The 72,089-nt window shown below is 36.9% G+C and overlaps 1 protein-coding gene across 1 annotated transcript; it reads right to left on the bottom strand.

Annotated features, from left to right (window-relative positions):
* Positions 1 to 48,849: 48,849 nt before the first annotated feature.
* LOC140830990 (uncharacterized) lies at positions 48,850 to 50,399 on the bottom strand. Its single transcript, XM_073194622.1, has one exon. It carries the CDS (start codon positions 50,272 to 50,274, stop codon positions 48,988 to 48,990), a length of 1,287 nt encoding a protein of 428 aa, XP_073050723.1. The 5' UTR covers positions 50,275 to 50,399; the 3' UTR covers positions 48,850 to 48,987.
* Positions 50,400 to 72,089: the final 21,690 nt, after the last annotated feature.

The raw sequence follows: 72,089 nt of genomic DNA, 5'->3' as shown, positions 1-72,089 counted from the left end.
TAACTCAATTCAATATTTGTTCTGATCAATACTCAATTCAGTATATAATCTGATCCATATCTAAACAAGATACAATCTAATTCATATCAATGATATCACGATACAACGAGATCATTACTGAATCTGATTACTCTAAATCAACTGATATTTCGACGGCATAACAATACAATCTGAATAACCCCGTCAATCTGAACATCACAGATATCATACCAGACTTCATAATCAGTGTCATTTCAACTCATAATCTGAATAATACTACCAATCTGATATCGAGTCTCACTCAAATCTACTCTGAAAATCATAAAAATTGCATAAATAATCTATTTGTCAATCTGACTTCAATTATACAATGTCTACTGTAGCAGAAACACCATATCTGATTCATATTCAATTCTGACAATATCATAATTTCAAATCATGTCTAAACGTAATAAAACATACGTCCAGTTGTAGCTGTCGTCGTTAGGAACTCAGTACTGAAGTCAGATTTAAAAACAGACGGATGGATTTCTCGTAAGATTCAATTTATACCAGCGTTTCCCTTCATTTCCATTTTCTTTCTTCCTTCTGAAGAAAGAACCGTAGGTATATATATATATACACTTACCGTGCATGTTTACAAAACATGGCACATTTCATGTTTTCCAGGTGGCGCTCGGGCGGTCGAAAAGTGCCGCTCGAGCGCGGAACTTTCTGCCCGAATATTAGCTTATTATCTATTGGCGCTCGGGCGGTAAATCTTTACCGCTCAGGCGCGGAATTTTCTGTCGAGATACTCGGTTGAACATCTCCTGGCGCTCGGGCGGTAATATTCTACCGCTCGGGCGCCAAACATTCTGTCTAAGAAATAAAATTGGCGCTCGGGCAGTTCTTTTCTACCGTTCGGGCGCAAGATGTTCGGTCCAACATCTTGAGATGTTCGGTCCAACATCTCATATCGAGATGTTCAGTCCAATATCTTAAGATGTTCGGTCCAACATCTCATCTCGAGATGTTCAGTCCAACATCTGGAGATGTTCGGTCCAACATCTTGGCTAATAATGTAAAGATGCCCTGCTTCTTCATTTCAAGTTCGTATAACCTCAATCATGTCAATTAATCAGCGTATGATTACAGTAATTAAGTCTCGGGCATTACAGATGCAATGAACAAATATACATGAATTTGTTTATGGATGTTCGGAGACTTCAAATGCTCCTATGTCACCCTTTCTTCCCCTTGGGAATGATTCACTAACGGACTTTGATTTATACAACTCTTTGCACAAACCCACTCCGGAAGGGCAACACCCAACTTGAACTCCTAGCACTCAAGATTGTAGGCAGCACCTCACAAATAGCATATTATTTAATGTCTCGTATGAAAAGACTACAAACACAATGTTTTACGTCTTTGTGTAAAGACTCAGTCAACTAATATTTGAAGTTCAACTCTCTTGTATATTTGTGAGTGATTGTGTGTGAGGAATTTATCCTTTACAGTGTACATCTCAAATGTATCCTCACACAAAAGCTTATGCTCTCAACTAACTGATTTCTTCATGCTAACTGCCCATGCTTTGAATCCACTTTAAAAACTCTTGTTTGATCTTTTAGATGTTTTCTTTATAGGCCCCAACAATGATATATACGTTAGATACAAGAATATGACTGTTAGGAAAGTTTATGTACTGTTTATGAAATTGGAACAGCCAAATTCGCCTTGCTGAACATTTTCTCGACTGGTCAACTCTGGTCAACTCAACTGGTCATTCAGTTCAACTGGTCATCAGCTGGTTCAGTTGGTCAGCTGCTGGTTCGGTTAAGTTCAGCTGGTTCAGTTGATCAGCAGCTGGTTTGGTTCAGTTGGTCTGGTGTAGTGAAATCAGCCTAACTGATTTCAGTTTGTGCATAACCAATAGTCTCATTGTCATTTATCAGCACTTTAAGCTTCAATTTAGACTTTGACATCTCAAGATGATTTTTGTACCATCATCTTATCTTTCCAACGTAAACTGAATCGATTCATTTCAATAACCGAGCTTAGAGATATGACGAATATTCCGCAACTGCTCAAACCCAACTTATTGTTGTTTTCGTGCAATCAGTTTGATAATTCAGCGATCATTTAGACCTTGATAACATCCGAATTTGCCCAATTGACGTGAAATACTACTTGATCCAAATTGAGGTTTCTGATTATTTCAACTTGGCGGATTGTCATTTGGATAATCCAGTTGAGAGATATCATCAAAATACCAAACTTGCCAGAAATTCATTTTGTACAGAATTCAGTTTGCTTCTTGTTTTATAAACTTCACACTTAAGTAAATATGTTAGAAACACAACAACAAGTTTTGTTAACATCAAAATCAAGATTGAAAACATGAAATATTCCAACACAAAGCGTCGGTATATAGAACATACTCTCCTTGCCCCGATGGTATAGATAACACTGGCGTTGAAATCAAAGCTTGCTTCAACTTGTAAAAACTGTCTTGGCACTCAGATCCCATACAAACTTTGCATTCGTATTTTTCAAGGAGGTCATGGGTACCGCAATAGATTAGAATCCTGAATAAACTTTCGATAATAGCCAGCTAGTCCCAAGAATATACGAATCTCGATTACGCTCTTCGGTACTGGTCATTCTTTCAAGGTCTCAACTTTACTTCGATCAACCTCCACTCCATCACTTGAAACGATGTGGCCTAATAATGCTACTCTATCAAGCCAAAACTCACACTTGCTGAACTTTGAATATAATTTCCTATCTTGCTGTACTTGTAGTGTTGTCCTCAAAATTCGATCATGCTCCTCTTTATTCTTTGAATAGATCTAAATATCTCAATGAAGACTATAACGAATTGATCCAGATCTGGCTGAAATACGGGATTTATGAGATCCATGAAGATCGCTGGCGCATTGGTCAACTCAAATGGCATGACCATAAACTCGTAGTGCCCATATATAGTTATAAACGATGTCTTATGAACATCAAACTCTTTCACTTTTAACTGATGGTATCCAGAACAAAGATCAATTTTTGAGAATATCGATGCTCCTTACAACTGATCAAATAAATATTCAATTCTTGGTAGAGGATACTTATTCTTGATAGTGAACCTATTCAGCTATCGATAATCAATACATAGTCGCATACTACCATCCTTCTTCTTCACAAACAATACTGGTGCATCCCACAGAGAATAAATAGGGCGAATAAAACCCTTGTCTAGCAATTCATGAATTTGGTCTTTTAATTCTTTCATTTTAGCGGGTGCTAGACGATAAGGTGCTTTAGAAATAGGTACAGTGTTCGGCATCAATTCAATAGAAAATTCCACCTCACGGTCAGGTGGAATGCCTAAAAAGTCCTCGGGAAAGATACTAGGAAATTCTATGACAATATCAACATCCTCTAACTTCTGACTGATAAGTGCATGTGTTGCAGTGACACATGCTAGAAAAGCTTGTCATCCTCGTCTCATAAGTTTCCTCCCACACAGACAAGAGATAATGTGCGGCATTTGCTTGTTCCTCGTCGCCTCGAAGAAAAAATATTTCCCACTAGACGGTCGAATAATCACTGATCTCTGACGAAAGTCTATTGAAACACCATTTGCTGATAACCAACCCATACCAAGTATGATGTCAAATTCAGGCATATGGAGTACAATAAGATCTACCCCCACACCTTTATATAAACGAAGCTCCAGATTCTTCACAATACTAGACTTTATCATTTGGTCACCGAAAGGAATAGAAACTTTGAAGGACAATCCCATATCCTCAGGAATAATATTCAGTAGCTTAACGAAAGTTTCAGATATGAAAGAGTGTGTAGCTCCCAAATTCAGCAGTGCATAAGTAGTTACACCTAGAATTATTATCCTCACTACGGCGAAAACGTTTTTAGATTTATTCGTGTTGATGCTTAAGGAATTTCTATCATAATTTTCCTAAAATTTCATGAAGATAATTGATTTGACCCTATTGTTTCTAGGAAAATTAACAATTTCCCCCTTATAATTTCCGGTTAATTGCATTTTGACCCTTCATTCTTTGATGCATTTTATTCCCCAAAATTTTTGAAATTTGTTGTTTGACCCCTTCAATTCTCGGAATTTTGATTTTTGGTCCCTTAAATTATCAGAAACTGCATTTTGGTCCTTCAATTTTTTTCCGAAAATTTGCGTTTTGGCCCCACGAGTTTCAGAAATTTCAGTTCGATTTTTGGTCCCTTAAGTTTCGATTGTTGCAAATTAGCCCCTTAAATCTCAGTTATCTGCAATTTAATCCGTTCAGATTTTCGAAAATTCCTAACCATGCCCTAGGTTTTGAATTTCTTCAATTTTAAGCTCTAAAACTTTCGTTTGGAAATAATTGCCTTCTTTGCATATTTAAGGCTCAAAATTCAAGTCCAATTCTATAGTTTCCAATTTATCTCTTGATTCCATCTAAGGTAGAGCATGCACCCTAATTTTCTACTAGGTTATTCTCAATCCCAATCAATTATAATAACCAATTTAACATTTCGTGAAATAAAGGCAATATAGAAACATTAAATAACTAGGTTACCGGTGATAAGGGTTGTGTCTGACTCCTATTCTGCCTCCTCGGCATGCATCACATAAGCTCGTCCCACTGTAGGTGCTTTCTTCTTTGGGCAATCCACAGCTTTATGTCCTTCCTCCTTGCATATGAGGCACTTAAAAGTTCCCCTCATGCATTTTCCATAGTATAAGCAATTGCACTTCTTGCACAGTGGTCCCTCTGTAGGTTTTGGTGTTCCAGGTTGTGGCGGTTTTGGTGGTCCTGACTTCTTTACTTGACCTTGGGACTTTTTCTGCCCTCGAGTTCTAGGAGGTCCAATGTATGGCTTCTTATTCGGCTGAGAATTCTGCTGGTGTTGTTGTCTTTTGCGTTGCATCTCAAAATCAATATCCTTCCACGCTTGCTCGGCTTGAAATGCATAGGCAGTGGCAACAGCATAATCCAAAGGTCGCAGCAAATCTTATTCATGATAACAAGTAGTATATATTCAATCACACGTATCAATAAAAAACTTTTAATAAAAATAGCTGTTTATGAATATACATAAGTTTTAAACCTTTTTCCTTTGATCATAAACGTTTTCCATTCATCATATACGTATACATTTTCTTTTTTTTTATTGAATTTAGATAATCAATTGTGACTTCATTTCAGCTGTAGGTTGATAGATCCATCTACGTATAACCATATTACCAGGCCGCAGGGACATCAACGACACTCTCACTCGTCAACTGAGCATTGGTCTTACATATCATCATATCATTTCGATTGAAATACGATCGTCGGGCTCCCTCTAGGGCCTTCTACTGTAAATGAACTCCCTCTGGAGACTTTTCCTGCATCCGAGCTCTCTCGAGGGCCTTCTCCCTTAGACAGGTGTAAAATAACTGTTTTGTCCTTGAAACCCTGACTTTCTCAATTTCTCCTTAGACCTTAAAATGACGACCCAAATCCATCCATACTTAACATAACACCTTAAAATACACCTATAAATATTTCTTAGACTTAAACTTAAGCTCCTTGGCTAATTTCTCAATTCGTTTTAAAACTTAAACCTACGCCTCATTTTAACCCGAATCGACTCGAAACGTAACCAAACGCTACCAAACTTGAACAATAGCTTACTACCACCTAACCATACCCTATACAAACCCAAATCAAGCCATTTATAACCCTTGCACAAGCCTAGAACCTTGCTTGAATTTCTGCACCTATTATCTCGAAACCCTAACTTAACTTTGTATGCACCCCTTTGGCCCTAGCACTCAACCAACAAGACAAGCCCCTGAACCCTTCCTAGGACCATTACTGAACCCTAGAGACCCTGCTGGGCCGAGCTTAAAGGACTTAGAACCCACAGCCCCCAAACCTGATTCTCATGGCATGCGCGACCCCAACCTTCACGCTTACAGCCCTCCTCCTTGCACCAACACCCCTTTAACCCCTATAGGACCATCATACAACCCTCTTGAGACCCCTGGACGTGTCCCGTATGCAGCACAACCTTGTCGTTCTAAAATCCAAAATTCGAAAACCCTAGTTTATCGAAACCCAAATTTTTGTTCCATATTTTGCCCTACCTTCTCCAGCCTTTAGACATGCATAAGGACCCTTAAACATGTGGAAAAACATCCCTTCCCCTAGCCCTACCATGGCAGTCCTTTTGTGCAAGATAAGGAAGAGTTTTAAAAGATAAAAACTCTAGTTTTATCATGTTTATGCCATAAAAACGTAAATGTACAAAGTGTATCATTTTTTCATGCAATCATGTATCAAAACATATAATATGGTGTGAAAGATGAGCGAAGGAAGATTAAGGCGCGATTTTGCATATTTCACGCACGAAAACAATTTGCGATGCGAAGAACGTCGACGAATAGGGACGAGACTTGTTGTGTTTCCTTCAAAACTCACGTGAATATGCTTGAGAATAGTGTGTGTGATCGTGTAGCTGCTGCCCAAGGAGAGTCCTGGTGCTTGTTTTATGTGTGCGTGTGTTTGTTGTGTGTAGGTTAGGTCTTTTGAAGCTTATTTGATATATAAAATACATTACACAAGTTTAGGACCATTAACCTAGTATAATAGACCCATTTCATACAGTCAAAATTTTGAATAGAAACAGACACTTTTCTCTTTTGTTTGATTGTTTCATTCGCAAAGTTTTATCAGTTTCCTTTAGATGTCATTGGTAGTGGAACTCATCTTAATCTTTCTTAAGGTATTTTTGTCCAATGTATTATATATGATATCCTTGGCAACATTGCATATATTTTCTTTTTCTTGTCATCATTAGTCCACTACATTTTTGGTTTTTCAATCATCTGAGGAGCATTATCAGAGATGACAATGACAATGTTTGCTTTCATGATCTTTATTGGCCCTTCTGTGATGACGTACAACATATCATCATCTTGCGTAACTAAATGAGCATGCATCCTGATATTCCAATCATCAAAAAATGTTGGGGTTTTGCAGAATGAGACCATTTTGAGTATAACATTCGGAGAAAAGAATTAACTTGTTCTGATACTACTTGTTAGGATCATACATCAATTTAAATGGGTTGAATAAATTATCTTAGTAAATTCTAAAAATATTTTAGTTGGGTTAGTAACATTAAAATGTAATTCTTGTCAATTGATTAATCAATAAACCTGCAGTGTGTTATTGAACAGAAAGAGGCTCAATGAATGGGTCGAACACTGAAAAATATGGTTTGATTATAATTGACCAGGCTATCAAATGAATAACTAAAGATAGGTTGACTGAAATGTAAATTGGATGTTATGAGAACTCAACACTCCTATGTCACAATTTTTCTTCCTTGCGAAAGGATTGCACTAAAAGATTTTGACATTTACAAATTTTGCAGCTACCCACTTTCATAAGAATTACCATACAGCCTAACAAAAACTCTTAATAACTTATTCTAACAATACTGAACAGTATACTTAATGTCAAATTACAAATATTACATAAATGAATTAATAATCAAGAATAATATCTTCAATGATCAGAATGAACAACTAAGTGTGTGCTTTCTTAATCAGTTAGGCTTTTGAATACTTTGAAACATTTCAAAAATTCCCAAGAGTGTTGAAAGTGCAAGCAAGCCTCACAGGGCCAGAAAAAACTGATATATTCATCTATTTGTAGGTTTCGTTCCAACGGTCAGTAAAATCAAATCTGATATACATTCCAAATGAAGCATTTGTTGGTCACGTCACTATCTTTTATTGCAATAGTACATGGATTAGTGCTCGCAGATTTCTGATATTCTGTTGGTAATCAGAGACTGTTAGTACAAAATTTTTTATTTGATATTTAAGTGGAAATTTGATTTTTAATCACTGGGTATACTGATATTCTTCATAGAATGATTTAATTTGGGCTGACTGATCGATTGAAATAAAATAATAGTTAGGCTCTATCAGTTATCCTTAGATCAATCAGGCTTTTATAAGAGTAATCCTTTGCCATCAAATATTCTTTAGTTCAGCAGGCGGTTAAGCATTAATTGGACTCTATCCAACAATTTTTCTTAGGAAACATATATACTCATGAATCATCAGTTCCTTCTTTGAATTCAGTTAAGCTAGGCTTCATGTTTATTTATTGACTCAACAACTTTTTTCAATCACCAAAACTTAATTGTTACAGCACATTTGATATTATATGTACCGCAAAAATTATTTCTAAAAAATAATACTGTATATATCTTTTTTTTATCTTCAAAAATAATTTCCCAGGGCATTTTCCTAAAATGATTCTCCAAAAAAATAAAATTTAATCCAGATATTGCTATTAACTTTGAAATGTTATTTCTATGTTTACAATAAACAAAAAAATAAAGTTACACAAAAGTCTAATCTATAAAGAAGCAAAACCATGCAAAAAAGATAGGGGAACTTGGTGTTCAGTCCCTGTTTGACCACAAACTTCCATTCCACTCCCTCCTTCATCTTATTTTCCCAAAATACCCCTCTTACCTATATCTTAAATAATTGATTTTCCTTTTAAATTTAATGGCCCATCATGCTTCCGAAAATAAATTGAATCTTATACCTTTTTGACCGGAGTACCACCAGGTTATATCCACCGTATTTTACGAACTGCTCCTCACAGTCCAACCACGCGATCGCAACCGATGGTTACTGGCGTAGATTCCTTCAGCAGTACTTGGCACAACTCTAATTCGTTTCCTACCTTAGAGTGTACAGTATAAAATAAAATTTTGAAAATAATACATGAGAGGGGCTAGAGCAAAGATCTCTTTTATTCAAACACAAACATTTATTTATTACATAGTAACCTCCTGTAGAGGAGGAGAAACTTGTTTAGCTACTTATCGTAGCTGAACTTTTAACACTTATAAAACTTGAAAGAAAATATTACAACCTTGTATGAAAGAAATGGAGAAAATATTTGATGATCTTCACTTCCTTCTTCCTGCCTTATTTATAGAAGGCTCCTTCGGATTTGAACTTCGGATTTCAAATCTTCATAAGCCTTTACAGCTTGCATTGGGGACCATTTGGTGGTTGAGGGGTCCCTGTCTAGATTATTAATCTTGACATCAACTTCTCATCCTCCTTTATCTCTCTTAGATACCATTGACGATGAGTTTCCAGGATATCGGCAGTAATTTCATCTTTTTTATACTCTTTGAAATGATTTACTAACCATTTCAGTGCTTCTGCCTCTTTCCTCTTGTATGTTATTCTTCTTTTCAAAACTTTCAAATATACACGATACATTTTTAAGTTTTGATTCTGGTGTGTTAACTGGTTTCCTTTCTGTCCTTATTTATGGATGAATTTTCGGGACCAGTTAATTTACTTTTATTCATTGGATTCCTTTTAGATTGGTATCCAATGCTTGCTGAGTCATCCACCATTTGTTATTGGTGGTCTATTTGTCCTTTACCACTAATTAGTGGTTGTCTTGTTTCTACCACTCACATGGTAGTGGTCCTGCTTTTGTAATGGAGGGTCACATGTCCCTTTTAATTTTGTCGAGGAATCTTCGGCTTTCGGCTTCCTCGAGGAAATCGTGAATGTGGTCCATCCCCACTTGTACTGGTATCGGTAAAGTGTTTCCGATCAGATCTCGGCTTGAATCCTTTATCAAATTCCGGTTCCTTCTGGTTTTGGCATTCTGGACAGATGTATTCAGACCATCTTCCTACATGTGCCATATTACAGAATTTCCGACGAGTTTCTTTACTTGCCGGCAGCTTGCTATTCCACAAAAGATTTCTTTTCTTTTCAAATAGATCTTCTGCAAAACTTGTTGTTTTTCCTGTCATGGTATTTAACAGGAATGATCCGTTCACTGAATGATTGTAGAATTTGAACGGAAACTTGACTTTGTCCATCTCAGTGAGACAGACCCAAATACCCCAGGCTCTTCTGGTAGAAATGTCATCTTCAGTTATTGAAGACACCAGGGGTGTTTCTTCTGTCGGAGGGTCCTTGATAAATTTCTGGACATTCAAATCTGGCCTCCTTAGCTTGATGAAATGGAAGGCTTCGTGAGAACCTTTTCCTGCTGGTTCTGGTGCTGTACTAAAGAAGTATAGCTCCAGAACATCTCCTCTGGACAAATAATCATTGTTTGCCCAAGTCTCGTGAACAGCTTCCTGGATCCATTTTGGTAGACCTGAGATTTCTGGAAAGCTGGGTGATGTAGTATAAACTGAGGCAAGAGCCCCAAATTCATACCATGCTTTAACTTCCTTTGGATATGAATTTTGTTTCATCCATACCCTTGGATATTTTCCTGAAACGTCAACCCTGCTTGTAGCTGGGTTAATGCCAATTCGTGTTTTTAATTTCTCCCAATTCTGCTGATAAACCTGAAATGGAGAAATTATACTTTCATTAGTATCAACCTTAGTTTTGTCTTTGTCAATACGAGGCCTAAGGTTAATCTCTCCCTCTTCAATCCCCGAGGTGAAGGGTTGACTTGAAGACTCAAGATAAGGATCAGGAGTCTCAATTTTTGTTTTGGCCGACTCATCTGATGATGATCCCGACTTAACACTTGTGCAAGGGGTATTTGAATCCCCCGCTACAGGTATAGAGTCCTGTACTCGAAAACTCTCCATTTGAGAAACCAGTGGTCTCTCAATGCCCTGGAGGATAGGCCTTTGCGTTACCGACCATAACTGAGTATATGCCTGTAAACATCCTGTAATTCGATCAGAGACAATTCTCTTATCAGCTTGTTGTAGCCTTCCCGCAACTTCTGCGTTAACAGCTAACTTGTTGAACTCGGTTTGAAGCATTTCAAGGTGTTCCCTCAAATGCCTCTGCATCTTGATAATAGCATCAATGTCAATGCTGTCCATCTCTTGTTAAAAAATCTGCAAGAATATTTTCATGAGATTTTATTATCATAATATCAAAAATATAATTCTGACATAAAGCTTGCCATCGTAATAATCTAGCCTTCTCCGGTTTAGACTCAATTCTATTCCTTAAAAAGGCTTTAACTTGAGTATTATCAACTTTCAAAGTGAATTTCTTTGCAAGTAAAAATAACGGCCATTTTTCAAAAGCCCTTTTTACTGCATAGAATTCCTTTTCGTTGATATGCCATCTTATGGCTTCTGCATCTGAGAATAACCCACTACAATATCTGCATGGTTGTTCTCCATCTGGTGTGAGCTTGGTTAATACTGCAGCCCACCAATGATCACTGGCATCGGTATACAATACCAGATCATCCTCGTCTTGAGGAATAGCCATCTTTGGAAGATTTTTGCAAACCTTCTTTAAATGGATAAGTCCTTTTGTGTGTTCGTCTGTCCATATAAATCTAGCATCTTTTTTCAATAATGGACTGAACACTTTCCTGTGTTTTGCTAGGTTTTTGATAAACATCCCAGCAAAATTAACAACCCCTAAAAAACTTTGAAGTTGCTTCTTGTCTTTGAGATTGTCTGGAAAATTCTGCACCTTTTCTACTATGTGTTCTTGCAGAATTATTCCTGACTCATCGATTTCAATTCCGAGGAATTCAATCTTTCTTGTAGCAATGACTGCTTTCTTTTTAGATAAAACCAGTCCTTCTTTCTTGCAAACATTAGAGAAAATTTCCAAATGTTTAACAAGTTCATTCATATCTTTGGATGCTATTAAAACATCGTCGATGTAAACAAACATAAACTTGAAATAATCTTTGAAGAGATTATCCATCTTTCTTTGAAATATCTGGGGTGAGTTAGCCAATCCCATTGGTAACACTTCCCAAATATAATGTCCTTGAGGTGTGGAGAAAGCTGTGAATTTCTTGCTTTCTTCCTGCATCCGAATCTGATAGAATCCAGACTTGCAATCAAATTTAGAGAATATCTTGGTATTGCGAATGCAACTAATCAAGTGTTCTCTACTAGGTATAAAATACCCATCAAACTCCAGAATCTTATTAATTTCTTGATAATTAATAACCAATCTGGGTTTCCCTCGTTTAATCTCACCATGATTTCTTACCAGAAAACCTGGACTGCTATATGGTGATATACCTGCTTTGATTAATCCAAGGTCTAAATGTTCCTTGATTATAATCTGCATATCCCTCTGATCAATGATGTTCATTGGGATGGGTTTACAACGGACAAATTCATACTCTTTGCCTTCCTTGATCTTAAGGCAGGCCTTGAGTTGATTTCTGTCCCACCATGCCAAGGGATCTTCGTTATAATTTTCTTTGATCCTCTTCTTGACATCTTCCAGTGATACCTTAGATTCAAACTCTACTTCATTTTTATGTAGAGTTATCTTAAGGCATTCTATATCTTCTGGTTGGAGTTCCTTATCTGCTCTTAACTGGAGCATTGTTTCTCCAAACCGTCTTGAATCTTTCATTTTCGGGTTCAGAAGTTTTCCTGAATCACCATGCTTGTTGCGAAACTGGATTGGCAATTTTCTGTAAAATGCCTCCCTAAGTCTCTGGACTATGATTTTGTGAGCACATGGTGTTGTGAACACTAATCTTCTAGTCTCATTTTCTTGTGTATAGGACTTGAACATTTGTAGGAAATTATTTCCTAACAATATGTCAGCTCCTGTGTCATGAAAATAAATTGGTGGTGTCTTTACCTTGTACCAAGGTGTTTGTCCAGCACCACCAATCATAATTTCAGTCATCTTGATCCCTTTACCTAAGATTAAGATTCTTCTGGAAATATCTCTTCCAGCAATCTTGGGTAACTCTTCTTCCAAATCATTTGGAAAAACTCCTCGTTTTGCTGTACATATTCCAGCACCTGAATCAATATAAGCAGCAAAATATTCTGCCTTATATTGTTCATACAACATTCCTACTGGAATGTATATGGAGAATGGACTTGTGGTCATTGTATTTTTCACATTTTATCTTCTGCCATAAACTCCATTCCATACTCTAGACGTTTCCAAGGTTTATGTTCCTCGAGAAACTCTAGTCCAAGAATCAGTCGATCTGATTCTTTCCCTGGAATCCCTTGGATATGGACTTCCAATTCTCCGATATTAATCAGTCCTTGGTAAGTTCCCATCGCAGGTTGTTCTAAATAGTATATTGAATTACAAGGAAATTGATTCCTTTGCTTTGTAATATCAAATACTATTTCAACCTCCTTCCACCCTTCCGGGCATCTAAGTTTTCCTATTGTAGAAAAACTTTTCAGCTCCTGTTGGGTGTCTATGACAGGCCTTTTATCCCATCTGTAACTTGTAATTCTATCTCCTTGAAAAGATAGTCTTCTTGATTCCAATCTAAGACTTTGATTCCTTTGTAGAATCGGTTTGTCTTGGATCTGGATATCTGTTTCCTGTATTAAAGGAAATTCGACTCTTTCTGGATAAATTGCCTGAGCAACTTTTCCAAATATCTCAGGGATTTCAATAAACTCATTTCTAATAAACAGTTCAGAATGATGTGTATTAGATAGAGCATATGAAATTTGATAGGTAATAGAATATGGCCTATTACCTTCTTTCATCAGCCTTTTTTCCTTGAAGTTCTGATGCAATGTCAAGGCTCGGCTGAAATCTCGATCTGCCAGGTTGTAGGCTATCCTTGGATAGATTACTCCTACAATTTTTCCTGCACAGAGGTTTCCTGAGATTGTTCCCAGTACTGAGTCTTGTAGATTCCCCATTCTTTTATCGCAAATAGCAATATCGATAGGTGAATCTATCCCTTCTTTGAAAGTAGCCTTTATCATAATTTGGATCGCTCCGATATGAATCCAGGACATAGTCCTCGCTACTTCTATCTTGAGTTTTTGTAATTCCTCCTTAATTTCTTCGGAAGGAATTAACTGCATCTCCATCCTATTTCCTGTAAGTTACATTGGGATTGCCATTTCCCTTCTAGAAACTTTATAGATTAGATGATGCTTTCTGTTTCTTAGGCCAAGACTTCCTAAGAACTTTTCTACCTGTCTTGCGGAGAAACCTTGATATCTCTGTAGACTTGGATTTTCTCTCATGATTCTTTGAACCATGTTATGAGATATAGTTGTCTGGCTGAAAAACCCAGACAAATCTTCATGTGTTTCGTGTCGAAACACCTCGTCTTCAGTCAGATTCCGATTCTGTTCCATCAGATTCTTCCTGACTTAAGACTTCCTCTTCTTCATATATACTTTCATCTGAGGCAATGTCCTCAAATCGGTATACTTGAATAAGATCCTGGTAATAAACTGCATCTTCTATATCCGGAGTCGGGTCGAAGCGTTTAATACCTCTTTTTTCATTTTCTGGACAGTTGGTCGAGATATGACCTCTTGCTCCACATGTCCAGCAATTGCAATCCTTGAAATTTTCATTGGCCCTAGTATGAGCTCTTCTGAAAGTTTTCTTGGTAGGTGTTCTTCCTATGCTTCGAGATGAACTCGATGCCTGGGATGATATCCTACTTCTCGATGGTCCGCTTCTTTGTCCAGATTTATAAGATCTGGCTTTCTGTCTAGACCATACGGTTCTTGGTTTCCAAGAACTTCTCCCACTCCGTGCATAAGGATGAGTCCTAAAGCTTTTCCTTTTATGCTTATGTGGTTTTCTTCCAATAATTGTTGGAAGATCATTTTCTTTACAACACAAAGGAGTTCTTTTGTTGATACCCCTTAAGCGTTTGTAATTCTTTTGTAATGCTGCCATATGGCACCATTCTGCCAGTTTTCCTTTAAGGAAAGAGGCTCTTCTTGCCAACGTATCTGGATTACCAGGTACGTATTCCCTTATGAGCATTTCTCTCCAAGGGCTCGGCATTTTTGCGAAGAAAAGCTGCATAGCTATATCCTCTTCGACTCCTGAATTCCATCTGTATTTAGTGAATAACATAATGTATTCATCCACCAAACATATGTCATGTAATTCAAGACTATACAGAGCTTGAGTGTATTTCTTCTTCTTCTCTGTATCTTGACTGTTGAAATAGTCTACCCCTATAAAGTGGGCTTTAAATAGGGTAGCCATTTTTCCCGCGATCTCACTAAGAGATTCTCCAACTAGGACTGACTCTTTCATGTCTAATGAAGTCATGTCCCAAGCAATTTTTACTGATCCCATAAGACTCATTTCCAAAAGTTTAATGAATCCTTCTTTGTTGAGATCAAGTGTTCCTGCTGCAATTCTCATAGCAGATGTCCAATCGTCTATGAGATCTTCTCTGTTTTTGAAGTCCAATACATCAAGGTTAAGCATAACCCCGTAAGGATGTATAGGATCTAAAACAGTTTTCCCATAGGGTGTTTGGTGCAAAGGAATTTGAGTTCTCCTTGCCCTTGTTCCCGCTGGGTGTGATCCTCCACCAGTATGGAAATCAGTCTGAGATTCTCTCATTTTTACATTATGCGATCCCATACTTTCCCCTAGTGGTTCCTGAGAAGATGACCAGGTTATTGCAGGTGGTGTTTCACCTAATGCTGTATTCATCTTTAGATCTACTACTTTGAGATTTGCGAAAGATTCCGCAAGTTCTTGTAGATCCTCCAAACCAATCCTTTCTAAAGTTGTCATCAGATGAATTTCTTTTCTGAGACAGACTTGATTAGATTGATCATCTTTTCTTCTTCAGTCAAAGGTTTTGACACCACTCTGGCCTTCCCTTGTTGATGTAACAAAGGTTCAGTGCCAAAAGATGGTGGTAACCATCCTCCTGAAGTTCTTCTACTAGAACTTGGTTGTTGTTCTAGTTTCTGAATTCTTGTTTGAATATCCTTTATTAATCCCAGAATTTCTTCTTGGGTTTCAAGGATTTTCTCAACTCGTTGTGGTACAAAATACAGCATATTGCCATAATTTTGGACTGTCTTTTGAATTTCTCTAAGATCTAAAGAGAGCTTAGAGGAGTTTGGAACAATCTCCAGAAACTTATTATTTTGTATCATAAGTTTACCTGAGATTTTACCTGAGGGTGTAGTAGCTTCCCTTCGTAAATCTGCTGTCTATACAGATCCATTGTTCTCTGAAGAATTTCTTCTGAGTAGATTTTGAAGTATGTTTTTCCGGTTTTTTAAACCTTGTAAACGCATACCTTTTGTGCTTGGTTCAGTGAAGCATGTACTTCGCTGTAATTCTCGCTCTAATTGAATTATTTCTAGCGAAATAAGTTCAATTTCGAACTGGATGGTAGTTCCTGGCATGTTTAACAGATCAATGAAGATCTGGTTTTTTCGGCCTGTAAGGGTCTACCTTTTGTGTATGCAAGGTTTTGCAAACACTGCTGTCTTTTATCAGGAGATAAATTTCATTTGTTCTCCTGTTTCTGATATCTAACAATAGTTAGATAAACTTGTGTATATTCCAAAATATTGGAATAGTTCTTGTAAATTATTTTTCTCGAACTAAAGTTCGGATTCATAATTTTCGAAATTCTCCTTCTCTTACATTTAGTTGCTAGTAATAATAAAATTTTTGTGTTTGAAATAAATTAACCATGCTCTGATACCATTTGAGAAAGCGCGGGATCACTTAAGATTTAAATAAGGTTAAGGGTATTTTTGGGTTTTAAAATTGTTTTTATCTTTCTAGGGAGCTAAAGCAAAAATGGGTTTGGATTGGGGACTGACCCCCAATTCTCCCAAAAAGATAACAATGATGTACACTGCACGTCTACCCTACAGCCAAAAAGGAATCTATTTCATCTGGCATATATCTTCTTGTACAAACCAGTGTTCATCAATAAATTACAAATATATTAATTAAAAGGAAAAAATAGTCCCAAAAGCAAGGACGACTTTTAGAATTTTGTTTAGATCCATCATCTTTCTCCATATAAATAATATATCTGTACGATATTAAATATGATTAAAAATATATATGTCTTCAATTTTGTTCTTCATGACCAACGATTAATTTTTTCTGCAAAGTTTATACTATTTTCTAATACAATAATAATATAAATAATGCAATTAATCTGATACAAGCTCATGAAATATAATTCAACCACTTAAATCTAAGTTGTCTCTTTCTCCGGGATGGCATGGAAATCTCATTAGGCCACAAACAGGTGAACCCAATGAGATCTGATCCATCTCTCAAGTGCTAATGATCTCAGTCGAGACGGATTAAAAGCAGCAGGGCGGTGTGATGCGTGCGATTACAATATATTTATGGAGGCAAAACATAGATTAATTTCTGGAAAACTTTGCCTCCATGGATTCTCATGATCTTGTTCTCAAGAATCTTCGTGCTTCTTCCAGCTGACAAGCATGGTGATGCATCTCTTCACTATGTAGAACTTGGACTTCTGCTCTTTCGCCATTCGGGTGAACTCGGAGTACCTCTGTGACGACGAATTCCCCGGTTTCGTCGAAGGGATCTTGTGTGAAGAACTTCTTGACAGGCCAGAGGAGCTATGCTTCTGAGAAAGTGGAGTTTTCTGCGAAATGCTTCTTGATAGAGCTGACTTTCGTTTCGATTTGTGATCATCCATGTAATAATCCATGGAGTGATGGCAGATATATAGCAGTGGATATGTGTGGTTCTTGAGAGTGTGTTTTTGTGTGTGATGAGAAATTGATAAGTGTATTATATATATATATATATATATATATATATATATATATATATATATATATATATATATATATTTTCGATCCTGAGCTAAAAATTTGTGGGCTGAAATTTATGATATACTCAATGTTATTTTATTTTTTAAATTTATGGGCTGAAATGTAGACTAAAATGGGCTAAAATTTAAAAAAAAAAAAATCAATTCATATTTTTAAATAAGCCAAAAAATCAAGCCTGGATGGTTTGGGGTGGCTCCGTCCCTGGGTACTTTAGTGTTGAAAGATCAATAATTTTGTTATGAAACTAATTAATTGACATGAAAAGACAGAAAAGTGGTTTAGTTTTAAATGCTCGTGTCTTGGATTTGACTCGAATTTAGACCTAAAATTTGGAACTTGGTGCCTATATAGTTGTTTGGTAAGTGGCAATTTACAGTAGGTCAATGGACACAATTCAGTTTCGGAAATTGCTTTCTTTTTATCATGATCTCAAATCATTAAATCATACGAGTCTGATTCTAGTGCTCAGAGACGGAGCTAAAGCGGACTGATGGGTGCGACCGTCTCCCAAAATTTTTAATTTCGTTGATTAGAGTTCTAATATTTACTCACATTATGAGATAATTGATATCACTCTCTCATTTGGACCAATTAGTTCAGAGTGAGTCTCATGTCAGACCGTCTAACGGATCATAATCTGTGAGACTGGTCAAACATACTCATATTCACAATAAAAAGTAATAATTTTTCATGAGTGACCTAAGTAAGAGATCCGTCTCACAAATATGACCCATGATATCGTCTCACACAAGTTTTTGACATCAGTTTATTGATGCAATATTAATTTACTCCATCTTAGTTATTGGATTACTTATTTGCAATTGGATTCCGAGATATTAATCAGAGAAAATCCAATGTCTTATCATGACGGGAACCAAAATACATGGTTGGATCTGATTGGGCAATAGTTGTCAAGAGGGCGAAAAAGGGGCAGTGTGAGGGATTTTCAAACTTGAAGATAACTGTTGGTTTGCAGCATCACATGTGAATGATTAGCTAGCTTTTTATAAAAATTGCATATAAATTCCATGCTGGATCTTGTTTTTTTTAGGACCCATTAATTTTGTTGGTGTTTCATATGTAATTATCATAATTGAGACACCCTATTCCCCACATATATATATGTACTTGTTAATTGCTCTCTCTCTCATGTTGTCTGAATTATTAACTTCCTTTTGTTTCCAAACATTTGTGTTCATATTTCTTTTTGAATATGTCTTAATTCACACAATGTAAAATGACATTTAATGGTTAAAAAAAAAAATTTACTTTGTCATGCATTATCGTTTTCATCAATTGACGAACCTTCACTAAGAATATATAGGTGATGATAATGGCAAAGCTCAAATCATGAGCTCAAGTAACATATTTCGATAGTTATTTTATCAATGACAGTTTAGCTTGTCACTGATGAGAATTGAATGCATGATGTGCCTCTGATAAAAAAAATTATAAGATAAAGAAGATTTCATGCTTCATTGAAAGTGATAAATGGTGGTAAATATGCAACTCAAATATTTTAAATTGTGTGACAACTCAAAAATGAAGTTTGGACCACATGTAGCAAATTATTTCTTGCTAACAATATTTCGATATATAATAATTATATTTGAATTTTTGTGTGATTGTTGACTGGTCAAGATATTAGTTCTCAATGCACATGAATATATAGTCAAATGATTCCTTATAAAATCTGTACAAAAAAATTATTCAATTATTTTGCATTAATAACACTTGTGTGAATTAAAGTAAACATTTAGTTGCATCACGTGGTGATGGTACTGGTTTCCAATTGGCCAATTGTTTTAACTTTTACCAGATTAATACATGATTTCCAATTTTTGCATTAGAATATATTATCATAGATATTTTATTTTATAAATAGTAACTACAGAAAATTATCTTGAGTAATATAGTTAAATATGTGTTTGGATTTAGTCATTTGGAATTTGGATTTAAATCTATGAATTCAAATATATTTTAGTTTTTTTGAATAAACTTGATTGTTTGAATATCAAATCATATCTCATCGAATTTGTATTTATTATATTATAGAATAATACTAAAGATACAATTAAAATATCGTACAAGGATATTTACAACAATTAATTATAAGATTTTGCTATTAATATTTCTTGATATTTTGTATTGAATTTATCATAAAATTTTGATAAATGAAATTGTCAAGCGCTTTACCAAAATTTATAGCTGGTGATAATAATGCAACTCAAATCTTTTAAATCGCACGGCAGCTCAAGCACCATGGTTTGATTGCTCTACCAAGAAAGGACAATTATTGCACCCAACAATCTCCCTCCCAATAATTACACTCCTTGCAATCAATGGGAATCGAACCCGCGACCTTGGCTCTGATACCATTGTAGGACCGAGTGCTTACCGCTTTACCAAAAGTTATATCCAGTGGTAATGTTGCAACTCAAATCTTTTAAACCGCACAACAGCTCAAGCACCATGGTTCAATCGCTCTACCAAGCAGGGACAATTATTGTACCCAATAATCTCCCTCCCAATAATTGCACTCCTTGCAATCAATGGGAATCGAACCGTGACATTGACTCTGATACCAATTGTATGACTGAGTGCTTGCTGTAATGCCCAAAAATTATAGAATTGATAAGACAAGATTATAAAGTGTTGCAAGGATGGAAAAACGAGAAATTCTGGAAAATGCAAGACCGCACCCGCAGTGCCAGACAAGACCGCACCCGCGGTGCATGGACAGAAAGTTGGCAAATTTATTCGAAGCAAGACCGCACCCGCGGTAGGAACAAGACCGCACCCGCGGTGGTGTGACCGCACCCGCGGTCGAAGCTTTCGAGAAAAATGAAGATAATGCCGAAGCATGAGCGCACCCGCGGTGCATGACATGACCGCACCCGCGGTCATGCGTGGTTGCTGAAAAATAAGACACGTTTCCAGATTTGCATGCAATATATATATGGTCATCCTCCTTCAGAATCAGAACAAGACAGCCGAGAATTCCTCCAGAAATCCCTTCAACTTTCGGTTGCTTTGATTTGTGATTTCGTGTGAACCGTCTATCAGAATTTAAATCTGATTTCGGTTTTGAGCTCCTCTCACCAAGAGCTACACAAAGACGTAAGTTTTGTTACATTTTGAGATGTTTTGGAAATATGATGTTATCAGAACTGAATATGATTCAGATATGGTGTTTCTACTATCGTAGACATTGTATAATCGAAGTCAAATTGACAAATAGACTGGTTATACAATTGTTATGATTTTCAGAAGATATTGATTAAGATTAAACACTAGATTGGTATTGTTCTTGATGTAAGAATAGAGATATGATTATTCTTATGTGCTCTGAATAGATTATTCAGCATATTCGTGGAAACAGATCGAAGAAATTTTACCAAATGTCTGTGTATTAGATTTCAGTATTTTCTGAGTATGAAGTAGATATGATATCTGTGATGTTGAGATTTACGGAGTTACAAGACTGTGTTAGTATGCCGTTGAAACATCAGTTGATTTAGATTGATCAGATTCAGTAATGATTTAGATTTCATCGTGATATCGTTGATATGAATCAGATTGTGTATTGTTCAGATATTGATCAGATTATGTACTGAGTTGAGTATTGATCAGAACAGATTGTGAATTGAATTATTAATTGATACAGTGTATTCGATATTGTCATTTCAGATTGGATATGGACAGATTTGAGTACAGGTCATCGTCTTCGTCAGACCGGGACGACAAAGGTATAATTCATGTGATATTTGGAAAGATATAACTCAAATCAGAACTCATTTGATTTTCCCAATAAAATCACATACTTGATTATTGTTTATCTTTTGATATGATTATGATTTGTTTATAGACTTATATTCAAATCTTTTGAAATGAACATGCTTTGTTTATAGATTTTATTCATTGCATTTGAGATAGGAAAGTTTGACAGATAGTCAGACTTCTAGACGTTCGGTGTATCGTTACATAGGAGCAGACACCCTCCTATAGTAGATTATTCGATACAGATATGACCGAAGTCTAGGAATAAGACGTACGTCACCCCGATTGGGAGGGTAGGTGACAGACAGTGACGTCTTATTCACCCCGGGATCCCTAGAGTTATAGTTGAGTCGAGTCTAGACATGATTTGACTAGAACTGCATGCATTTATGGATGTGATTTCATAGACTATGAAACCCGTTTTTATTGCTTTCAGTCATGATAGCATGTTTTTATGATTTGATTTGAGTTGCATGTTTATCAGATTTGAGTTGCATGCTTATTTGATTTGATTTGATTTCATAGATTATGAAACCTATTGCTTTTAGTTTTATTCATGATAGAATAATTCATGATTTACTTTGTGTATATGCATGTTTACCATGTTTTATACTGGGATTTATTCTCACCGGAGTTATCCGGCTGTTGTTTTGTTTTGTATGTGTGCATGACAACATGTGGGGCTGGATCGGGGTCAAGAAGATGATAAGAGAAGACGAGTTAGCGTGGTGATTCCGGACTTACTGTAGACTTGGTTTTATTACTTGAATTTAGTACTGAACCTTAGACCTAGTTTGTACAATATTGTACTTTTATACTGAAATGTAGTTTTATACAGAGATGTATATTATTTAGATTCCATTATCTTCCGCAGATGCTTTTTGAAAAGAAAAATTTTTAGACCCTAATTATCAGAACTGATAATTAAATCCCAACGATGATTAAGAAAATGATTAGCGTCCGGGTCCCCACACTTGCCGCTTTACCAAAAGCTATAGCTGGTGGTAATTGTGGGGACCCGGACGCTAATCAAGTTCAAAATCATCATTGGGACTAATTAATCAATTATAAAACAGGGTCTAATTTTTTTTTTTTAAATGCGGAACGTAGTGAAATCAACTAATATACAACTCAGTATATTAATTACAATACAAGTCTTGTACTGCATGCATTCAACTAAACTAAGGTTTAACAACTAATGTCAAGTGTGCCAACCCCATTATACATCATAATCAAAGTCCGGAATCTCCACTCTAATCCCGATCTTTCCTCATCTCCTCAACCCTGAACCTGTCCCACCTGTTGTCATGTACACATACAGATAAGACAACAGCCGGATAATTCCGGTGAGAATATAATCCCAGTATAAATCAACGAAACATGCAATCATATAAACAAATATAAAGCATGTAATCACGTAAGAGATATATGTATCAACATCTGAGACATAATCAATATCAAACTGTCGACAATGTTCGTGACTCCACGATTTAGACTAGACTCAATCCTAGCCTAGGGATCCCGGTTTCCAGACATTGGCATTCCGTATCGACCAACAGTAATAGAAAAGACTCCAGTTCTATCCACGTCGATATGGCATCGATCACCAGTAATAGAAGAAGCTCTGTTTCTATCAACATCGGTATAGTATCAATCACCAGTAATAGAATAAACTCCGATTCTATCCACATCGATATAACATCGATCAACAGTAATAGAAGAAGTTATAATTCTATCCACATCGTTACAATACCGATCACTAGTAATAGAAGGAGCTATAATTCTATCCACATCGATAGCCAATTATCCTGTGACAGACTATGGCACTACCGCCAATACAATATCTCATGACATCGTGCAATGTGCCCGTGATGATCCCACCACTATCAGGCACTTCTGTCATAAGACTACTCGTCTAATACCTGCTATCTATAAATCAAGAGAACAAGTATATCAACCAAATCCATGCAATATCAATGCAATAAAGTAAAGTACGTGATTTAGGGAAACTCAAGTCTAAACCGACTCAAGTCGATCTCCCAATACCACATTGACTTATACCTTTCTTTCGTCGATTTCTGGCTCAGTCGCAGTCCTGAACTCACAGCCTATCTGGCAATGACAATATCGATAATCTCATGTCAATATACATTTCAAATCAATAACAATCTGATCAATCTGGATTTAATTCAAAATCAACGGCATAACGGTACAAACTCAGTATCCCCGTCAATACAATCCATAACCCATATTCAATACAATCCATAATCCAGTCACAATTCAAATCTGTCCGGTAAAAATCAATATACCCTAAAAATTCATAACAATTCCATAATCAGTCTGTTTCTAAATCTGACTTCGATTCTATGATGTCTAACATATCAAGAACATCATATATGAATCCTATTCAATTCTGACAATAGCATAATTTCAAAGCATGTCAAAACGTAGCAAAACTTACGTCCAGTTGTAGCCTACGCCGATAGGATTACAGTACTGAAGTCGGATTACAATTTGTACGGACGAATTTCTCAGAAAAGGCGTAAGGATTTTCGGTGAACTTTCTCGAGCTTCTTTCTCGGTTTCCTCCTTTCTGAATCTTAAAAGTAAATGAAGGATACGTATATATATATATATATATATATATATATATATATATATATATATATATCCTCGATTGCATGATAAAGGAACGTGGCACGTTTTCATGTATTTTGGTCGGCGCTCGGGCGGTAATAAACTACCGCTCGAGCGCGACATCCTCTGTCCAAATCCTTCCGGATTGAACATTGGCGCTCGGGCGGTCACAAACTACCGCCCGGGCGCCACTTCCTCTGCCCAACACATGAGCTTATTGAACATTGGCGCTCGGGCGGTCATTTTCTACCGCTCGGGCGCCAATAGTTCTATCCAAAGTTGCACCCTTCATATGTAATCTTATTTCGTGTCCCGATTAATCCTCTCATAATCATATCAAATTATAAAGCCATAATTACAGATTACCAGGATTAAATTTCCGGGCATTACATTTCTCCCCACCTAAGATACGATTTCGTCCTCGAAATCACAGATAATCAAATCATATCATAAAGAAGGAATGTAGTTAAAGTCGGATAAAAATTTACATCAGTGAAACAATGCTGGGAATTCTTGTCTCATATCAGGTTCAGTCTCCCAAGTCGCTTCTTCAATGCCATGACGAGTCCATTGAACTTTCACAAGAGGAATCGTCTTTGTTCTGAGCTGTTTTTCTTTACGATCGATAATCCGGATCGGTTTCTCGACATAACTCAATGTCTCATCCAGCTCGGTCTCGTCTGGCTGAATCACGTGAGAATCATCAGGGAGATATTTCCGCAGCATCGATACATGAAAGACATGATGTATTCCAGATAATGAAGGCGGCAAGGCGAGTCGATAGGCACGATCTCCTATCTTCTCGAGAATTTCATAAGGACCAACATATCTCGGAGACAGTTTCCCTTTCTTGCCAAATCTGACAACACCTCTGAAAAAGGAAATCTTCAGGAATACTCGGTCTCCCACCTCAAATACCAACGGTCTACGTCGAAGGTTGGCATATTTGGCTTGTCGGTCTTGAGCTGCCTTCATTTTCTTTTGAATAAATTTCACTTTCTCAGTCATATCTCTGATCATATCAGGTCCAGTCTCAGGAACTTCAGAGATATCATCCCAGTAAAGAGGAGATCTGCATTTCTTTCCGTACAACGCTTCGAATGGGGCCATCTCAATACTCGTCTGATAGGTGTTGTTGTACGAAAATTCACAAAGTGGCAATGCATCTTGCCAGCTAGTGCTGAAATCAAGCACTACAGCTCTCAGCATATCTTCCAATGTCTGAATTGTCCGTTCTGACTGTCCGTCGGTCTGTGGATGATATGCGGTACTTAGATGTAACTTTGTACCTAGAGTTTGCTGTAAACTCAGCCAGAAGTGTGAAGTAAATCGAGGATCACGATCTGAAACAATCGACTTCGGCACTCCATGCAATCTAATCACTTCCTTAACATAAAGATCGGCCATCTGATCGTATCTATACGTCATTTTGTATGGAATAAAACATGCAGATTTGGTCAGTCGATCAATCACGACCCAAATCGCATCACAGCCTCGGGAGAATCTCGGTAACTGCGTCACAAAATCCATGGAAATGTGATCTCATTTCCATTCAGGAATAGATAAACTCTGCAACAATCCTCCTGGTTTCTTTCTTTCAGCTTTCACCTGTTGGCAATTCAGACACTTGGCTACAAATTCAGTCACTTCAGATTTCATTTGTTTCCACCAATATTGTGCCTTTAAATCATTGTACATTTTCCTGCCACCAGGATGAATGCTAAAACGACTGTTGTGCGCTTCTGACAGTATTCGTTGTCTCAATTCTGAAACATTGGCACAACAAGACGATTATTCACATACAAAACACCATTTAGAACCTGGTATTCCGATCGATGTCCCGCTCTGACCATTGCAATCGAATTCTGTATGTTCTGATCACCTTTCTGTGTCTCTTTGATTCTCACTATCAATTATGGTTCAGCTCGAATCGCACATAATCTCAGAGGCTGACAATCTGTTTCAAAAGCTAATCCAGACAAACAGCAGTCTTGTATCAAATTAGAGACACCTATCGTCGATAAGGATAGTGCACATACATTTCGACTCAGCGCATCTGCTGCTGCGTTGGATTTCCCTGGATAGTATTTGATTTCACAATCAAAATCTTTCAATAAATCCAGCCATCTCCGCTGTCTCATATTCAATTCTGACTGTGAAAAGAGATATTTCAAACTTTTATGATCCGAATAAATCTCGAACTTCTCACCATACAGATAGTGTCGCCATATTTTCAATGCAAAAACTATGGCTGCCAATTCAAGATCGTGAATTGGATATCGAGATTCATGGGGTTTCAGTTGTCTTGAGGCATAAGCGATCACATGCCCTCGCTGCATCAAAACACATCCCAATCCTCGGTGAGATGCATCACAATAAACAACAAAATCACCAGTACCTGACGGGATAGTCAACACTGGTGCACTGGTTAATCTCTTTTTCAATTCGAGGAAACTGGTCTCACATTCCTCAGACCAAACAAATGGAGCATTTTTCTGAGTCAACTGCGTAATCGGTTTGGCAATGCTCGAGAAATCTTTAATAAATCGACGATAATATCCTGCCAAACCCATAAAGCTACGAATCTCTGGTACAGATGTCGGTCTTGGCCAAGAAATCACTGCCTCAACCTTGCTGGGATCAACAGATATTCCATCTCCTGATATAATATGTCCCAGAAATATCACATGTTTCAACCAGAACTCGCATTTCGACAATTTGGCATACAGTTTCTCCGTCCTCAAAGTTCGCAACACAATCCTCAGATGATTAGCATGTTCAATCATATTCTTTGAATAAATCAATATATCATCAATGAATATGATAACAAAATCATCCAAATATTTCTGGAAGACGCGGTTCATCAATCCCATAAATACCACTGGTGCATTCGTCAAACCAAATGGCATGACAATAAATTCATAGTGTTCATACCTGGTTCTGAATGTTGTCTTTGAGATATCAGAATCCCTGACTCTCAGTTGATGATATCTAGATCTCAAATCGATCTTGGAATACACCGAAGAACCCTGCAACTAATCAAATAAATCATCAATACGAGGCAATGGATATTTATTCTTTACCGTTGCCTTGTTCAGTTGCCGGTAGTCGATACAAAGTCTCATCGACCCGTACTTCTTTCTCACGAACAGTACTGGAGCACCCCAAGGAGATACACTCGGTCTGATATACCTCTTGGCCAGTAAATCCTCCAACTGTTCTTTCAATTCTTTTAATTCGATCGGTGCCATCCTGTAAGGAGCCCTCGAGATCGGAACTGTTCCTGGCATCAACTCGATGCTGAAGTCTATTTCTCGAATCGGAGGTAATCCAGGAATCTCATCCGGAAAGACATCAGCAAACTCACACACCACTAGCAAATCCGCCAATGATGGACTCGATTTCAGTAAATCAACTGAATAAACCAGGAATCCATCTGCTCCTTTCTGCAATAGTCGAGTCATATTCATAGCAGATATCAAAGGAATTCTGGCACGAGAACCCTTACCATAAAATTTCCACTCCTCAGCCATCTCAGGTCTGAATCGAACAATCTTATGGAAACAATCGACTATAGCCCTGTACTTGGTCAACGTATCGATACCGATAATACAATCAAAGTCAGTTATCCCAAGCACAATACAGTCCAACTCAATCGTATGCCCATCGTACTGCAGTATACTAGATTTAACAGATTTTAGTGACATCAAACATGTCCCTAACGGGGAAGAAACAGACACTACCACAGATAATGACTCAATAGGTAATGCATGACTCAATGCAAACCTCTCAGAAATAAATGTATGTGATGCACCAGTATCAATCAATACGTACGCAGGATAACCAGAAATAAAACATTTACCTGCTACGACATCATCAGGTGCATCCTGTGCTTGCTCCTCAGTCAAAGCAAAGAGTCGGGCCTGCTGTCGAGGAGGATGGCTCGCTGTCTGGCTCCTTCTTGGCCTCTGCTGTGACTGAGTAGGCGGTGCTGGCTGAAAGGAATGAACGGCAGAAGATCGTCTTCCTATCTGAGCCACTGATCCAGATGACTCAGCGGCCTGGGATCCCTGAGCACCTCGCTGTGGACACACTCGGGAAAAGTGTCCATGCTGCTTACAAATGCGGCAGTTGCCGAACATTCCTCGGCACTGCTCAGTGGAATGCTTCCCTCCACAAGTGCTACAGTAGGGTCCTGTGTAACTCTGGCCCTGACCAGTCTGTCTAGAGCCACTCGAACTAGATGAGCTACTTCCAGCTTTCTTGAATTTCTTCCCTTTAACTTTCAGGAAGTCTTTCTTCCCACTAACACTGCCGCTCTCAAATCGGGGAGCTGGTGGAGGCAGCTGTGATCTCGGTGCTGAAGGCACAAACGAAGCCTCTCTCTGTCTCATTAAACCGGCTTTGGCTCCCTTGGCTCGGTTCAAGGCATCGGTGAAATTGTTAGGCCTCCCGGTATTCACCAAGGTAAAGATTTCAGGATTTAGGCCATTTATGAACTGATCCGCAACGGCCTCATCATGTTCAGCCACATGAGGAGCAAATCGGAGCAGAGTAGAGAACTTAGCCACATATTCCTCAATGTTTAACTGGCCCTGTCTCAAGTTGGCGAACTCGGCTCCCTTGTCCTTCCTATATGAAACTGGAAAGAACCGTTGATAAAATTCAGTTCTAAACACATTCCAAGTAATGGCCGTAACTCGTTGTTCCAATGCCCGTCTAGTCGTGATCCACCAGTGTTTAGCAACGTCGTGCAACTGGTGTCCGATCAGTTTCACCCTCTTTTCCTCCGTATATTCTAAAGATTCGAACATTGATTCAATATCGTCCAACCAACTTTCACATTCCACGGAATTCTCCGTACCTTTCAAAGTCGGTGGATGTAATAACTGAAATCTTTTCAACAATTGCTCCATTGGAATAGGGGTCACATCCATAAGAGGATTTGAAGTACTACCCTGTTCAGGTATTCTCCTCGGAGGCATATCTGATAATCGAAGAGGTTAGTAATTCCAAATACCACTTACCAGTTTCAATCCTCCTTGGATCATCTTACAGCTGATCCATTCCAAATAATACACAATACCATATCAAAATCAGATATTCAGGCAATTATGTATTACAACAGAAATTCATGCTAGCAATCAGAAGCAGGAAAGAAAACACATTCTACCCCGCTCACTAGCTCCTATCTCAGTCTCAAGGATCTATGGCTCTGATACCACCTGTTGTGGGGACCCGGACGCTAATCAAGTTCAAAATCATCATTGGGACTAATTAATCAATTATAAAACAGGGTCTAATTTTTTTTTTTAAATACGGAACGTAGTGAAATCAACTAATATACAACTCAGTATATTAATTACAATACAAGTCCTGTACTGAATGCATTCAACTAAACTAAGGTTTAACAACTAATGTCAAGTGTGCCAACCCTATTATACATCATAATCAAAGTCCGGAATCTCCACTCTAATCACGATCTTTCCTCATCTCCTCAACCCTGAACCTGTCCCACCTGTTGTCATGTACACATACAGATAAGACAACAGCCGGATAATTCCGGTGAGAATATAATCCCAGTATAAATCAACGAAACATGCAATCATATAAACAAATATAAAGCATGTAATCAGGTAAGAGATATATGTATCAACATCTGAGACATAATCAATATCAAACTGTCGACAATGTTCGTGACTCCACGATTTAGACTAGACTCAATCCTAGCCTAGGGATCCCGGTTTCCAGACATTGGCATTCCGTATCGACCAACAGTAATAGAAAAGACTCCAGTTCTATCCACGTCGATATGGCATCGATCACCAGTAATAGAAGAAGCTCTGTTTCTATCCACATCAGTATAGTATCAATCACCAGTAATAGAATAAACTCCGATTCTATCCACATCGATATAACATCGATCAACAGTAATAGAAGAAGTTATAATTCTATCCACATCGTTACAATACCGATCACCAGTAATAGAAGGAGCTATAATTCTATCCACATCGATAGACAATTATCCAGTGACAGACTATGGCACTACCGCCAATACAATATCTCATGACATCGTGCAATGTGCCCGTGGTGATCCCACCACTATCAGGCACTTCTGTCATAAGACTACTCGTCTAATACCTGCTATCTATAAATCAAGAGAACAAGTATATCAACCAAATCCATGCAATATCAATGCAATAAAGTAAAGTATGTGATTTAGGGAAACTCAAGTCTAAACCGACTCAAGTCGATCTCCCAATACCACATTGACTTATACCTTTCTTTCGTCGGTTTCTGGCTTAGTCGCAGTCCTGAACTCACAGCCTATCTGGCAATGACAATATCGATAATCTCATGTCAATATACCTTTCAAATCAATAACAATCTGATCAATCTGGATTTAATTCAAAATCAACGGCATAACGGTACAAACTCAGTATCCCCGTCAATACAATCCATAACCCATATTCAATACAATCCATAATCCAGTCACAATTCAAATCTGTCCGGCATAAATCAATATACCCTAAAAATTCATAACAATTCCATAATCAGTCCGTTTCTAAATCTGACTTCGATTCTATGATGTCTAACATATCAAGAACATCATATATGAATCCTATTCAATTCTGACAATAGCATAATTTCAAAGCATGTCAAAACGTAGCAAAACTTACGTCCAGTTGTAGCCTACGTCGATAGGATTACAGTACTGAAGTCGGATTACAATTTGGACGGACGGATTTCTCTGAAAAGACGTAAGGATTTTCGGTGAACTTTCTCGAGCTTCTTTCTCGGTTTCCTCCTTTCTGAATCTTAAAAGAAAATGAAGGATACGTGTGTATAAAGGAACGTGGCACGTTTTCATGTATTTTGGTCGGCGCTCGGGCGGTAATAAACTGCCGCTCGAGCGCGGCATCCTCTGTCCAAATCCTTCCGGATTGCACATTGGCGCTCGGGCGGTCACAAACTACCGCCCGGGCGCCACTTCCTCTGCCCAACACATGAGCTTATTGAACATTGGCGCTCGGGCGGTCATTTTCTACCGCTCGGGCGCCAATAGTTCTGTCCAAAGTTGCACCCTTCATATGTAATCTTATTTCGTGTCCCGATTAATCATCTCATAATCATATCAAATTATAAATCCATAATTACAGATTACCAGGATTAAATTTCCGGGCATTACAGTAATGGTGAAACTCAAATATTTTAAATCACACAGCAGCTCAAACACCACGGTTCTATCGCTCTACCAAGCAGAGACAATTATTGCACCTAACAGAAATTTTTGTAATGAATTTATTGTGTTGTAAGAATTGATTTACAAATTTAATTGTACATATAACATTACTCTTTTATATATATATATATATATATATATATATATATATAACATGAATTTGAAATAAAAGCATTTGGAGGCCCATGAAAACATGTTTTCTTTACAGAGTAATGTGTATACATATATATATATATATATATATATATATAGAGGGCTGCTACCCTGCACCCTTGGGTGCAGGGTAACATGGGCGCCTGCACAGCTGGCGCTGTGCTGGCGCGCTGTGCTGGCGCCCATGTTGTTGCAACGAAACAACGTTTAGCGACGGCTTTTAAGCATTCGTCGCTAATAGCGACGGATTTTACAAATCTGTCGCTCTTAGCGACGGATTATAAAAATCCGTCGCTAAATGTCTAATTTTTTAAAGAAAAAACCGGACAGAGGGGGCAGAGGGGCGTTCACAAAATCGATTCTTCCGTCCAACCAACCGCCCAACAACACAGAAAAGTTTGAGAGAAACACAACACAGAAAAGTGAGGTTCAACTGAAGGCAAATCTGGAGATCTCGTGCAAGGTTTTTCCGTGCGCCTCAAATCCAAAGGTAAATCGATGTACGACAGTTCATCGCCGCTGTTTTCTTCCATTCAACAATATGAAATGAACAAAATTAATTTTGGTTAAATATTTAAATTCCTTTATCTATACTATTATATTAAGGATGAGCACATGATAGTAACTATCTAGGAAGACACCAAGTTTTTTTTCCAATTTTACCCTTACATGATATTAATATTACACTTTTGTTTTTTGTTATTTTTTTTTCAAATTTCAACAAACACTTTTATTTATTTTTTTTATTTCAACAATTTAAATATCAATTTAGTCACCCCATAAATTATCAAATTATACTTTAGTACATTGATAATGATAAAAAAAAAATTTACACACGCATCGCGTGTGCATAGTCACTAGTATACATTAAAATTGTGAGGTTTCAAGCAAAGTGTGATTTTGAGGCGCACAGAAAATTTTTTATTTGAGCCGCACTTACATTCACACATACATCGAACCAAATTTTTATTTATAACAACTTCGATTTACATTCACGCACATATTTTTATACCCGAGGTTTTCTAACACATTCACACACAAATTCTACCGGGAGTGAGAAATTTTCCGACAAAATCGAGTTACCTTCGGATTTGAGGCGCACAGAAAAACCTTGCACGAGATCTCCAGATTTGCCTTCAGTTGAACCTCACTTTTCTGTGTTGTGTTTCTCTCAAACTTTTCTGTGTTGTGGGGCGGTAGGTTGGACGGAAGAATCGATTTTGTGAACGCCCCTCTGTCGTTCTTTTTTTAAAAAAAAAATTGAAAAAACGTTTAGCGACGGTTTTTAAGAATCCGTCGCCAACAGTTGGCGACGGATTCTTAAAAACCGTCGCTAAACGTTTTTTCAATTGTTTTTTTAAAAAACAAAATGCACACGTGGGCGCCAGCTCAGCTGTCGCCCACGGAACGCTCACCAAGGGGTGAGCAGCGTAACATTTTCGATATATATATATATATATATATATATATATATATATATATATATATATATATAAATATATATATATATATATTTATATATATATATATATATATATATATATATTCCTCAAATAAAAGAAATTGGACGGTATAAAATGTCCAGTATAACATGAATTTGAAATAAAAGCATTTGGAGGCCCATCAAAACATGTTTTCTTTACAGAGTAATGTATGGATTCATAGTAATTAGTACGATCACCATATTGGCGCATTGAATTTCAAAATTCAACATTGTATTATTATTATTATTATTATTATTATTATTATTATTATTATTATTATTATTATTATTATTATTATTTCATGTTCATTTTATGTTAAAATTCCTTTGAGTATGATTTCAGACAAATTACTAAATTAATTATCATTATAATATGGTATTTGTTTGTTAAAGAATGGCTAACGTAAGATAAAAATATGAGTGCAATCCTCAATATTAGCAATTGACGATAAATTTTAATATTTAGATTAAAATGGATTTTAGAAATCAATATACATAAGAAAATGAACATTCTTTAAGAGCGATTAAATTGTAAATTTTATTGAAAGTTGTAAACATTTGGACACACCTACATACGCATGTGGACTTGCGTGCATATAAATACACACTTACATTATAGGAAAATTATTGGATTTGCTAAGATTTTTTTATTTTTTGACAGGAGATTTGTTAAGAATTTGATTGTGCCCAGCTCATAAATTTTGAATAAGGAATTGTAAATCGGTCGATATAAATCAAGGGTCTATTCTTCGGATTAAACTGTTGGAGTACTGTTATCTCACACCTAAGACGCAGTAAAAATTTTTACAAATTTTTGTTTTGACGTTCAAAATTTCTTGAGTTTGTTATTTAAACAATTCATAGGGTGTTTAAATTTGATTTATCTTTGTGTTTAAGAACGTTGAAAACAAAACCAGTCCGGGATTAGTGGAGTTGGTTCCGCTCAAACGACGAACGTCACACATGAATTTTTTACTCATAAAAATAACACAACACATAATATGACGAGATCGATGCAGAAATAACAGAATATACGTGTCTTTGATATTTAAAATACCGTAACGACGATACCGAAGCGGAGATGGCGCGAGGATTGATCCGGGACGAACGTGGCGCTAAAATCTTTGAAGAAAACACACGAAAGTTTGCTGGACGATGGAGAGGGAAGGGCAGGCTGCAAGGTTCTTAGAAACCTAGGTTTTCTCCTCTAAAAAATAATAAATCTGAATAATGAAGTGTGTGTGTGTTAATCGGTTTTTAGTGTGTGTAAAAATGTGTAAGTGTGTGTGAGTGTATTAAACGTGTGTATGTTTTAATTAGAAGAAATTATAGCTAAATTAACTAATTAAAATTCTAATTGAATGTTAACACACACTAATCTAATCAAACTCTTCAATTAAAATAATTACACAATAATTTTAAAAGTTTTAAACTCTTAAATCCACTAAATAAATGAATTAGGATTTAAAATGCTAAACTTAATAAATTATTTAAAGAAAATGCCCCAACCTCAACTTAAAATAAAATACCATATTTTAAATTTCCAAGAATCGTCCCCGGTCTTTTCCTCGATCCCGCCTCGAATAATCGACTGAAACATGAAACTTGGAGAACATTTTAACGTGCATCACGTAGACATTAAAATAATGCAATTAAATAAATCATGCACTACTGAGACTCGTTTTAAAATTAAATAAATGCTTTAATAATTAAATAAATGCATGGGTTATACGTGTACTGAATTTGGACACTACAAGTTATTTATTTACTTCGGTGGCGAGCACGAGTTACCTACGATATACAAATGAAAAATTTTCTCAAGATCCTTATGCAAGATAAGTATTTGAATGTATGTTAGTATGTGCAGCAGTGGCCTCAAACGAGATCCAACGAATTTCTCAACGCCAAGTAAGTATGTTTGACGTGCAAAAAAAAGTATTTCGAGTTTTTGAGGTACGCCAAATGTCTTGTGACCAATTTATGTATGGGGTTGGAAAGCGTTAAAGCATGAACGGGGACCAACCCACCCCGATAAATCATGAACGGGTTTAGATCAGGATTGGAAACCGTTAAAGCATGAACGAGGACCAATCCACCTGTTAAAGCATGAACGAGGATCTCATGTATGTGGCAGTGCATTGTTCCCTGTCAGGCCAGTACTGTGGTTTAGTCTGATCAGGCGATTTATGTTATGGGTCATTTGCTTTGAAACATGCCTCTACGCAAAAATTACGAAGTTTATGTATGTTCAAGTATGTACAAGTATGCAAGCATGTTAAGAAAAGTTTTCACGTTATGGCACGTCTATGTTATGTATGTATGTTCAAGTTTATGGCAAGTTCAAGTTTCAAGTATGTATACGCTATTTTGAAGTTGCACGTGGCTTTATTACGTATTATTCGTTACTTCCAGTTTATACGTGTTGAGTCTTTAGACTCATTAGACTTGATGGATGTAGGTGATGATGCATTTGATGAGACAAGGGGTGGGGACCAATGAGCAGGCTTGGACTGAGCAGGAGGCTAGACCCGAGGACCGCTCAGTTTAAGTTTTACGAAATGTTTAAAAATACTCTGATTTCTTGTTATCGGTTATGAGATTTTTAACAAATATTTTGGTAAACTTTACTTTGAGATCTTTTGTTTCATTGATTGTGGTATGAACAGTTTACTTTATCAAGATTTTGAAGGTTCCCTTCTTATTTAAGAAATTTTTTAATTTTTCCGCAAATTTCAAGTAGTAAAAAGTACGGTACGTTACAGTTGGTATCAGAGCAATGTTCTTGTAAAAGGTTATGCCTACTGCCAGTCATAAGAAGCTCACAATGTCACACCTCAAGTCTGTAAGTTTTAAAGTTTTGAATTATGTTATGTACTAAGCATTAAGTAATGATTTCAGCATGTGCATATTTTAAGTTCAAACTACGTGCATCTTATGATATTGGTATTATGTTCATGCATGTTGGGTTAACGTGTTGGGTAAATATTAGAACAGTATGCCTCCTAGACGTAGGATTGTGCGTGAAGCAGGCGATGAGAATAGGAAAGCTCAGGATGGGGAGAGGGTCACTCCTCCTCGTCCACCCCCATCAAGTTTACGATTGAATACCAAATTTCTCTTCTAATTCGTACTAGACAATATATAAGAAATTTTCACGTTGAAATTCTTTCACCGGAAGGCAACGGAACGAAGATGGTGTTGTGGCGGCTTGGGGTGGCTCATGGTGGTTCTTGTGGTGGTGATGGCCGGGACATGTCAAGAACCAGGGGCTTGGTCAATTTTCTTGTGTTGTGTGATATTATACAAACTCTTGATATCATTCACATATAAATCCAATCTCTAAATCATTTTAGAATCTAACATGATTTGATATTTAATGATTCCCATGGCCAAACTCCTATATTATATTTTTCAAAATTTGAAAATACTAGACACGATAATTATCTAACGTTATTTCAACTTTTGATAACATTTAATATAATATACTTAAATCATTATTATTTAATTAATTACATCAATTAATTAATAGATTTCTTTAGAATATTTTTGGATATGTTTCGACTATGTGAAAATCTATTAGTCAACATTTGACTAGATTTTCTTATTTATTAATTAACATTTTAGAATTTTGGATTCATTATAATCTTGATCATCAATGATATGATATCGTTAATGTGACGAGAGTACAAAACTTTTTATTGTAGTGAAAAACAAAAAATTCGAAGTTCAATGGAATTTGAGATAATTAATGAGTTATAATATTAAAATAATTATGTATGATAAATAATAATAAATTAAAAATTAAAAATTAGATTTAAAATGTGAATGTTATGGAAATAATGGAATATTCCCGTAACCTCATCCTCATCTATTCCAAATCCCAAACCCTATTCGGCTATTCCCGTAACCTCACCTATTCCCCCCGAATCCGCGCCTCCCGACCTCCGCCCGCCGTCGCCGAGGGTCTCCGGTCAGAAGCTCAGGTCAGGTCGACCATTATCGAAGCAGAAATCGGTAGATTTGAGCGTGTATAGGTAGCAAGACCCTTTTCCCGTCCACCTCTAAACCGCGTACGATTTCCGACGATTCTCCGTTCTTCCGCCGGAGCCGAGGGCTGAAAATCCTTGTACCTTCTGGGTCGACTTTGATTGAGGCGTGAATCGAGAGTTTGGAGATCGTATAGGTCGCGAACCCTAGCTCTGATTCTGGTTTGGTTTCATCTCCAAATACAGTGGGCAAAAAAATTAGAGACAAAAGTTCAAAAGTTTCAGCCTCTAAGACGTGTTCGAATATTGCTGCTACGACAATGAATTTAGTCTACTTAAGAAACTCATATTTGTTGGATTGTTAATGCAATGATATAAATATTTGTTAATGCAATGATATAAATTAATTCTAGCGTATGCACTCTCACTCCGTAGAAATTAATTCTAGCGTATGTAGAGACAAAAGTTCAAAAGTTTCAATTTGTTATTGCTGCAATGCTGCTACGACAATGAATCTAGCGTATGCACTCTCACTCCTAATTAATTCTACATATGATTATACGTATATAATCTTATTATTTAAAAATATTATGGTTTGAAATTAATTATACTTTAAAGTAAATATATATAAAAAAAAATTAAAATATTGTAATATAATAAATTGAATATCAAACATCAAAGGCAACCGACTAGATATCTAATGTCGCCGCATAGAAGAAACCTTAGCATTGTGAGGTCCAAAAATACAAGGCCACGTACGTGACACATTATATAGTATCATATTATATAATATGATATTGTCCAAAGTTATATAGGCCCACGTAATTCTTTATATTTATATATATACAATATTCATTTATTCAAAATTCTAAAGTGTATCTTACAGAAATTACAATGTTATAACACTAGTAGAAAAATCGGATTTTACTTCGGCAGGCTTTACTTCGGCAATAATAAATTACGAAGTAATACATTACCAATAAGTTCAGTAATAACACAAGCGAAGTAAAATAATATATTTTACTTCGGATGTTTAAAAACACGGGTTTCACTATATTTTTTTATTATATTTTACTTCGGCATATCAATGTTGACGAAGTAAAAAAATAAGAAAAATAAGTTCATGCTGAAGTAATAAGATGAACCGCGCAGATTAACAAAAGAAACTAAACTATACTGAACATTTAGCGACGGTTTGTCGCTAAAAACCGTCGTTGATTTAATCAGCGGCGGTTTTTTCAAATAATCCGTCGCTAATAGCGACGGTCTTTCAAATAATCCGTCTCTAACAGCGACGGTTTTTAACGCCGAGCCCGAGATTCATAACTTTCGACCGAGCCGAGCCCGATCTTCAAACAAAAGGCTCGTAACGAGCGCGAGCCGAGCCCGAGCCGAGCAAATAATTTAACGAGCCGAGCCCGAACCTGAGCCTGATACTGTTCGGCTCGGCTCGGCTCATTTACATTCCTAGTCTTTATCCAAGATTTTCGTCCCTAAGTTGTTTCGAAAAATAAAAAAAATTAATAATTTAATAAATCTAAAAGAAACTAACAATCGAAACTAAAATAACTTAAGAGAGAAAAGTTTTAAGTGTTGTCAAGTAGTAAAAACATGTAAGAGAGATAAATTAAGAGAGATAGATTTTAAGTATTATGAAGTAGTGAGAAAAAAATTATGAAGTAGTGAGAAAAAGTTTAAGTGTTATGAAGTAGTGAGAAAAAATTTAAGTGTTGTGTGAAGTGATAAAATTGTATAAAAAAAAAGTTTAAGTGTTGTGTGAATTGATAAAATTGTGTAAAAGAGAAAAAAATTTAAGTGTTGTGGATAAAAATGGACCGAAAATGGAGATATTTATAGAGAGTTTGCGCGGTATTTGGTTAAACCGAAATTAGGGACGGTTTTCCTAAAACCGTCGCTAAATGTAAAAAGCCGTCGCATGTTTTGATTATGCAACGGTTTGGATATAAACCGTCGCTCCAAGTAGCGACAATTAATACCAAATTGTCGCTAAGTTTAGTGGCGGGTGTTGTAAAAATGTCGATCATTTTAAACATGAGACGAATTTACTTAAAACTTTCGCTATCACTAGCGACGGTTTATCTAAAACCGTTGCAGTACGTAGCGAAGATTGTTCTAAAACCGTCGCGAATATGAAATTAGCGACGGTTTTCCAGAAACCGTCGCTAAAATTAACGACGGTTTTAGAAAATTTGTCGTTACATATGACAACGTTTTCCAAAACCGTTGTTGTTTGTCAAAAAAACACGTTAATCGACAACGGTTTTCAAAAACCGCGGTCGATTATCCAAAAAAACGCCAAAAGACAACAGTTCATAGAACCGTTGTTTTTGTCCTAAAAAAACGCTGAAAGAAAACGGTTTTTAGAAAACCGTTGTTTTTGACCCCCTAAAAGACAACATTTTTTACAAAACTGTTGTCAAAACGCACCTACAACAACAGTTTTCTCTAAAACAGTTGTTAAAACTATACGACAACGGTTTTTCAAAAAAACCGTTTTCGCAGGTACGTTGTCATTAGACGTTTTTCTTGTAGTGCTCTTCGAGTCGGTAAACGAGTAAAAGTGTAATGCTAGTACATAGATCCTTCATGTTGTTCCGGGTCTAAGGACTAATAGTGTACAACCATAATAATGGATTAATACATTCGATAAGTGATAACCACTTCAAAAATCTGAGAGATGGTCGTTCAATGCCTCGTCCAATTAGCACCCATCGGTATGAATAAACATCTCAATATCTTTACTAATGAATGATAGTGTTTATATCACATATGCTAGTTTTGAATTCAAGCAATCTTATCGTGTTTTCGGTGATTGAATCTACTAAGAATGCGTTTAGAATATACAGTACATTTCTTAATAAATTTAATTAACTACATTGCAAGTTAGACTTCATAGTACTATAATATATTTAAGGGCTTTATATATTTAGCTTGCATTGGTATATAGATAAATTAAATGTCATAATTAGATAAAAATATAAAATATTGTTACCAATTTTTTTTTTTTTTTTACATAAGAATCAATAAATCTAAAGTCATTAATTGGTTTACTGGACACTTACTCTAACTGTGTGTGTGTGTGTGTGTAGTGACCCGTTCCAGAATCACCTACTAGGCAAGAACTAAGCATGCAATTAACCTAATTAACAATAATCAGAGATAACAGCGGAAATAGTCAACAAAATAATGGTTATACAATCCAATCGAAATCGAAGTCTAGACTAACTCAAAATAAAATACCCAATACAACCATATCGAATCAAAACAATACCGATAAACTAAACCAACCAGCTACTCAACTTCCTCCTCCTGCTCCTCCTGAGCTGTCCAACCTGAGGCCTGCCCCGAGGGAATGGGGTGTCCAAGAATAAACAAAACCGAGGACGTGAGCGATAAGAACGCCCAGTACAAAAGTATGAGTATACAGACCTATATGAAATGCACATGCTATGATCATGATACCGGGGTAGTCAAGAAACAGGAATCACAAAAGGATCTCAACAATGCTCAGTCTAGAGGCGCCAAGTGGATAGTGCCGCGCGGTACACCTCTGGGTCACTGCATCCACTACAAGACAGACGTGGACCTAAAAATGTCCCGGACCACCGAAGCCCTCCCGACCCGTCGGCCACTGTGTACTCTCGGTGTCCATGCGTCCACAAGACAGGGCTGAGCGGCCCCAAGATATAGCTTATCTCGAAAGAGATACAGCTCAACAGTAAAGGCTATCTCGAAGGAGGTACGGCTCAACATGAAATGCAACGTGCAGTAATAAACGTGACATAATAGCATGCATCATATGACATATATCAATGCACCACATAATCATGCAACACATATAAGAATGTATACTCAACCAGGATATCTCGGATAGTACTTTCGTACCTCTATCACAGCAAGCCTATCCTTACGCAACACCGCTAATCAGGTCTAGCACAAGCCTACGCATCAAAAGCATACCCAATGAACAATACTACCATGCTCAACTAGCAAAACCAGTACTCCCTAGTACTACCAAAGGTTTAGGGTTTACCTTCGTCCGTCGACAGCCCTTTGATGTCGATTGCCTTGAAACTCAGGCGCCGCTACGCTACTACTCCTGGCAGCTCTTGGCTATCGCTCGACCAACAACTAACCCTAGAAACCTTCCAAACTCTCCAAAATGAGAGAAAACTCAAGAAATTGGCAAGTCAAAAATGAGAAATCCGAGCACTATTTATAGGCCATGTTCGGATCCTCCGAACAACACTTCGGAACGTCCGAACGCTACGTGTCCATTGGCTCTTGACAGCTCATGATCGGATCCTCCGATCATACACTTCGGACCGTCCGAACATGCACGTGTCCAGCTGCTCTTGACACCTCATGATCGGATCCATCGAACCCACTTCGGACCTTCCGAACTCTTCGGTGCTTCCGAACCATCTTCGGTCCGTCCGATCATGACTCGGTCAAAATTACACCTTAAACCTTCTTAATCACCATTACTCCGTTAATTACCCAATTTGGAATTCGGGCTACTACATTCTCCCCCCCTTAAAACGATTTCGTCCTCGAAATCAAGCTTAGAGGATGAACAAAACGAAAATAACAACATCGTTACCCTCAAAATCTAAGGGACAACCCATCACTAGACGCTTCGCTAACACCGAATGACTCATCGGAGTAGAAACGGAAAGAATGACGTCTATGATCGTCCTGGTCACCCCATCGACCTACACTCCCCTGACTACTCCCGTCACCAAAGTGGTCAGCCATCGCTACAAGATAGAATAGGGGAAATGGTAAAATGGTCCACGAAAAATCCCAAAACAGAATCTATATCCCAAAATCGTATTCATGCTCTGATACCATAAATGTAGTGACCCGTTCCAGAATCACCTACTAGGCAAGAACTAAGCATGCAATTAACCTAATTAACAATAATCAGAGATAACAGCGGAAATAGTCAACAAAATAATGGTTATACAATCCAATCGAAATCGAAGTCTAGACTAACTCAAAATAAAATACCCAATACAACCATATCGAATCAAAACAATACCGATAAACTAAACCAACCAGCTACTCAACGTCCTCCTCCTGCTCCTCCTGAGCTGTCCAACCTGAGGCCTGCCCCGAGGGAATGGGGTGTCCAAGAATAAACAAAACCGAGGACGTGAGCGATAAGAACGCCCAGTACAAAAGTATGAGTATACAGACCTATATGAAATGCACATGCTATGATCATGATACCGGGGTAGTCAAGAAACAGGAATCACAAAAGGATCTCAACAATGCTCAGTCTAGAGGCGCCAAGTGGATAGTGCCGCGCGGTACACCTCTGGGTCACTGCATCCACTACAAGACAGACGTGGACCTAAAAATGTCCCGGACCACCGAAGCCCTCCCGACCCGTCGGCCACTGTGTACTCTCGGTGTCCATGCGTCCACAAGACAGGGCTGAGCGGCCCCAAGATATAGCTTATCTCGAAAGAGATACAGCTCAACAGTAAAGGCTATCTCGAAGGAGGTACGGCTCAACATGAAATGCAACGTGCAGTAATAAACGTGACATAATAGCATGCATCATATGACATATATCAATGCACCACATAATCATGCAACACATATAAGAATGTATACTCAACCAGGATATCTCGGATAGTACTTTCGTACCTCTATCACAGCAAGCCTATCCTTACGCAACACCGCTAATCAGGTCTAGCACAAGCCTACGCATCAAAAGCATACCCAATGAACAATACTACCATGCTCAACTAGCAAAACCAGTACTCCCTAGTACTACCAAAGGTTTAGGGTTTACCTTCGTCCGTCGACAGCCCTTTGATGTCGATTGCCTTGAAACTCAGGCGCCGCTACGCTACTACTCCTGGCAGCTCTTGGCTATCGCTCGACCAACAACTAACCCTAGAAACCTTCCAAACTCTCCAAAATGAGAGAAAACTCAAGAAATTGGCAAGTCAAAAATGAGAAATCCGAGCACTATTTATAGGCCATGTTCGGATCCTCCGAACAACACTTCGGAACGTCCGAACGCTACGTGTCCATTGGCTCTTGACAGCTCATGATCGGATCCTCCGATCATACACTTCGGACCGTCCGAACATGCACGTGTCCAGCTGCTCTTGACACCTCATGATCGGATCCATCGAACCCACTTCGGACCTTCCGAACTCTTCGGTGCTTCCGAACCATCTTCGGTCCGTCCGATCATGACTCGGTCAAAATTACACCTTAAACCTTCTTAATCACCATTACTCCGTTAATTACCCAATTTGGAATTCGGGCTACTACATTCTCCCCCCCTTAAAACGATTTCGTCCTCGAAATCAAGCTTAGAGGATGAACAAAACGAAAATAACAACATCGTTACCCTCAAAATCTAAGGGACAACCCATCACTAGACGCTTCGCTAACACCGAATGACTCATCGGAGTAGAAACGGAAAGAATGACGTCTATGATCGTCCTGGTCACCCCATCGACCTACACTCCCCTGACTACTCCCGTCACCAAAGTGGTCAGCCATCGCTACAAGATAGAATAGGGGAAATGGTAAAATGGTCCACGAAAAATCCCAAAACAGAATCTATATCCCAAAATCGTATTCATGCTCTGATACCATAAATGTAGTGACCCGTTCCAGAATCACCTACTAGGCAAGAACTAAGCATGCAATTAACCTAATTAACAATAATCAGAGATAACAGCGGAAATAGTCAACAAAATAATGGTTATACAATCCAATCGAAATCGAAGTCTAGACTAACTCAAAATAAAATACCCAATACAACCATATCGAATCAAAACAATACCGATAAACTAAACCAACCAGCTACTCAACGTCCTCCTCCTGCTCCTCCTGAGCTGTCCAACCTGAGGCCTGCCCCGAGGGAATGGGGTGTCCAAGAATAAACAAAACCGAGGACGTGAGCGATAAGAACGCCCAGTACAAAAGTATGAGTATACAGACCTATATGAAATGCACATGCTATGATCATGATACCGGGGTAGTCAAGAAACAGGAATCACAAAAGGATCTCAACAATGCTCAGTCTAGAGGCGCCAAGTGGATAGTGCCGCGCGGTACACCTCTGGGTCACTGCATCCACTACAAGACAGACGTGGACCTAAAAATGTCCCGGACCACCGAAGCCCTCCCGACCCGTCGGCCACTGTGTACTCTCGGTGTCCATGCGTCCACAAGACAGGGCTGAGCGGCCCCAAGATATAGCTTATCTCGAAAGAGATACAGCTCAACAGTAAAGGCTATCTCGAAGGAGGTACGGCTCAACATGAAATGCAACGTGCAGTAATAAACGTGACATAATAGCATGCATCATATGACATATATCAATGCACCACATAATCATGCAACACATATAAGAATGTATACTCAACCAGGATATCTCGGATAGTACTTTCGTACCTCTATCACAGCAAGCCTATCCTTACGCAACACCGCTAATCAGGTCTAGCACAAGCCTACGCATCAAAAGCATACCCAATGAACAATACTACCATGCTCAACTAGCAAAACCAGTACTCCCTAGTACTACCAAAGGTTTAGGGTTTACCTTCGTCCGTCGACAGCCCTTTGATGTCGATTGCCTTGAAACTCAGGCGCCGCTACGCTACTACTCCTGGCAGCTCTTGGCTATCGCTCGACCAACAACTAACCCTAGAAACCTTCCAAACTCTCCAAAATGAGAGAAAACTCAAGAAATTGGCAAGTCAAAAATGAGAAATCCGAGCACTATTTATAGGCCATGTTCGGATCCTCCGAACAACACTTCGGAACGTCCGAACGCTACGTGTCCATTGGCTCTTGACAGCTCATGATCGGATCCTCCGATCATACACTTCGGACCGTCCGAACATGCACGTGTCCAGCTGCTCTTGACACCTCATGATCGGATCCATCGAACCCACTTCGGACCTTCCGAACTCTTCGGTGCTTCCGAACCATCTTCGGTCCGTCCGATCATGACTCGGTCAAAATTACACCTTAAACCTTCTTAATCACCATTACTCCGTTAATTACCCAATTTGGAATTCGGGCTACTACATTCTCCCCCCCTTAAAACGATTTCGTCCTCGAAATCAAGCTTAGAGGATGAACAAAACGAAAATAACAACATCGTTACCCTCAAAATCTAAGGGACAACCCATCACTAGACGCTTCGCTAACACCGAATGACTCATCGGAGTAGAAACGGAAAGAATGACGTCTATGATCGTCCTGGTCACCCCATCGACCTACACTCCCCTGACTACTCCCGTCACCAAAGTGGTCAGCCATCGCTACAAGATAGAATAGGGGAAATGGTAAAATGGTCCACGAAAAATCCCAAAACAGAATCTATATCCCAAAATCGTATTCATGCTCTGATACCATAAATGTAGTGACCCGTTCCAGAATCACCTACTAGGCAAGAACTAAGCATGCAATTAACCTAATTAACAATAATCAGAGATAACAGCGGAAATAGTCAACAAAATAATGGTTATACAATCCAATCGAAATCGAAGTCTAGACTAACTCAAAATAAAATACCCAATACAACCATATCGAATCAAAACAATACCGATAAACTAAACCAACCAGCTACTCAACGTCCTCCTCCTGCTCCTCCTGAGCTGTCCAACCTGAGGCCTGCCCCGAGGGAATGGGGTGTCCAAGAATAAACAAAACCGAGGACGTGAGCGATAAGAACGCCCAGTACAAAAGTATGAGTATACAGACCTATATGAAATGCACATGCTATGATCATGATACCGGGGTAGTCAAGAAACAGGAATCACAAAAGGATCTCAACAATGCTCAGTCTAGAGGCGCCAAGTGGATAGTGCCGCGCGGTACACCTCTGGGTCACTGCATCCACTACAAGACAGACGTGGACCTAAAAATGTCCCGGACCACCGAAGCCCTCCCGACCCGTCGGCCACTGTGTACTCTCGGTGTCCATGCGTCCACAAGACAGGGCTGAGCGGCCCCAAGATATAGCTTATCTCGAAAGAGATACAGCTCAACAGTAAAGGCTATCTCGAAGGAGGTACGGCTCAACATGAAATGCAACGTGCAGTAATAAACGTGACATAATAGCATGCATCATATGACATATATCAATGCACCACATAATCATGCAACACATATAAGAATGTATACTCAACCAGGATATCTCGGATAGTACTTTCGTACCTCTATCACAGCAAGCCTATCCTTACGCAACACCGCTAATCAGGTCTAGCACAAGCCTACGCATCAAAAGCATACCCAATGAACAATACTACCATGCTCAACTAGCAAAACCAGTACTCCCTAGTACTACCAAAGGTTTAGGGTTTACCTTCGTCCGTCGACAGCCCTTTGATGTCGATTGCCTTGAAACTCAGGCGCCGCTACGCTACTACTCCTGGCAGCTCTTGGCTATCGCTCGACCAACAACTAACCCTAGAAACCTTCCAAACTCTCCAAAATGAGAGAAAACTCAAGAAATTGGCAAGTCAAAAATGAGAAATCCGAGCACTATTTATAGGCCATGTTCGGATCCTCCGAACAACACTTCGGAACGTCCGAACGCTACGTGTCCATTGGCTCTTGACAGCTCATGATCGGATCCTCCGATCATACACTTCGGACCGTCCGAACATGCACGTGTCCAGCTGCTCTTGACACCTCATGATCGGATCCATCGAACCCACTTCGGACCTTCCGAACTCTTCGGTGCTTCCGAACCATCTTCGGTCCGTCCGATCATGACTCGGTCAAAATTACACCTTAAACCTTCTTAATCACCATTACTCCGTTAATTACCCAATTTGGAATTCGGGCTACTACAGTGTGTGTGTGTTAGAACAAATAGTATAAAAGCAGATAAATGAACATGTGATTTTGTTTCTAGAATTTCGAGTATCAGATCCCTCTACGTCTCCCCTTCCTTCATTTTCGGAAGATTACAATATAATATTTTTATTTATAAAAGCATGTTGTACAATTCCACTCTAACTGAAGTCACAATCTAAGTCAGAACTCCTAAAATATTCAGTTAGCCATGACAACAATCCCTAACCGACCCTCTACTGATCATCCAGACGAAAAACCCGATGATCTTCCACCGATCAACCAGAAGAAAATTCTAGTGATCAACTCTAGCTTCTACAAATTTTCTTATTCTCCTTCTTAGTCAAACCGGCTTGAAGCTTGAGTCTCGGTGCAGCAACAAGTTTTCGCATGGTTAGAATGTTGATATTGGATGATCTGATGTAGACATTGAAGTCGTGCTCTGAAGATCGAAGGGTTCCTTCGTTGTACAGATATTGCAGTGAGTAGTGAGCATATAAATGGATGCTTCTCTGATTGAAATCGATGGTGATTCAATAACTTGGTGCATTTCGATAATGTAGATTCAAGTTTTATTGTGTTATTGACCACCTCTCTTTTTCTTCTTCGGGTATATCCAAGTTCGATAATGTAGATTCAAGTTTTATATGTAAAAATTTCATACTCTTTTAAAATATCTAAAAATATTAAAGTTTTCATAATTTAATAGATGTAAGTAATTTAAAACAAATTAATCAAAACTCATAATCATAGGAGTTACTCAGTATGATTCACCTGACTAACATGATTTGCAAGTTATTGTATTAATTTAAGGATATACCCAACATGCACCGAATAGTAGCAGTTGCGATTTCCATGTCATAAAAAAATTATAAGTTATCACCTAAAAACACCGAAAATGACCAAAAAAAGCATGACCTTTAATAGTTTATATGAAAATAACAAAAAAATTTGAGAGCGAGCTAAAGGCGTGGGAAATAAAGAAAGCAAAAAACATAATTAAAAATATTTTTGACTATTTTATTAATGGAAAACTATATTATTATTTATTATATATAAAACGATATGTCCTGTTTTTACGATTTTTAAATTTTGAAAACCGGAAAACCGAATTTGTCATAAACTTTTCCATTTAAACCGAAGCACAAAAATCAAAATATAAAGACGTTATGTTTTTTTTTAAACCATTTAAAGAACATCTCTAAAATTGGATGTGTAAGGACATAAAAATATAATTAATTCAAAGCCATTATCAATAATTTCTTATTTTTAATAAATCTAATAGAAATAAACACAATAAAAACTTTTTTTAAAAAAAAATAGCACAATAACATCCTAGAAAACTATCATAAATTAATTAAAAAACAATCAAAATAGTAGAAAGTTAAGGGAAAATATATGTATTGGTATTTCTTGGTACGTAAAATAATGAAATACAAAACTCTAGGTCCATCAGATAATAAATAATTTTAAAGTTTTTACATGATTAAAAAGATTATTGATTACATCAAAATAAATCAAAATAATGTGTCTCGAATAAAAAATATATATTTTCGGTAGGAAATTAATAATAACATTTCACAGCATAAAACAATATTTAATTATTTCTATAGTTACTTTTTAGCTCAAGTTGGGTCGGAATAGTCCATTATTTAATAGTGATCGTGAATTTATGCAGGTTATTCTAAATTGGAGCCAAATGCTTGAGCTTGAACACACACACCAACTCGTTTGTTCAAGCCAGTGGACAACAAAACCAATACAAATATATTCCAAGTAAACTTAAGGTGATACAATGTCACAACCTAGAAGAATTCATTGTCCCAGACCATGAATTCTATCTACTAAAATTCAGAAGCAAAGAAAATGAGTGGCAAACTTGGTTGCGAGATCTGAGGATTATACTGATAACTTCAAATGATGATAAGCTTTACGATGTCGATTGTTTTCGAAACAACACCGCCTAGATGGTTCGCAAAATTGTGATCATGTGCTTGCAATGTCACTATGATAATGTGACATGATAGGCCGAAGACTTTAAAACAGAGCAGCATTTAAAAGTTAGATTTTTTTTAAAAACAATACATCTTACCTGGTTTGCGTTATCGGATGCTTACTAATGCCACTAAAATGAAAGAAAATGCAATCAAAATTTAACAAGTATACATCATTGCCAGGCAAATTGTGTTACTTCAATGCAGATTGCTTCAAGTTCCAAACTAATAATGTTTAAATCAATAAACAAAAGGAATCAATCTGTATCTAACCTTGTTCGCGTACTCAGTATACCTCTCCCCAAAGGTTTCTAACATCAAGGCCTCCTCTACCTTTGCCTTTCGCCCGTAATACATCAAACAGATTGCAACAACAAACAGAGCACTCATCGGTGCCCTTAGTGCAGTAAAGTAGGTCACAAATAGAAGCATTGTAGACGCATAAATCGGATGCCGAACGAACCTATATGGTCCGAACTGGACTACAGCAGTCGGCACCACCACGTTCACGGAATACTTGGCCAGATACCACGTGGAATGATACTGCATGAATATGGTCAACATAATCAAAACCCAAATACCCACGTTGGTCCATCCACCGGGAATAAGATGCAGTTCTGGCCCTTCAAATGCAGCTAACCAATGCCCAACCATCACTCCACCGAAAAACAACAGCTTCTGCCAATTGGGCAATCTAATATCCCACTTGTTGTCATGCTCCCTAGGATAATAATCTCCATACAGCCGTTTCCGGACACTAACATTGAGGAAGAAGAAATAATGGTACACAAGAAAGAAAACAAAAGGCCATCCTTCAAGAAAGCCATTAAAATGAGCAGGTGGAACTAACGTTAGCCAGGTGAAAGTCGAGGTAACGACTGCGAGCTGTTCGAATAAGCTTGCCTCACCCATTAAGTGTTTATTAAGGCTGTAAAGGCTATAAATTGCTAGGCCAATAGCTACCATCCATGGCCAGAACAACCAAGTCCAGCTAAAATACATCCAGAAAAATGGGTTGAAGAGCAAATTCAAGGTCCATTTCGACGCTGCAAATGCAATAGAGAACACTAAACCCCACTTGAAAATGTCAAATGCATTCAGCTGTGAAAGAGTCGACTTAAGAGACTCTAGGGAGAAATTTTTCAAACTCAGCAACGAATTCTGAGAATCTGAGTCTGCTGGCACTGCGGAACTTGAATACGAGCATTGGAGCTTGCTAGGAGGACGCAAGACACGAGAAATAGCAGTGGCAGGACATAGCAAAGAAAAATCTGACTGAGGACGAAATGGGTCTCTAATCCTCGTCACCGGATAATTAGAAACAGTACCAGAAACAATTGGTAAAGAACAGCTTAAAGGGTGTCCAATAAACTTCAGATTGACATTTCTCGGAGAGTTTTTCTCCGAATCATTCTTGCAGTGAATCTGTTTGTTAGAAGGTCTCACTGACACAAAATGACGAGGTGAGGCCAAAGTAGAGTTGAAAGGGATCACCTTTGAGTATACTAAAGACGCGGAAGTCTCCATACTGTATCTTCTCGACACCACAATCAATTGAGAACAGTGTTGCCTCGATTCGTCATAGAAGACAGCAAAGAACTCGCATACTCCCTTATTTTGTGGTGTGGTGAAATCGAATTTGGGGGTTTTTAAATTTTTACATTTTATTTATTTGAAATATATTTTACTATGTATATTTAAATACATATCTAAAACACTTTTCTTTTTAAGCGTTTTAAATTTTAAAATAAACTTTATTTTATCTTTATTTCGTGTTTTTAATTAATATTTTTTGTTTCACAGACTACAGTTTTCCTTCTTCTTCTTTTTTTATTATTTGATAGACATGATTTTGTAAAAAGTAAAAATTTGTGTGAAACGGTCTCACAGATCGTATTTTGTTAGAGAGATATTTTATTTGGGTCATCCATGAAAAAATATTACTTTTTATACTAAGAATATTACTTTTTATTGTGAATATCGTAGGATTGACCCGTCAAATAAAGATTTGTGAGACCGTCTCACAAGAGACATACTCTTTATAAAAATTATATTTGATGTCGCACCGATTTTTTTTTTCGATTTTACCAAAGGTTCAATACAAAAAGATATTTCGTTTTATTTATTTATTAATATATTTCACATCTCATCGATCTTTCATCACATTTCTGTCAACAAATTTCCTACATATTTACTAAATAATTTTGAGTGAGTTTCATGTGAGACCGTCTCACGGATCATAATCAGTGAGACGAGTCATCCCTACCCATTTTCACAATAAAAGTAATACTCTTAGCATAAAAAGTAATATTATTTCATGGGTGACCCAAATAAGAGACCCGTCTCACAAATACGACCCGTGAGACCGTCTCACACAAGTTTTTGCCAATAACTTTTTAATGTTTTTGACCATTTACACATAAAAAAAATATAACAATTATTTGAAAAATAAAAATATATTACACATATGCAATAAATAATATTTTATAATATATAATATACACAAACACGTGTACCACAACACTAGTCTTATATTAAAAATTCGTTTTAATTTCCAAAACTATATCATCTAAACGTATTACAATATGAGACCGGGCTTCTAGCCCAATGGTCTCACCCGTCAGATTAGCTGGCCTCTCATCCCGGGTTCGATCCCCCTCCCCTGCGTGAGTTGTAATCAAAAAAAAAAAAAAAAAAACGTATTACAATATGTATAAAAATATTTTTAGCATTATATTTCACCTAAAACGTATTCCAAGCATACTCTTCATATTTTTAGCATTATATTGGTAATATGAACATGCAGACAAAAAAATGTTTTAACATATATTTCATCGTACCTTTACATTGGCTCATTTAAGATACATAGGTTCGAGTTCAATTCGAACTTTTATCATTATGCTCAAGCTCGGATAATTTTAAAAGTACAAAGCTCACGAATAGCTCGAGCTCAGTTTATTGATAACTCGTTTATCATGTTTAACGAGTCTGACTCGAGCTCGACTCATTGCTCGTTAAACAAGCTCATTTTCGAGCTCTTTGAGCATTCTTAGCCAAAATGTAACTAATATATGAAATTTGAAGGGTGAATTTCTCATTTTATAGCATTACATGTCATCTCTTTCACTAAAACTTTAATGTGAGACAACAAATAAACAATGCAAATTGCTAAATTCACTGCCCAACAAACTAGTCAGAGCTCGAGTTCGGGCCACATAAACTAGCTCTAGCTCGCAAACTTACGAGACAAATATCATTAATCTCGAACTCAGTTCGATAAGCTTAACGAATGATCTCAAACGAGTTTTTTACAAAACCGAACTTCGAATAGCTGGCGAGCGGCTTATTTCATTTACATCCTTAGCTGCATGTGACCTTCCTCATCTCTCCCATCCACATTTTCTTACTCATCTCTCAGATTCTCTTTTCACGTACTCATAATCGATTGATTCATATTTTAGAGACCAAAAATTGGTCTGAAATAAACTATATTTGTAAATATATAGTTATATTTCATTATCTCCGCCTCTTCTTTTTTCTTTCTCTTTTCTCCAAAACCACCTTTTTTCTCATCCATTTATGTTCTTCTTCTCAGTTTATTCCATAAACGATGATCTGTAAAGGAAAAAATGATTCTAATCAATCATCCTCAATTATATCCAAGGATATTAGTGAATGCATGGTGTGTGTTGGATCAATTGAATTTCAGTGATTTAATAAAAAGCTGCTGATTTCAGATGATCTTTTGATAAAATCTTAGTCGAACTCATAAGAAAAATTGATTATTCGTGTATTAATATTTCCCAAGCCAAACTGATCACAAAGAAGATCTGATCTTCTAAGCCTAATCGTTATCAAAGCATAACAGATGAAAATCACTAATCAAGAGCTACTTATTAAAGGGAAGGGACAGAACTACAAGAATCATAAATGAGATGGACCGGCCTTCAACTCGAAAAATGCAATGCATCTAGTGAGAAAGCTCATCACAACAACATCGTAATCAGAACATGTAAAGGTAAAGATAAAACTAGAAATCCATGATCAAATCAAGGTAAATTTATATGAGAAACTCTGTCGATACAATTTATTTGATTTTTAATTTTTTATTTAATTCATATTGCAAATTTAATCTTAAATTTAAGTGGTTGTGTATTATTGTTTGATGGTTTGAAGGAATATTAGAAGGTTAATCAATATGTTACAATTATCATTGTATGTTTTTCTCTATATTTAGTAAATAATGTATGTTAACCGATCAGTTTGTTTTTGTTATTATTTGTTTGTATTTCATTGTTTCGTGGGCTGGTAATTTTTATGTATTTATATTTCTCGGTTGTATAAAATCATCTCTTTCTGTTTTTTATTTGAAAATGTCACCATTGTTTCCTAATTTTAGATTGTGTATTGCTAGACATTTAAACTATTTTTTAATGTTTATATTTGAAGTTAATAATTCAAGTTACAACATTTGAAAATCTTCGAGCTTTGTCAGATTTTGAATAAATATTGAATCTTACTAATTGTGTTGTGTATATATAAATATATAGCATCTCATATTTATCCTAGCTCATGTATCAATATAATACAATGCAAATGTTTAAAAACAAATGCAAAATTTGAAGAAAAATCCAAGTAAATTCACTATACATAACTTATAAATTAATATATTATATATTATGCGAGTAATCATTCAAATAGTTTATATTTTTTTCCTGCACAAACAATGTCTTGTCCCACAATCACGTATTTTACGCACCAACTGTGGGGCTTCAAGTTCTTCTTCTTATTCTTCTTATTTTCTTGACTAACATTTATTCCAACGCTAGAACCCATGTTCATATCAATGTTCAGGAGAATCTGGAGTGACGATTGATGATGCCAATATCCCATGTATGAAATTAGTGAAATGTTATAATTTGGGTGGATTTCATCATTCTGATGGAAATTTCCGTAAAATAAGAGTTCCGTAAAAGAAGTTTCATAAGCATGCTGTAGAGTTTGAAATTCATGTGTGTGCGAGGAACCTAACCCAGAAGGTACATTAAGATTAAACCTATGTGTCCATTCTATATACGAAGAAGGCACGAAACAATAATCATGTGGAGTTCGAAATACATAATCTTGATGTGAAGTATCCTCACCTGAAAGTTAATATATTGTTGAATAAGAATATGAAGGTAAATATAAACAAAGTACTTTGAGAATAAAAAAAAAACATGTATCATGTGAGGTATGATGCCAACAGGGCCGCGTGAGATTGTGTAATCGAACTTTGTAGTCAGGAGTCAAGAATAATGGTTCATCATATACATCATCCTCTCTTTGTTGTCGCCTTCTATTTACAGACCTTGCATTGTGATAATGTTGATCTGGTGTTCTAAAGGACATTTCATACAATAATAAGTCACCGGTCTGGACAATATTTTTAACAATTTCGGCTAACACTTCATGCGGTTGATCATCCACAGAAAGTCCTCTAAACAAAGTCCTTAAAATTGATGTCTCGTCTCTATAAAATAAAACAAAAATAAATATCTTATCAAACACATGAATAATATAATAGTATAATTCAAAGTGTTGGAAATAAATGGTTTAACAAGTACTTATTACAACTCGCCTGAAATAATTATCATCGGGCTGATAATCATAATCCATTTGTTGAGGCTTGATAGAGATATGAAACGTCGAATTATAGAGTCATACCATGTCTCATAATCATATAGCATGCTGAAATTTTCAACCAATTCACTCTCAAAAATAAAATTATGACGATTTTCCCACAAATTCACAAATAGTCTATGATGTTTGCCTAATCGTAATTTTTGTACCCACGCCATAAGCATTCATGCAATTGATCTCCATCAATTGCTAGTATTGGAATGTTTTGTGACATTCTAAATTGGCTAAGAATTCGATTTGGGCGATGCATCTCCACAATGTGAAAACATATCAGTGTGCACATTTTCCAGAGAGTGGGATGCCTATATATTTTAAGGACAATAACAAAACATCCACAAATTCGAGGTCGTATATGAGCCGTTCAAAATATAATTAATGAAAAAAAGAATCATGTACAAAAGTGATAATATCTAACATATTTGAAATTTTATATTTATAACTACCATATCTAATCTTCTCAAAATGATCCGCAGAGAGTATGTAGGTGTGTGTCCAAGTAAATACATGTTTCCATATGCTTATACATTAAATTCCCAAGACTTTAAAATAAAGATTACTGTTAATTTTATATCATATGTTGCAATTATTACCTTGCTCCGTATGGTGAAATTGAAAGAATATTATCACTGCTATTTTTATTTTCTGGTCACGCGATTAGATTGTATCCTAAGTAGTCAGGGAATAGAAGAGTCATTCTAGACCATGCCAAAATCTACAAAAAATTGAGTTTAATAAATTTGTACCAAAAAAGAGTATATATTCAAATAAAAAATTGTAATAAATATACTTGTTAAATGTATAAAAGAACTGCAATTTCTTGTTTTCCTGATCCAAACGTGGAACACAGCTGGGATATAAATATGCTAGTATGCTCTTGCTCAGATGTAACTACGAACCTTATGCATATCTTGCAGAAAATGTAAGTACAACAGTTTGACTGCACAATCTTCAGAATATATAGCATAAAACCACAAATAACCAACAACGCAATACATCGGGAGTATTGTGCAATTTCTATGTATGTACTGTCCTCATCAATTACTTTTTGTGTATAATGTAAGTACATAGTAGTACTTTAAACTAATGCATCTTAAGTCTGTCTGAAGTGGGCCTCCAAATTAATGCAACATCTTGTATTGTGATTATTGCCTCACCAACCCGAATGTGGAAAGTATAAGCTTCTCGGTGCTATATTTCCAGAAGAGCAGTTATCAAATGATTATCGTAAACATAATCACCACAACATATGGTGTCGTAAAATCATATCTCATATAGACATGACCGAACACGATGGTGTAATATATCACTTTTCCACAATTCTCGAATTAAATTATCTGATTGACACACTCTTAGGGTGTTATCCAAGTTGTTAGATGTAATAAAACTAGAAATATGTGTTTGTTGTTGATAAAGAACAGTAGCATCGACATGTCCAACATGTAACAACATCATATAATTAATAACAAGAATAATATATTTTTATCTAGCACAATATTGTCTAAAAAAACAACTACAACATCAATTATCAAAACAGTTATAACATACAAACATTAACTATAAATAAACCAACTTTAAAAATTTTAAAAATAATAAATACACTAAAAATAATATATTCATAATCTACTAGTTTTTGAAATCAAAATTATTTTAATAATAAAAAGTTATATACATACATCGGCTGAAATTTTTATAATGAAATTTTACACACATGAAAAAATCGAAAAACAAATATTGACAATAAAAATAAAATCAAATAAAAAGTTAGCTTGAGTTAGCTTGACGGTATAAATCAAATCGTATAAAATAATCATTCTACCTACTAATATAAATATAATTTGAATATCTACACAAATAATGATAATAATAACAAACACATAATAATTTTAAAATATATACATACTAATAAATATTTGATCATGTCACAATAGAAACATTTTTTAAATAAATATTGGTAAGCACGCTCTCTCAAAGGGCATGCATTTATTTATTATTATTATTTTTTAAAAAAAGAAGTTAATCAAGTCATCCATTTTAAGAAGGCATCACTTGATTAGCAACAATAAATTTTCGAATTTACCTTAAACAATTAAACTAATCTAACATTATTATAGTTAATATCTACAGAAAACTTGACTGAGTCGGAAAATGTATTTTTCTAAAATATTACTACTTTACTTTTTACTATTAAAAAAATCTAAAACAAGTCACACGTTTCTAAAAGAAAGACATCTTAACAAAAATACACATATAAAATCATATTATACTTAAAATTAATATTATTGTAACATATATTTATACAAAAATTATAAAAATTTATAATAACAAATACACACACACACACACACATATATATATATAAATAAAATTATTGTAACTCATAATAATACCGTAAATAAGGAAGGCAGATACTGTATTTTTTCAAAAATATTTATGAATAATTTGAAAAAAATTGAATTTTTATTTTTATTTTTAAAACTACGTGACTTGCATTTTTTTTAAATAGTCTTTTCAATTAAATTTGGAACAAAACTATACCTACAAGACCACCTTAAATCTAAAATTATTATTCTCATAGTATATAAGTATTAGAAATCAATAATAATAACAGAAAAAATTAACATATAACATTCATTTTCTATATATAAAATAATAATGATAATTTATTATAATAAATAATTTTACAATATCTTCACAAAAAATATTAATACCTAAAAATTATGTAATAATTAAAATTACAAAAAAACCTAACAGATAAAAAAAAATATTCTAACATAAATAATTTATATTAGTATGCATACCTTATATTGAAGTTGGAACAAAAAATATACTTGCAAAAACAAAAGAAACTTCAAATTAATTAAAAATTGTTGTGAAGTTATGAAAAATAAATTCAAAACTTCACGGGAATTTACGAATAAAGAAATGAATGAAGAAGAAAGGATGAAAAAATACGATGCATCTCTTCGATTTATAGAGGAAAAAGATATTCACATGAGTATAATAATGTCCCCGAAAATTATTTAGGTTGTAGTTTTGCAGCCTTTTACCCATACTACACGTTGCAGCTTTAATTTTTTTCTAATTAAAGCAAGGACAAAAACTTTGTGAGACGGTCTCACGGGTCGTATTTTGTGAGACGGATCTTTATTTGGGTAATCAATGAAAAAGTATTACTTTTTATGCTAAGAGTATTACTTTTTATTGTGAATATGAGTAGGGTTGACACGTCTCACAGATTGAGATCCGTGAGACGGTCTCACATGAGACCTACTCTAAAGCAGGTCATGCGTTGCATTGCATTATTTAAAAAAAAAATAAAGGTAGAAGTGACTTGCATTACTTTTTTTTTTAAACAAAATATATTCAAATTTTTATCATGCCGATTCACAAACTGTTAAAAAACCTCAGTTTCGTGTGTAAACATTTTCATGTTTATATATGCTTTTTGATTAAGTGAATATATCTAAGTTTGGGGGTTACCTTATAATTGACCTTATTTCAATTTATGGGGCTTGTAGGAGGTTTCGTATTCATTGGTATCGAGTAAAAATCACATTAAGTGATTTTAAGACCATGTTCTATTTTTGCACGAGTGTATCTGAGTTTGGATCATCGAGGTTCTTGTTCTAAACTTATTGAAGCAGAACAAGTGTAGGGTATGATCGATCTTCTTCACCCCAGCATGCCATCTCCTTAGTTACGGACAGTTAGACTTTATCTACTGATATTGGATGGAGATCAATCTCACAGATATTTTTTTCAAAATTAGATAATTAATATTTATTCTATAATTGCATTCAATCATCAAATTGATCCTTATCCAATAATAGGGTATGATCAATCTTCTTCACCCCGGCATGCCATCTCCTTAGTTACGGACAGTTAGACTTTATCTACCGATATTGGGTGGAGATCAATCTCACATATATTTTTTCAAAATTAGATAATTAATATTTATTCTATAATTGCATTTGTTAGGATCGGAAAATAGTTTACAGGGGGGTGAATGAACTCTTTCAAATTTTCTCGTGTAAGAGTGTGGTTTCAACCATTTTTAGGCAGTTGAAAACGTCTTCTCAAACAGTTGAGAGTGTGAACCACTATTAATTGCGGAAAACAGTTCACAATCTTTAATGCAACTTAAAACACAATATCAGGCTAAAATAATGAATAGAGACTAGAGAGATAAATGATTGTGGAAAGTAAAGTGACACAGATTTGTTATGGATGTTCGGAGAATGAATACTCCTACGTCACCCCTTCTTCCTCCTTAGGAAGTATTCCACTAAAAGACTTTGGCTTTACAAACTTCTTGCAACAGCCCGCTCCAATCAGGACTTATCACACTGCCTGTTTTGGAACTCTTAGTGATCACTTTACACTTCTGGATATTTAAGAACACCTAGTTCACCAGATATCAAAGCTGAATCAAATAACCAAAGGGTTAATGATATGAATAAATAGTTTTGATTTAGTAGCACGAAACTGATCCTTAGATGATCGGATAAATTTCTCTTGTGTGCGTGCTATTGAGCGATGGAGTGTGTGAACTTTTAAGAGCGCTCTGAGATCTTTTTGAATAGCAAGCGAGTTGTAATATCGCAAGCTGAGAATCTCTGGCGTTTCTGATTGCATACTTTTCCAGTTAATATACATGATTTCCTTAACGGTCGGAAAGGACATAACAACGTTATCTGATCCTCTGTACAGACGTGTTGCTGTCGATATGTTGAGTATTAAATGATCTTTGATAAACGCATTTAATGTTCCTTTTGCTCAGTATCGTTCTGAATCGCTTTTCTTGAGGAGTTCCTTTTAAGGAAATTGTTTTGAGCAATAGAACTTTAGGTCTATGCTTGGTCTTCTTTTTGTCGCTCTCTTTCCCCCTTTTGACATCACCATGTACGAGGAAAGTTATGATTTCCGCAAGCTGAGCACCTTGGCATCGAGGCGTTGTTCTAAGTTTGTCTGAAGACTGGTCATTTGCTCCGAGAGGCCAAGGCACATGTTAATATGTTTAGCATTGTGTTGATCTTGCTTAATCGAGAAACCGGTTTCCATGGTGGAGATATCATTTCGGAGAGCCAACTTGACTGATCGAAGGTCTTCTTGGAGATCAAGTTGTTTTTGATTGAGAGCCAAAATTAATTGATCCATAGTACTCAACTGAGTCAAAATTTGTTGTTGCCGACTATTTTCTAGATCTTCTTCTTCTTCAAGTTGTCCTTCTTATGACACTGATCTTTCTTTGAGAAGAATTAGTTCAGAAGAAGAGTGCTTCTCAGCAATGTTTGATTGTTCAGGCTCATGAAGTTTAGCAGTGATGTTCTCGATGATTTTATCAATATCATCAGTGAAAGTCGAGGGTATAGTACTGGTTACAATTGGTTGATCAGGTTTTGTTGATGAAGAACTGTTTGGAGGAGATTGAGCAGACAGTGAAGATGTGATCAGCTCGGTGTCCTTTACTTATTTTGGAGAGGTCAACAATTGTTCTTGAAGAATTGTTGAATCATTTTTGGTGGGAGAGCTTGGTGTATAAACTGTTTGATCCTGAAAATTGACAACTTGATCAAATTCGGATAAAAAAATTTCTACCTCATCAGTAGAAACAATTTGAGCAGCTGAAAAATTAGGCTGAGACGGTTGGGTAGACATTTCCATGACAAAGACAGTTGGAGACTTAGATGGAGTATCAGAGTCAATCAGATGGCTCTATAATTCAGTGCTTAATAAGTCTTCAGACGTGGGTTTTTCAGAATGAGGTACGATGGTTTCTTCATCACCCGGTTGAGCTGACATTGTAAGTATTGGTGAAGAAGGTTTTGAACCGGGAGACTTAGATGAAGAACTCTTTTTGGAAGAGATGATTTGAAACTGTTCTGAACTCAATTCTTCATTAATTTGCATCACAAAATCAAACTTTCCTTGTTCTGCAGTAGCTGGAAGATGGAGATCTTGACGCATTTGAGAGACTCTCATAGCAAGTCCCAAAGCGTCCATCTCAAGTTGAGATATTACTGCAGAGTCATCCATGGCAGTAGGGCTAACAGGATCAAAATTTTGCCATTTCAGCTGAATAATGATTCGGAGAGTCATTTCCGTCATTTGAAGTTCCAGAAATTCTCGTCGATGAAGGGCAGTTTGAATATCAGCCATTTCTGCCCATTCCAAAATGGACCGCTCAAGTTTAGCGGCTGCTTTTATTTTTTCAGATTTAAGTAGTGAATCAAAAGTTACAGCCGTCCGGTACTGAACCCATGTATCAAACATCTTGATCTTTTTCTGAACAGCCTCATTTACACGCTCGCTTGCGAGTACAATGGCTGTATGAACTGTTAGAGTAGGTGCACGTCGAGCCAAATGTTGGCCGAGTGTTCACAATGAAACTCTATGTATAAAAAGTCTTTATTTTAATAATATTTGAAATTATTATTTTGGCACTTCTTTATCTGTATACCCATGCTAGTTGCATAGATAAAGTCCTTGAATATACAAATAGTAGAAAGAATATGAGATGCTCATATGATGAGTATCATGAAACTCATATTTAGAATACTGTATATTCTAAACAGTTCCTAGTCGATTCAGCCGTCACTAAGAAGGATATAGGCCGCTCGAGTTTGAGACTAGTATCTGCGATGTGAATACCATGTTTCATTGGTAGGGGACATTGTGATGTCCGAGCATGCAGATAGGTGCTCCTGGTAGAGTGCACTGAACAACCCTCCATAAAGGACTTTCCAAGTGGTTCTCACTTATCGAGTGAAAACGTCCTAGTTTATGGTTGTACACCATTAGTCCTTATGACCCGGGACAACATTGAGACTCTATATGCTAGCATTGTACTTTGACTTGTTTACCGACTCCCATGGGGTCATCAGGTAGCAAGGTTGAGTGTTTTGTCGAAACATATAGGAGTCGATGCATTGTAGCCGTGGATTCACCGCTTATCTTCAGGTATGGATATCCTATGTGATCTCATGTGTATGGAGTTTGAAATATCTGATCAGAGTATGGTGGTAATTATGAAAGGGGTTTCATAGATTACACCATCGATACAACTACGACATGACACATAGTATCGATTCATTGACAACTCTCGATATACCAATGGTTGTCGAATCGGTCAGGATATATGAGTTGAAGGGACCGTACCGTACGCTAACCATAATAGAATGGTTCTTGCAGGCACTATCATTTGATACCTAGGGAATCATGTAAGCGATACTGCTAGGCGTTTGACATGATTGGTTGGGTACTATCCGACTTGAGTTCTGACGTTCTTATTATCAAGGAGTTGATAATTAAGATGGGAGCAATTGGGGTATGCTCGTATAAGGACGTGTTTAGTCCGAATCACATGGAGATGTGAACCCACGGCTAGTTGTATCAATGAACCATTGAGGGCCACACAAGTGCTAGCTTTCTAGATCCCGTTGAGAAGTTAAAATAGTTCAATGTGTTGAACGGCTTATAAAGGAGTTTATAAGCGTAAATAAAAATAGAAGTATGACTTCTATAAGGAGAATGTAACTTGTAATTTGAGGAAGTGTTCCTAAATTAAAAGTTGGCCAAACGAGTAATGTATTTGAAAATTGTGATTTTCATATACATTATTATGGACTAAATTAAATTAATTCAAGTGTTGAATTAATTAAACACTAGTGAACCTAGTAGAGTGCAAATAATTAAATTAATTCAAGTGTTGGATGAATTAAACAACATTGGACCTTGTAGAGCCCAATTAGAAATAATTATTAAACTAGTGTGCTTGAGTAAAATCAAGTAAAGGTTAAATGGTCTCAAATGTGTTTGAGACATTTAAATAAAAGTCTATAGGCCTTGTAATTGTTACAAGCCCAAGTAAAATACATGCTTGGAAGGTGAAGGGTTGGAGACAACTTTTGAGTTAATTGCATGGTATGCACATGCACCTTTTTGCTTTAACTTTTTCCACAACAAAAAAAAAACACTCCTCCTTCTCTCCTCCCCTCATGTTGGACGAAATTTTCTGCTAAATCCTACCAAAAAATTTGTTCTTCTATTGTTGAGGAAACAATATACTTCTCAAAGAAAAATACCTTACATTTTCTAGTGCAAGTGTAAGGTGGTTCTAGTTAGTTGGTGGTGTGCTTAATATTTGAACAAGGAGTGCTCAAAGGAGAGCTTGTAGATTGTCTACCATTGAAGAGCCTAGTTGTTTACAACTTGGTTAGAGCCAAATATCAATCTCAAGAGATTGATAGGTATACTTTCTAAACACACTATGTATGACATTTTTTGTGTTTTTGTATTTGCTACACATCTTAGTAGAGGTGTTCGGTTTTCTCTTCTTGAAAATAAAATTTTGAACTTCCGTTGCGCATTTGAACACCTTAATCGATCCCCTTTCAAGTGGTATCATGAGCTAAGGATACTATTTTGTGTATCATATACATAATATTATATTGAGGTCGATTTCTAACCGCATGAAATGAGTTTTTGCAACAAAAATCAAGGCCATCTTGGGGTTATTTCGGGTAGCATGTTGCTGCACATTTCGGGCAGCAAGGCAGCCCAAGGGGCTGCCTCGAACCCCCCCTCTTTAAATAATTTTTTTTTGTAAGTTGGCCGGGATCCGGCGACGGTGAAGACGACTAGGGTTTCCAAAAGTGTTTTAGATTATCAAGGTATCATGGGCCTTGATGTTGTTGGGCCATTAGATGACTAACATATTTGTGAAATTTAAATAGGCCAAAATGTTTTTGGTGAAAAATGATTTTTTGGGTCCTTAAGTTTAAATTTACAAAAGTTGCAAATATTTTCTCATGAAATAAATAATTTAAGTTGGAATTTATTTATTTATAGTAAATGGTGATTTACGAGAAATTCGATTATAAATAAATTAATTAGAAAGTAGACAAATGTGTTTGTATACTTTGTTAATTTAGTTTATAATCGTAGCGGTTAGTGATTGAATCAAAATATATAATATTGGATCAATAAATTATTGTGATAATTAATTGATGGTGTATGATATGTGATATTATGCATGAAAGATGATCAAAAGCCCAAGCCCAATTTGCTAGGTGTATGCTAGGATATTTTGTGTTGAATGATTGTAATAATTATCAAATTTCAAGTGAGCTTGGTTTATGGCTCGTTCCCACCCCCATGAGATGTATCCCTATTTTACATGGATATTTATTTGTAAATATTAGTATAGTGGAATATCAAGATTGTAAGATGGTGGCCTTGATGATTATGAAGATCGAAGACATGTAAATATTGAAAGCATATGTAATAGTTGCATTTGCATCCCATGCATTTCCCTAGGATTGGACCTAGGCCCGTGTTTAGCTCACACGGGCCATTAGTTTTGGGCCGATTGATCATCCTTGTTTTGTTTACTGTTTATAATATGTGCATGATATGTTATAAATAATGAGTATGTGCGTTATTATTATGATAATAACAAAGTTGCATGAATCCGGCAAACATACGATCAAACATGGCGAGTTTTAAATAAAATTAATGATGAGACCTTTCAAAATTAAAAACTCTCATTTTGAATAAGATTCAAAATTAATATCAAGCCCGAAAAAGGGAATTATAAAGTTGTTTTTAATTTCAGTGTCTTCCATCGACAATGGGTGCATGATGAACGCTACCCGTGCTTGGGGCTCGGCTCATATTATTGGGGGAGCCCTGCGTGCGGAAAGCTGTGACATCCATTGACATGGTGATGTGAACTACGTGGAACTCCCATGATTTCGGCTCATATTATTGAGGGAACTCATGGCGACCGTCCATTAAGGTTCCACATCGATGGGTAAGGCTTGACACGTAAAGATGAACGACGTCATATTATTGGGTCCTAATCAAACGTGAGACAAAAGTTTTCGTAGAGGGTTGCATGGTGATGCAATTGGAAACTACCTTTTAGGAATTGTGATTGACAGATATTATTCGGGATCATAATTCGCTAATTGGACCTTGCGTACCTACTGAGGAAAGGAGTTTCCTGTTTTCACTAGAGGGTAGTGAAAGATGTCAAAACAGTGGTAGTAAACATTTATAAAGTAAAAGTCCATACTTTATATCTTATTAAATATTTTAAAATAGTCATTAACATTTATCTGTTTAATTTTCAATACTTTTTGACAATGTCTTCGATTCGCAATCTGCTATCTGTAATACTCGACAAACACGTATTAACTGGACCTAATTACCTCAATTGGCTAAGAATCTGAAAATCGTATTGAATTCGGAAAGGATAGCGTATACACTTACTGAGTTGGCCCATGTTGAGGCTCCGACTGACTGCACTCCTGAGGAATTGCAGACTTACAAGGAATTGTGTGACCATGACTTGAAAGCCAAGTGTTATATGCAGGCTTCTATGAATGATGAGAAGTCGGTTCTTTATGTGGATTCTTCTTCTGGTATGAAGATTGGTCCACATGGGAACGTCCCAAAAAGAATGTGCCCTTGAAGAGGCAATCTCTGAGTCCCGATGTGGCAGCCATACCAGTAACGGCTGAAAAGATTGTTGACATATTTATCACTGCAAGAAGCCTGGACATTGGAGGCGTAATTGCAGGGAATATCTTGCCCAGAAGAGTTCTAGAAACGGTATGTTCTATATTGAAGTAAACATTTCAATTAACTCTACTTCTTGGGTATTGGCTACCGGTTGTGACTCACATCTCTGTAATGAGTTACAGGTGATGGGAAGAAGTAGAAGGCTTAGCGAAGGTGAGACCTTCTTGAGGATGGTCAAGGGAGCAAGAGTTGCTGCCAAGGCCAAAGGAGATGTTTACTTGCTGTTGAAAAATGATTTTAAGTTAATTTTAAGAGATGTTTTGTTTGTACCTGAATTGGTGAAAAATATTGTTTCCATTTCTATGCTAGATAAAGATGGATATTCTTATTTATTTAGTAAATGTGTTTGCAACATTTACGAGAATGAATGTTTAATTGGTACTGGAGAACTTGAAAACGATCTATATAACTAAAATTAAAAGATATTCCACTAAACAATTTCAAAGCTATAACAACAACAAACAAGCGAAAACAAGATACTCTAAATTCGGCACAATTATGGCATGCTCGATTAGGACATATTTCCCTAAGAAGGATGAACAAGCTAGTGGGAGTGGGCATGTTTGATATGTCTGATATTAATGCTCTCACGACTTGTGAATCATGTCTGAAAGGAAAGATGACCAAAATTCCCTTAAGGGCAATGTGGAGCAAGCCAAAGGGTTATTGGATTTGATCTATACCGATGTGTGCGGTCCCGCTTAGCATCACCACTAAGCATGGACATGCCTACTTCATCACCTTTACCGATGACTTTTCGAGGTATAGGGTACGTGTATTTGATGAAATACAAGTCTGAAGCCTTTGAAAGGTTCAAAGAATTCAGAAGTGAAGTAGAGAAACAGTTGGGACGAAGCATCAAGAAACTTCGATCGGATCGAGGTGGTGAGTACTTGAGTGCCGAGTTCCAAGAGTATCTTAGGGAGAATGAGATTCTCTCGCAGTGGGCTCCGCTCGCTACACCGCAGTTGAATGGTGTTTCGGAGCGTCGTAACCGAACTTTGATGGACATGGTTCGGTCTATGATGGGGTTCACGGAGTTGCCGCCATCCTTTTGGGGATATGCGTTTGAGACAGCGGCACTGTTGTTGAACAATGTTCATTCAAAGGCAGTTGATAAGACACCATATGAGATATGGATGGGTAAGCCTCCCAAGTATTCTTATCTTAGAATATGGGGGTGCCCTGCTTATGTGAAGCAGGTAGTGGGAGATAAATTGGATAGTCGATCCATTTTATGTTACTTTGTGAGTTATCAAAGGAATTTCTATTGGATAGAAAAGGGGAGATGATAGAACTCAAAGAGGTTCGAGAGACACCTACAATTATAGAACCCACACCCGAGAAGCCAAGAGAGGAGATACAAGCTCCTAGAAGATCCGAGAGAGTCTCGAGACCACCTATGAGATATGGTCTGCTTCTTGAAAGAGTCTAACCATGGATGTGATCCAAGGACCTTCAAGGAAGCGTTATCTGATGCCGATTCATCCAAGTGGCTTGAAGCAATGGAATTTGAGATGAATTCCATGCATTCGAACCAAGTGTGGAATCTCGTGAATCCACCTGAGGGAATTGTTCCCATAGGGTGTAAATTGATTTACAAGAGGAAACTTGTGGCGGATAGGAAGGTATTGACCTTCAAGGTGTGCGATTGGTAGTAAAAGGATATACTCAAAGACAAGGAGTTGACTTTGAGGAAACCTTTTCTCCAGTTGCAATGTTCAAGTCCATAAGGATATTACTAGCCATAGCTGCATGGTATGACTGTGAGATATGACAGATAGATGTCAAGACAACCTTTCTTAATGGGGATATTAAGGAAGAGATTTACATGTCTCAACCTGAAGGGTTTACATCTATCGTAAGTGAGCATACAAACTTCAGAGATCTATTTATGATCTAAAGCAGACATTTAGGAGTTGGAACCTCAGATTAGACAGTACAATCAAAGAGTTTGGTTTTACTAAGAATCCTGAGGAACCCTGTGTGTATAAGAAGGTCAGTGGGAGTGCTGTGTCATTCCTGGTATTGTATGTTGATGACATTCTACTCATTGGAAATGATGTAGAAATGCTGCAATCAACTAAAATATGGTTAGCAAGTAAGTTCTCCATGCAGGACTCGGGTGAAGCATCTTTAATATTGGGAATACAGATCTATAGAGATAGATCGAAAAGATTGCTTGGTCTCACCCAGTCCACATATATTGATACCATCGTGAAGAGGTTCTCGATAGATGAGTCCAAGAGAGGACATCTACCAATGTGTCATGGCGTGTCCCTATCCAAGTCTATGTCTCCCAAGACTGATGCAGAGATAGCGGCGATGAAAAGCATTCCTTATGCATCTGCAATTGGTAGCATCATGTATGGCATGATATCTACACGTCCTGACGTGGCTTTCGCCTTAAGTGTAGTGAGTAAATATCAATCGAACCATGGTCTTCCACACTGGAAAGCTGTGAAAGACATCCTCAAGTATTTGATTGTTCTTGGTCTATGAAGGTAGAGAACTGAAATTGGAAGGCTATACCGACTCTAGCTTCCAAAGCGATATCGATAACTCGAAGTCAACCTCTGGGTTCGTATTCATGCTCAATGGTGCTGCTGTCTCTTAGAAGAGTTCCAAGCAAGACAGTACAGCGAATTCCACCACTGAGGCCGAATACATTGTTGCATCAGCTGCAGAAAAGGAGGCTGTTTGGATAAGGAATTTCGTCCAAGAGTTGGGCGTCATTCCTGATGGAGTTGCTCCTGTCCCGATGTTTTGTGACAACACGGGAGCTACAGCTCAAGCAAAGGAGCCCAGGTCTCATCAGAAGTCCAAACATGTTTTGAGAAAGTACAACATCCTCCGAGAGATTGTGGAAAGAGGAGAAGTGTCGATTGACAAAGTCGGCTCTCAGATAATGTTGCTGATCCACTAACTAAGCCTTTACCTGGACCATTATTCGAGAAGCATCGCGAATCGATGGGTTTGAAGCATATGGGTAGTTGGCTCTAGTGCAAGTGGGAGATTGTTAGAATAGGTGCACATCGAGCCAAGTGTTGGCCAAGTGTTCACAATGAAACTCTATGTATAAACAGTCTTTATTTTAATAATATTTGAAATTATTATTTTTGCACTTCTTTATCTGTATACTCATGCTAGTTGCATAGACAAAGTACTTGAATATACAAATAGTAGAAAGAATATGATATGCTCATATGATGAGTATCATGAAACTCATATTTGGAATACTGTATATTCTAAACAGTTCCTAGTCGATTCAGCCGCCGCTAAGAAGGATATAGGCCGCTCGAGTTGGAGACTAGTATCTGCGATGTGAGTACCATGTTTCATTGGTAGGGGACATTGTGATGTCCGAGCATGCAGATAGGTGCTCCTGGTAGAGTGCACTGAACAACCCTCCATAAAGGACTTTCCAAGAGGTTCTCACTTATCGAGTGGAAACGTCCTAGTTTATGGTTGTACACCATTAGTCCTTATGACCCGGGACAACATTGAGACTCTATATGCTAGCATTACACTTTGACTTGTTTACCGACTCCTATGGGGTCATCAGGTGGCAAGGTTGGGTGTTTTGTCGAAACATATAGGAGTCGATGCATTGTAGTCGGGGATTCACCGCTTACCTTCGGGTATGGATATCCTATGTGATCTCATGTGTATGTAGTTTGAAATCTCTGATCAGAGTATGGTGGTAATTATGAAAGGGTTTCATAGATTACACCATCGATACAACTACGACATGACACATAGTATAGATTCATTGACAACTCTCGATATACCAATGGTTGTCGAATCGGTCAAGATATATATGAGTTGAAGGGACCGTACCGTACGCTAACCATAATAGAATGGTTCTTGCAGGTACTATCATTTGATACCTAGAGAATCATGTAAGCGATACTGCTAGGCAGTTTGACATGATTGGTTGGGTACTCTCTGACTTGAGTTCTGACGTTCTTATTATCAATGAGTTGATAATTAAGAAGGGAGCAATTGGGTATGCTCGTATAAAGACATGTTTAGTCCGAATCACATGGAGATTTGAACCCACGGCTAGTTGTATCAATGAACCATTGAGGGCCACACAAGTGCTAGCTTTCTAGATCCCGTTGAGAAGCTAAAATAGTTCAATGTGTTGAACGGCTTATAAAGGAGTTTATAAGCGTAAATAAAAATAGAAGTATGACTTCTATAAGGAGAATGTAACTTTTAATTTGATGAAGTGTTCCTAAATTAAAAGTTGGTCAAACGAGTAATGTATTTGAAAATTGTGATTTTCATATACATTATTATGGACTAAATTAAATTAATTCAAGTGTTGAGTTAATTAAACACTAGCGGACCTAGTAGAGTCCAAATAATTAAATTAATTCAAGTGTTGGATTAATTAAACAACATTGGACCTTGTAGAGCTCAATTAGAAATAATTATTAAACTAGTTGGCTTTAGTAAAATCAAGTAAAGGTTAAATGGTCTCAAATGTGTTTGAGACATTTAAATAAAAGTCCATGGACCTTGTAATTGTTACAAGCCCAAGTAAAATGCATGCTTGGAAGGTGAAGGGTTGGAGACAACTTTTGAGTTAATTGCATGGCATGCACATGCACCTTTTTGCTTTAACTTTTTCACAACAAAAAAAAAAACACTCATCCTTCTCTCCTCCCCTCATGTTGGACGAAATTTTGTGCTAAATTCTCCCAAAAAATTTGTTCTTCAATTGTTGAGGAAACAATATACTTCTCAAAGAAAATTACCTTACATTTTCTAGTGCAAGTGTAAGGTGGTTCTTGCTAGTTGGTGGTGAGCTTAATATTTGAGCAAGGAGTGATCAAAAGAGAGCTTGTAGATTGTCTACCATTGAAGAGCCTAGTTGTTTACAACTTGGTTGGAGCCAAACATCAATCTCAAGAGATTGATAGGTATACTTTCTAAACACACTATGTATGACATTTTTTGTGTTTTTGTATTTGCTACACATCTTAGTAGAGGTGTTCGGTTTTCTCTTCTTAAAAATAAAGTTTTTAACTTCCGTTGTGTATTAGAACACCTAAAATCGATCCCTTTCATGAACTGCATTGTTTTGCGGTGGATTTTCAATCAAGACCTGTTTGCCCTTATCTGAGGATAGAATAATTGGAATTCCAGAATAAGATGACTGAATTTCTGGTTCTGCAATTTGAATTCCCTTCAGCTTAGTGATTGTGATTGCAGAAATTGGGGCAGGAACGAATGGTGCTGAAAGATGCTTGACCAGCTTGATCTTAGCTGGTTGTGTAGTTCTCTTTTTCTTAAAGACCTGAGCAACTGGAACGTTATCTGTGGACTTTTCATCAGAGCTTTTCTTTAGAACCAGCTTCCTTTTAGTTGCCTTTGCGGTCGAACCGATTTTTGATGATTTCTTTTGTTTCACTAACTCTTCCTCGGCTTCCGTCTTGATTGAGACCAACACTTCATCTGTCGGCCGGTTCTTTTTGATAAAATTTTCAACCGATACCCATGTGAAGAGCTTAGTTTTGCCAACTTCAATCATATCAACCGGTTGTACCCCAGCATCAATCAGCATATGGCATATTTGTACCGCAAAACCTTGCGATTGATTTTCTTTGTTGATCATGGCCACCAAAATTTTGAAGAGAACATCAGACCAGTTTACTAGCAATTCGGATGAGATAGTGGCCATTACAAAGAATTTCTCCAAGGTGATTTTATCATAGGCCCCAGCTTTGGCAAGAAGTCCTTTTGCCACAATGTCAGCCAGTAAGCGGAATTCGATCTTTAAATCGCGCTTTTGGCATGTTGGGTGAGATAGGAGACTCTGTGAGTGAGAAATTTTTTTCGCCAAATATCTATATTCCCTACGGTTAGTGTAGAGAAGTCAGTGATGCCATCAGTGGGTAGGCTAAACAATTCAGCAAACATCTTCTGTGTGAATGTGAGGTTTTTGTTTTGAACAGAAGAAATGATTTCTCCGTTCTTCATGTGGGTAGAGTCAAAGAACTTTTTTAATAATGTATCGGAGTAACTGTAGCTGCAACCCAGAAATGCTCGAAGCCCAGATTGTTCAAAGATTCGGAACATAGCTTTCATGGACTTATTGGGCATGGCAAAGACGAACCCAAAGTTTACATCAAGTGTGTTTTGAGCAATTGAGGTAGCCATTTCTTCAATTTGCAAAGAGGGTTGAGTTTTTGCACCCTGCGGAATGAGCTCAGACGAGATATCACAATAAGAATGATGATGTGAGTGTATATATATATGTCTGGTTCAAAAATGTACCAGACAGTCCACGTAGAGGACTGTTAGTGGTGGGTTTTTCTTAAAATTTTGAAAAAATATGGACAGCGGTAAAATGAGTATTTTCGAATTTCAAAGAGATAGCCGTCATGTTAGACTGAAGCAGTCGAAAAGTTGGAGGAATGTTTACGAAATGACGTGGAGGTATTGTGTCCACAGAATTTGAACCGGATAATTAATATGATTAGGAAGGAGCCGGTTAAGAATATATTAATTATTCTTAACCATTGTTCCCCCTAAATAAATGCATAAATGACAATTTTGGAAAATGAACCGTCGGTTGCTTAACACATAATGCTTCACATTCTCCACTGCAGTCATGATATATACTGGCACTTGGTTCTTTATCTATAAATACACGCAAAGAGGTTAGCGATATAGTCACTTTGAAACACATAAACGAATCAGATAAGAAGAATGGAGAGAGATAACAGTCCAGACTTAGCGAAAGAGTTTATGAAGGCAGCGGTGGCTTTCCGCAAATCAGCTATGGAGGACAAGGTGTTGGAGAAGACGCTAGCCGTGTGGACTAAAGTCCAAAAACTCCAGTCCGTCCTTGAGGGCAGACTAGGTGCTACCTCCAGCGAGATGGCAGCTCTGAGGAGATATCAGCGACGTCTTCGCGTTGCCAATAATGTTGACGTCTTTCCTGATGACGGCATTTATCTCCTCATGCTCTATAAGGAGCAGATCACTCTGAGGAGGATTGCCATCTCATAGGAGTATTACGTACCTCCACTGGAGGGCTGACCGGCTGGTTGGCACTC

The sequence above is a fragment of the Primulina eburnea genome, chromosome 4 (genome assembly GCF_022965805.1).
Source record: "Primulina eburnea isolate SZY01 chromosome 4, ASM2296580v1, whole genome shotgun sequence".
In the NCBI taxonomy this organism is placed as follows: Eukaryota; Viridiplantae; Streptophyta; class Magnoliopsida; order Lamiales; family Gesneriaceae; genus Primulina; species Primulina eburnea.
Note: the sequence above shows the minus strand (reverse complement) of the source record. Positions and strands in the feature narration are given on the sequence as shown.

Bases quoted from the DNA above. Each gene is read 5' to 3' on its own strand.
- LOC140830990 (XM_073194622.1), bottom strand. From the start codon at position 50,274: ATGGAGACTTCCGCGTCTTTAGTATACTCAAAGGTGATCCCTTTCAAC.